Source organism: Pan troglodytes, chromosome 19 (assembly GCF_028858775.2).
Source record: "Pan troglodytes isolate AG18354 chromosome 19, NHGRI_mPanTro3-v2.0_pri, whole genome shotgun sequence".
In the NCBI taxonomy this organism is placed as follows: Eukaryota; Metazoa; Chordata; class Mammalia; order Primates; family Hominidae; genus Pan; species Pan troglodytes.
Window position 1 is genome coordinate 87,257,524 of NC_072417.2, and position 69,766 is coordinate 87,327,289.

General features: G+C 51.8%; 2 protein-coding genes across 14 annotated transcripts in view; both read left to right on the forward strand.

The window, feature by feature from the left end:
• Positions 1-4,418: 4,418 nt before the first annotated feature.
• DNAI2 (dynein axonemal intermediate chain 2) lies at positions 4,419-44,887 on the forward strand. Of its 11 annotated transcripts, none has more exons than XM_024350589.3 (15): positions 4,470-4,581; positions 12,028-12,221; positions 15,252-15,413; positions 17,180-17,301; positions 19,830-19,972; positions 21,256-21,369; positions 29,981-30,120; positions 31,309-31,431; positions 35,241-35,464; positions 39,252-39,387; positions 40,016-40,162; positions 42,018-42,245; positions 42,844-42,975; positions 44,124-44,274; positions 44,592-44,886. In XM_024350589.3, exons 2-14 carry the CDS (start codon positions 12,039-12,041, stop codon positions 44,217-44,219), a joined length of 1,950 nt encoding a protein of 649 aa, XP_024206357.1. In that variant the 5' UTR covers positions 4,470-4,581; positions 12,028-12,038; the 3' UTR covers positions 44,220-44,274; positions 44,592-44,886. The 11 variants fall into 11 exon arrangements, with proteins under 11 accessions (XP_016788354.1, XP_009431475.1, XP_003953226.2 ...); XM_054670025.2 differs by lacking the exon at positions 42,844-42,975 and adding an exon at positions 5,079-5,112 and having other exon boundaries at positions 4,550-4,654; positions 44,592-44,887; XM_054670024.2 differs by lacking the exon at positions 42,844-42,975 and adding an exon at positions 5,079-5,112 and having other exon boundaries at positions 4,560-4,654; positions 12,031-12,221; positions 44,592-44,887.
• An 11,369-nt stretch (positions 44,888-56,256) lies between these two features.
• Positions 56,257-69,766, forward strand: part of KIF19 (kinesin family member 19) — a 29,625-nt gene continuing 16,115 nt past the window's right edge. Inside the window, exons 1-2 of one of the 3 annotated variants that reach the window (XM_016932868.3) lie at positions 56,257-56,428; positions 58,461-58,541. In XM_016932868.3, the coding sequence (XP_016788357.1) occupies positions 56,390-56,428; positions 58,461-58,541 (120 nt within the window). In that variant the 5' untranslated portion in view covers positions 56,257-56,389. The remainder of the gene's footprint in view (positions 56,429-58,460; positions 58,542-69,766) is intronic. The other 2 variants (XM_016932871.3, XM_016932870.3) reach the window with 2 other exon arrangements.

Sequence of the window (69,766 nt, forward strand, 5' to 3'; positions counted from 1 at the left end):
TATGTCCTTTGGCAAGAACAGCTGCCTCTGGTTAGTCAAATATTGCTCAGAGCTCTAGAAAAGCAGAAGGCAAGGGACCTTGAGGAGGGCTCAGCAGGACTGACCCCAGGACTACAGTTCCAGAAAAAATACAAGGGAGTTTGGGCATGGTGGCTCATGCCTGTAATCCCAGCACGTTGGGAGGCCGAGGCAGGTGGATCACCTGAGGTCAGGAGTTCGAGACCAGCCTGGCCAACATGGCGAAACCCCGTCTCTACTAAAAAATACAAAAATTAGCCGGGCATGGTGGCGCGTGCCTGTAATCCCAGCTACTTGGGAGGCTGAGGCAGGAGAATCACTTGAACCAGGGAGGCAGAGGTTGCAGTGAGCCGAGTTCATGCCACTGCACTCCAGCCTGGGCGAAAGAGCAAAACTCCGTCTCAAAACAACAACAACAAAAAGAATGCAAGGTAGCCTTGCCCTGGGGTGGCAGAATGGCAGAGAGAGATCTGGTCTGCATTAGCAAAAGTGCAACTAGTGTTACTTAACCGCTAGCAACATGAGGGCTTGGTGGGCTTGCCATTGATGTGATGAATTCCATCCTGGGAAGCTTTTACAAACCAGGCCCTCCCACAAGCACTGTGACTATGAAGATGAATAGAATGAGGTTTCCACTTTCTAGGCACTCACAGTCCTGGAAGGAAGCTGGCGAGGCAGGCAGACGCTTTGGTAAGGGGGTGCCACAGCAGCGAGCCGGCAGAACGTGCTGCCTGCACCTCACTCCTGCAAACCACGTGCAGCTTGTTTTCAACATTGGCGGGAAGAGCAGATGGTTCCTACCAAATGTTATTGTATTGCACATTATGAGCCAAGCAAAGTTAAGTCTAAAAAAGTGACTAACGAATCTCTCATGCAGGATTCCAAATAATTTATCTAGATACTCTGCCTTCAAGAAGGTAGCACAAGGCTGGGTGTGGTGGCTCATATCTGTAATACCAGCACTTTGGGAGGCCAAGGTGGGTGAATCACTTGAGCTCAGGAGTTTGAGACCAGCCTGAGCAACATGGTAAGACCCTGTCTGTACAAAAAGTACAAAAAAATAGCCAGGTGTGATGGTGCACACTTGTGGTCCCAGCTACTCGGGGGGCTGAGGTAGAAGGATTACTTGAGCTGGGGTGGGGCGGAAGTTGCAGTGAGGTGACATTGCACCACTGCACTCTAGCCTGGGTGACAGAGGGAGACCCTGTCTCAAAAAAAAAAAACAACAGTAAAACATAGGCTGGGTGCAGTGGCTCACACCTGTAATCCCAGCACTTTGGGAGGCCAAGGCAGGAGGATCGCTTGAGCCTAGGAGTTGGAGACCAGCTTGGGCAACATAGGGATGACACAGGGCAGGTAAGGCCCAAATTGAGGCTTAGCCCAGGAGGGTTCTTGGCTTTGCCCAGGAAAGAATTCAAGGGTGAGCCAGTGGCAGAGGAAAACTGCTTGATTGAGGTGGCAGTGCTACAGCTCATGACTGCTCCTGCAGAGCAGGGCTACCTGTAGGCAGTGTGCAGAGACTAGCAGCCCAGAAGCAGTTTTGCAGTCATATTTATGCCCATTTTTAATTACATGCAAATTAAGAGGTGGATCATGCAGACATTTCTAGAAAAAGGGTGGTAACATTCAGGTCATTGGGTCATTGCCATGGAAGGGGTGGATAACTTCCAGGTGTTGCCATGGCAATGGTAAATTGACATGGCACACTGGTGGGCGTGTCTTATGGAGAGCTGCTTCCGCCTCTTCCCTATTTTCGCTAGCCCTCAGTCTGGTCTGGTGTCTGAGCCCTGCCTCCAGAATCAAGTCCTGCCTCTTACCTGTGGCTACAAAAAATGAAAAAAATTAGCTGAGCATGGGTATGTGCACCTGTGTTCCCAGCTACTTGGGAGGCTGAGGAGGGGGGCTCGCTTGAGCCCTGGAGGTTGAGGCTGCAGTGAGCCATGATTACACCACTGTACCCCAGCCTGGGTGACAGAGCGAGACCAAAAAGCAACGTGAATGAACTTAATACCACTGAACTATACACTGAAAAATGGTTAAGATGGTAAATTTTATGTGTAGTTCACCATGCACACAAAAATTGGGACTAAAGGGGGACACAGCAGTGGAACGGGTTGTGGCAATGCCTGGGGATGTCCAGGGCCAGGGGCGGCTCTCAGCAAAGAATTTCTGCTGCCAATTATGCTGTGATTGGGTGAAGATCTGAGAGGCACCACAATTGTTTTCAAACTAGGTCCTTGTGAATACTTCTAATTATATGACCTCATGCCGAGGCGGCCGGCCAAGGGGTGACTGTTTGGCCAGTGAACAGAGCTGCCCTCTGTGGTCGGTGGCCTGCAGCCTTCTGGGTGAGGGTGGGGGTGGGGAGCCTGTACTAAATTGTTGGATAATATGGTAAAGATGGCTGCAGTTTCCTTTCAACTTTTCCTATTTCCCCTTCTAACCCACTTTGCCACCCACAAAATAATGTGTCTTCAGAGAGCCCTCGGCTTCCCAGGGCTGGAGGTGGAGTGGAAAGGGTTGCATTATGATTGCAACCCCAGCCAGCCACTGCCTCATCATGGAGTGGATCGTTTCCTATTCTTGGAGACTTTGGGTCTGATTCACCTCTGACCACACAAAGCCATTTCAATGCGGCTTTCAGGAGCAACTCCACCCAGCCCCTGTCAGGACCCTCAGCACCCACCCCTAAGAGTTCTTTGTCCCGAGAAACTGGTGCGAGCCAGAACGGATCAGGAGAGGTTGGTGGCAGCAGTCATTTAGGTGCTTGTCTTTGGTTAGTGCAGCCCTGCAAGGTGCCGTCTCATTGGGAATTTCCTTGCACCTGCCCCACTAAAGGCAGGTGGGTAGTGGTGACAACACATATATGGAGAAGTTGGGAAGTGGGAGAGAAATGTTTGTTTCCTTCCTGTCCTTTCACAGATCCCAAACCCGCTGAGGGCTTCCCATGGAAAGCTGTCTGGGCCCCTCAGCCTGCCTCTCTTGGGACCCCCCACAGACTGGCCCTGGCTGACCTTTGCAAATACCTCTCTCATTTTTCCCCTGCAGGGACTCTCAACCCCAGCCAGACTGATCCACCCACCATCCTCGCAAAATGCCTTTCTTCCATGACGACTGCCCCTTCCTTCCTTGCTCACGCCATGCCCTCCCCCAATCTGGAACACCCTCCCCACTCCTCTTCCCTGCAACTCATAACCATTTTTCAAGGCCCAGTTCCAACCCCAATCCCACTTCTTGGATGACGCACTCCTCTTCTGTCCCAGTCCAAATTTCCGATGTCAGCGTCTGAACTCGGGATAACCTCATTCCCCGAGCTGCCGCTCATTCAGGCAGCAGTAGCTCTGGAAGGGGGCTGGACACGCCCCCGTGTTGTCTCTCACTTAATCCTCCCCATTATCTAATAAGCACCGCCACTGTCCTGCCACTTTGCAGATGAGGATAGCTGAGTCTTAGAAAAGGAAAGGAACTTGCCCAGGGCCATGAGATTAGTAGGTAGCCAATCTGGGATTCAAATTCATTTTTTTCTAGCCCCAAATTCCCTTGTTTTAATTTACATGATCTCAATTGCCTTAACTCCCTGAGAAACATGACTCGTTTCATTCATTCATTCAACCATTCATTCAATGAACACAGTACATTTCGTGCCAACCACCCAGCTAAGCTGTAAAAATCCCCAGCTTTGCCGGGCGCGGTGGCTCACGCCTGTAATCCCAGCACTTTGGGAGGCCGAGGCAGGCGGATCACGAGGTCAGGAGATCGAGACCATCCTGGCTAACACGGAGAAACCCCGTCTCTACTAAAAATACAAAAAATTAGCTGGGCGTAGTGGCGGGCGCCTGCTGTAGTCCCAGCTACTCGGGAGGCTGAGGCAGGAGAATGGTGTGAACTCGGGAGGCGGAGCTTGCAGTGAGCCGAGATCGCGCCACTGCACTCCAGCCTGGGCGACAGAGCGAGACTCCGTCTCAAAAAAAAAAAAAAAAATTCCCCACCTTCTACTCCCAGGGAGTTTCCATTCTGGTGGTGCAGGAAGATGTCTTTATTACACAAAGTGGAGGAAGGATGGTAGCAGAGGGGAGGGCAGGGTTTTAATTCCCACTGAATGGATGCGGAAACTGAAGGAAGGCAGGACAACACAGTCGGCCAAGATGGTAAGCAGAGCCCGCCATCACCACCCAGGGATCAGGGCTTCCCAAGCACTGACTATTCTTCCTTGCATTTTCTGGGTGCCTTGCTCGATGCAAATGCATACAAACGTAGGCTTGGATAAGCGCCTTGGCAACGCCCCTACAAATATTCATGATCATTACTGGTATGTTACCAACTTATTGGTTAATTCTTCTCCTAACTCGGGAGACCTCCAAAAAGAAAAGGGACGGCCTGCACTTCCGACGTGGCAGGAAAGGAGTCACGTGCTCCGGGGTCCTTCCGCGTCGCCCCGCGCGTCCGGAGCCAGGCCGGGGTTGCCAAGCAACCGGTAAACGCCGCCGTTTGAGGAGCACCGGAGCCGCGACCGTGGATTGGACGCTTCCCCAGAGACCCAGAAGCAGAAGGAGCGGACCCAGGGTAAGGGGCGGGCGCCAGGAGGACGTCGGAGGCTAAAGACTAGAGTGGAGAGTGACAGGGAGAGACTTACAGGGTAATAAGCACCAAGAATGCCAAAAATTCCTCTTGGAGGGCTTCCTTCTGGGATAGCTCTACCAGATGGTGGCTGCCAGGACTAGAGCTCCTAGTGCCCTCTTCCCCTTAGTCCTCGCTGCCCTGGATCCGCCCCAAGTCGCAGGACCCTGCAGCCTCTGTACACCCTGCCTCATACCCTCCTACCCACTCAGGTCCTGATACAGTCCTTGTCCTGGAGTGGACTGGAGACCTCTGAAGGATTTACAGCTGAATGGATGGAAAAAAAAAAAAAAAACAGCCTCCGGCTAGGGTGATGGGAAGATGGGCCCTTTAAGAGGAGAGCTTTCTGCTCAGGATAGAAGGATGTAAATTAACAGTATTGCACACCTGCTAGGTGGCAGGTGTTTTAAGTGCTTTCTTTCATTTCTTCCTCAACCTGGGAGCTGGCGTTCTCGTGTGATCGAGGTCATACAGTTGGTGAGTTCCTCCTTCCTGCTCAAGGTCAAGGTTTACCACATTCTCTTGAACCACAGAAGTGCGTCTTCTCCCAGCTTTCAGACCCTATGTGTTTTCCTCTCGAATCCTTGGTTTCAAATCCTTTGCTTGTTTGTCACGGTCAGCAGAGGAGGAACAGGGGAGAGAGTTGTAGAGAGAAGCCTGGTAGGCGTTGGTATCACAGTCACTAACGCAGCAGGTGACAGGAGTCTTGGGCCCCTTCTATGTGCCAGTCCCTGGGGACGGGAGTGAATAAAAGACCACAGTCTTTCCGTCAAGGAGACCACAAGGTAGTTGTGAGGGCAGGTAGTCACTGACCTCCATCGGTCCCCAATTCTGGGGACCTCTTCCCAACTCGTCCTGCCCTCAACCTTCACTTTCCTTGGGGGGCTCAGCCATGCTTAGTGCTATCCTGGGGGAAAATAAATGGGGGCTCTCTAGGGAGGTCTGCCTCTTTTGAGGGTAGAGTGAGTCCCTCAGGACCCCGGAATTCCAGAAGGTGCACAAGGACATAAGAAAGAGAAGGAAAGCTGGGTGCGGTTTTCACGCCTGTAATCCCAGTGCTTTGAGAGGCCCAGGAGGATGGATCACTTGAGGTCAGGAGTTTGAGACCAGCCTGCCCAACATGGTGAAACCCCATCTTTACTAAAAATACAAAAATTCTGGCCAGGTGCAGTGGCTCACGCCTGTAGTCCCAGCTACTCGGCAGGTGGAGGCAGAAGAATTGCTTAAACCTGGGAGGTGGAGGTTGCAGTGAGCTGAGATCAGGCCACTGCACTCCAGCCTAGGTGACAGACTGAGACTCCGTCTCAAAAAAAAAAAAAATTAGCCGAGTGTGGTGGCATGCACCGGTAGTCTCAGCTACTCAGGAGACTGAGGCACAAGAATCGCTTGAACTTGGGAGGCAGAGGTTGGAGTGAGCCAATATCACACCACTGCACTCCAGCCTGGGTGACAGAGCAACACTGTCCCAAAAACAACAACAACAAAGAAAGAGGGAAGGAAGTCCTCTCCTGCCAGGTGCCATGCAGGGCCCACCAGTCGCAGGAACCCAGTAGGGGCTGTACCAGGGACCAAGAAGAAGAGGAAAATATTCTCATCTCCTTATTCCACTAGGGAGTTCAATGTGGAGGGCTGACCTTCCAGCTTGCCTCCTTCCCAGTCTCCCACGCTGACACTCCTCCTCCCCATCACTCCCTTGGCCTCCCTCCCAGCTTGGAAAACACACTTTCCCTTAAGCCACCGGAGGTTCTCTCCAGGAATTACTTTGCTCATTCTCACTGCACAAGACGAGTTTTGTTTTTATAGTGAGTGAAGGTTCCCATCTGACTGCCTCCCCGGGGATGCGGGAGACGCCTGAATCTTTGATGTCTGGACCACAGCGTCCCTGATTCTGCGTGTCCCTGTGTTTGAGACACACAGTGGTGTTCTTCACGCCTCTGGGACTCTAGGTTCCCACAGGGGGAGGATCTCCCCCTGAAACTCCAGAGGGCAGTGACACTGCTCCCGTCCCCGCTCTGTCACCCCATGCAGACACTCCTGCTCAGGCCTTGCTTGGGGAAGCCCACCCTCTAGCACTAGTCTCACAAGAGGTTGGGGGAGACCTCCTGAGATGCCCTTTGCTGACCTTGCTATTCATCTGTGTGCCCTGCTAGCTTGTGAGAAGAGCTTGCTCTGGGTCTTTGAATGGGTTGTCTTCCCGTCACCAGGCCAGTCTTTAAATGTCCCCTCTGTCTGCCTCCAGACACAAGACAATGCCTCTGTTCTCACTCGGGGCTTGGCCTTGGGAAACACCAAGAAGGAAAGCAAAGCTGTTAAAAATCTGATCTGGGCTAAAGAGGCTATTTCTGTCTTCCTGGAGTTTCCTCATTCTCTTCAATCTCCTTGTGTCCCCTAGGAGCCAGCTGGCTTGCAGCAATTTCTTTTAAAAGTCAGAGACAGGCAGCCCTAATTGCCTGAGTCCTGCAGCCCCATGTGGGAGGCACAGTTGCTTCACGCTGTGTTGGCAAAGGGGAGGATGCCACGGGATTCGCATGCTTTTTCACAAGGCCGTAGCTTTGTCCATGTGGTAAAAGCACATTGGGGCACCCCGCTACAATCTGGGCTTCTCATCCCACCCTGTGCCCTCTAAGCCATTGCTCCCACCCAGGAAAGAGAATTTCCGAACTACAAGAAAGAGAAGAAAACAAGGCTGGGTGCGGTGGCTCACGCCTGTAATCCCAGCACTTTGGGAGGCCGAGGTGGGCGGATCACTTGAGAACAGGAGTTCAAGAACAGCCTGGCCAACATGCTGAAACCCTGTCTCTACTAAAAATACAAAAATTAGCCGCGAATGGTGGCATGTGCCTGTAATCCCAGCTACGGGAGGCTGAGGCAGGAGAATCGCTTGCACCCGGGAGACGGAGTTTGCAATGAGCCTAGATCTTGCCACTGCACTCCAGCCTGGACGACAGAGCAAGAATCCATCTCAAAAAAAAAAAAAAAGAAAAAAGAAAAAAAGAAAGAAAATGCCACTTTCTGCAACAGTCTGGTTAAGGTTGAGTTGCTCTGGGGCTAGGAGTGGGATGGGGTGGTACTGTCTTCAAGACACAATGTATATGGATGCAAAGGGTTAACCTTCCTACCCTCCTTCTCCCCACCTGCTGCCCCAGCTGCTCCAGGGCCCAAGTTCCCCCTGGCACATGCTTCTAGGGGCACACAGCTCCTGCCCTGCCTCTCAGGGGCCAGCGGCCAGGACCCACTGGTCTGGTGCCTTGTAGCCCTGGAGGCAGGAGAGGGTAGGTTAGACACAGGTCTGGTAGTCATGTTCACCTAGGGTGATTGTGAAAAACACGAATTGCTAGGCCCTGCCCCAGGCATCTAGTTCAGCATTTGCAGGAGAGAGGCCTGGGAGTCTGTGTATTTTTAAGGAAGATCCCAGGTTTCAGAAACGCTGGTTGAGAGATTAAGGTCCCTCACTTTAAATCAATGGTCCTCAAACTTGGCTACACATGGAATTGCCTGGAGAATTAAAGAAAAAAAGCATATACTGATGAGAGATTCTGAGGTAGTTGTTCTGGGGTTCAAACAGCATTGTGATTTCACAAAGCCCTGCAGGTGTTTCTAAATGTGCAGTCAGGACTAACAATCACTGCTTTAGAGCCAGACATGCCTGGTGGTTCTGCCTGAACTGAAGAACTGTGACCTTCGGCCCTGTATTAATACTTCATCTCTCCAGGCCTCAGTTTCTTCATCTCGAAAATGGGCTCATGCCTATTATCCCAGCACTTTGGGAGGCTGAGGCAGGAGGATCACTTGAGCCCAGGAGTTTGAGACAAGCCTGGGCAACATAGTGAGACCCTCAACTCTACAAAAAAAAAAAACCAATTAGTCTGATGTGGTAGTGTCTGCCTGTGGTCCCAGTTACTCAGAAGGCTGAGGTGGGAGGATTGCTTGAGCCTGGGAGGTTGAGGCTGCAGCAAGCCGTGTTCATGCCACTGCACTCTAGCCTGGATGACAGAGCAAGACACTGTCTCATAAAAAGAAATGTTAGTGAGAATTGTGATCACTCTTTGGGAGTGGTGCTGGGCATGCAGGAAGCACGCCTGAAAACTGTTGTTCATAGTGCTTGCAACCTGGTCAGTCTTTACATATTCTGGATGCAAGTTCTTTATCAAATAGATAATTTGCAGATATTTTATCCAAGTCTGTGGCTTCTCTTTTTGTTAACGTTGTTGTCCGGGCATGGTGGCGCACACCTGTAATCCCAGCTACTCTGGAGGCTGAAGCAGGAGAACCACTTGAACGCAGGAGGCGGAGGTTGCAGTGAGCAGATATGCCACTCCACTCCAGCATGGGTAACAAAATGAGATTCCATCTCAAAAAAAAAGAAAGAAAAGAAAAGAAAGAATGAATAAGACCTACTATTTGATAGGACAACAAGGTGACAACAGTCAGCAATAACTTAATTGTACATTTAAAAATAACTAACAGGCCGGGCGCGGTGGCTCACGCCTGTAATCCCAGCATTTTGGGAGGCCGAGGTGGGTGGATCATGAGGTCAGGAGATCGAGACCATCCTGGCTAACACGGTGAAACCCCATCTCTACTAAAAATACAAAAAATTAGCTGGGCGTGGTGGTGGGCACCTGTAGTCCCAGCTACTTGGGAGGCTGAGGCAGAAGAATGGCGTGAACCCAGGAGGCGGAGCTTGCAGTGAGCTGAGATCGCGCCACTGCACTCCAGCCTGGGTGACAGAGGGAGACTCCGTCTCAAAAAAAATAAATAAATAAAATTAACTAACAAAGGATAAATTCTTGAGGGGATGGATACCCCATTCTCCATGATGTGACTATTCATATCTAGTATTTGATAGCACAACAGGGTGACTATAGTCAAAATAATTTAATTATACATTTAAAAATAGCTGAAAGAGTATAATTGGATTGTTTGTAACACAAAGGATAAATGCTTGAGGGGATGGATGGATACCCCATTTCCCATGATTGTATATTGTATATTGCATGCCTATAGCAAAACATCTCCTGTGCCCCATAAATATATACACCTACTATGTAACCACAAAAATTAAAAATTAAAAATTAAAAAAAAATAGCAAAACCTGCTCACAGGCAAACCTGCTCACGTAATCCTGTTTTTGAGATAGAGTCTTGCTCTGTCATCCAGGCTGGAGTGCAGTGGCACAATCTCGACTCACTGCAACGTCTACCTTCCAGGTTTAAGCGATTCTCCTACCTCAGCCTCCTGAGTAGCTGTGATTACAGGCACGTGCCACCATGCCTGGATAATTTTTTGTATTTTTAGTAGAGATGGGTTTTCGCCATGTTGGCCAGGCTGGTCTTGAACTCCTGACCTCAAGTGATCCACCGGCCTCGGCCACCCAAAGTGCTGGGATTATAGGCATGAGCCACAATGCCTGGCCTAATCTCTTGGGCGTTGAAAGGCCTTTGGTTGTAAATCTACCAAGGCAAGCTCTCCTTCAGTTTATCTTCCTCCCACCAGCACCAGCCACTCATCCACATCTTTTGTCCTAAGGCTCTGTGCAACCCCAGGAGCCTTGCACAGATCCTCAATCTGAGCCCCTGGAAACTTGCTATCAAAGGCACAATTTCTGAAAGTCCAGGTGGCTGGCAGACGGAAATCTCTGCTAACTCCATGGTGTGATATGGCAGGTACACAGGTCAAAGGGCCAACCACTGAACTCACTGAGCAAGCCCTCAGACCCAGTGGAGTCTAGTGATGTCATGGAGGAGTCAGAAAGGTCAAGGGCAATATGTGGGAATGGCCCAGCCCATTGCATTTTTACAACTTCTAATCAGCATCAGTGAGAAACCCTTCCTTGCGTGGCCTGTGAACCCCGCCTCTGATGCTGCTGGAGCACTTTCATTTCACTTCTCAGCATCCTGTGGGTGTGTCAGGTCTCAGAAAGACTAAGTGGCCCTGCCCAGGTCACGCAGCTGGTGACGGCAGGCCCAGAACTTGAAATCAGGGCCGAGCCCAGCCCACTTCCCAATTCCCTGCTGTGTCCCATGACCAGTAGCACGCGTCAGAGGCTTTCCCAAAAGCCTCCATGTCCCTCCTGTTGGGGAAGCCCCTGGCTTTCTCTCTGTCTGGGGTTGACTCTCAGCTCTGTCCTGGTTGGAGGGAAGAGATTTCCAGGATGGTACCCAGACAGTGGTGGAGGCCAGAGTCTGGCAACCAACGAGCCTTTTGGACAATTGGGTGGGGAGTTGGGTCATTGGGTTGGAGAGGAGGGGTTCAAGAAGAGGCCCAGGGGTCTCAAATCTGTGTCCTGTGTGTTTCATGCCCAGCATGGCAGGGAATTTAGTCCAACATCATCACCATCAATATTTCCTCCTGCCCTGTCAATAAACACTGATTCAGTAAAAACTGTATTGTACCACGTGCGACGGCTCATACCTGTAATCCCAGCACTTTGGGAGGCTGAGGCAGGTGGATCACTTGAGCCCAGAAGTTCAAGACCAGCCTGGGTAAAATGGCGAGACCCCATCTCTACAAAACAATACAAAACTTAGCCAGGCATGGTACTGCACACCTGTGGTCCCGGCTACTTGGGAGGCTGAGGTGGGAGGATCACTTGAGCCCAGGGGTTGAGGCTGCAGTGAGCTGTGAGCACACCACTGCACTCCAGCCTGGGTGACAGTACAAGCCTTTGTCTCAAAAAAAAAAAAAAAAAACCCCTAAAAACAAAAGACGAAAACTGTATCATTTGGTGGGTAAGAGCTTTGGAATGGGGGCAGACCAGCTGCAGCATGCATTAGCTATAGGACCTTGGGCAAGTCACTGACGGCATCTAAGCATCAAATGCCTTCAAAGAAAATGGTGATTTTTTTTATTTATTTATTTTGAGACAGAGTCTTGCTCTGTCACCCATGCTGGAGTGCAATGGTGTGATCTCGGCTCACTGCAACCTTCTCTTCCCGGGTTCAAGCGATTCTCCCACCTCAGCCTCCCGAGTAGCTGGGATTACAGGTGTGCACCACCATGCCCCGCTAATTTTTGTATTTTTGCAGAGATGGGGTTTCACCATGTTGGCCAGGCTGGTCTTGAACTCCTGACCTCAGGTGATCCACCTGGCTTGGCCTCCCAATGTGCTGGGATTACAGTTGTCAGCTACCGTGCCTGGCCAAAATTTTTATTGCCCTCCTCAGAGAGCAACTGCAATAACTAAACAGGGTAATGCTTAGCATATAGTCGGCACTCAGGATTTTTTTTTAATGCGGATGCAGCTTCTGGACAAATTCCTAGGATCTCCCCACCACCCCTTGCTTCCTGCCCCAACCAGATTGAGAACCTGGAGCTGTCCTGGCGGGACCTGTGGAGATAGGGAAGGGGCCGGTGGGGTCCCTCACCCCACACCCTCCCTCTGCCCCCCAGCAGCCGGCACCATGGAGATTGTGTACGTGTACGTCAAGAAGCGCAGCGAGTTCGGGAAGCAGTGCAATTTCTCGGACCGCCAGGCCGAGCTGAACATCGACATCATGCCCAACCCTGAGCTGGCCGAGCAGTTCGTGGAGCGGAACCCAGTGGACACGGGCATCCAGTGCTCGATCAGCATGTCGGAACACGAGGTGGGTCCCTGCCCCAAGGGCCCTGGCCTGTCAGGTGTGGCCAGGCAGGGCGGCCAGCTGGGGCCGGTGAGTGGTTCTGTGGGTCCTTGTCCACCTGAAAGCCAGTTAGAGTAGACCAAATGCAGATGCTGGAAGTGAGGGCAGAGGCTCCCCCTGAGTTCCACGCAGTGCTCAGGGTCAGAGGAAGACCCAGCACCAGCCTTCCTCGAGCCAGGGGAGTGCAAATCACAATGTTCCCTCTCCCAAGAGCTCTTGTTTCACCTCGAAGACACTTACCAGAGTTGTTTTGGATGTTTGGTGTAGCTGGGAGGCATTTTTTTTTTAAACAGGTTCTCACTCTATCACCCAGGAGTGCAGTGGTACAAACTCGACTCACTGCAACCTTCGTTTCCTGAATTCAACAGATCCTCCCACCTCAGCCTCCCTGGTAGCTGGGACTACAGGTGTGCACCACCACGCCTGGCTAATTTTTGCAATTCTTGTAGAGATGAGGTTTTGCCATGTTGCCCAGGCTGGTCTCAAGCTCCTGGGCCCAAGTAGTCCTCCCGCCTTGGCCTCCCAAAGTGCTGGGAATACAGGCATGAGCCACTGTGCCCAGCGTGGGAGAGATATTCTGAGGGAGCAGAGATTCATATCTACAGGCAACTACCCAGCTTGAGAAAAGGGAAGTGTCCCACAGAAAGTTCCGGCCAGAGGGGCCTCCACGATAAGAGAACTTATCTTGAGGGTTGTGATCATGTGTTCAGAGGCCAAAGAGTTCCCTGTCTCTGTGAACTAAGTGATTCACCCTAATTAGGTCAACAACTGCTGAGATAAAATGATAACCAAATCACTTGATTTGGCCAAAACACGTCCAACAGTCAGGTGGGTGTAGGTGGTTTCAGTGACTCACAGTTCAAATGAATTAGGTGCTTCTCTCCCAGGACCAACTGCTCCCCCGGGGATGAGAAGGACTGTGGCCGTGGTGTAGCCAATAAGCAGAATGGCCGCTATGTGGGCCACACCCTGGGGGCCCTCCTGTCGTTTCCAGCAGCTCTGCCTTTTCCAGACTTGTTTTGTTTTGTTTTGTTTTAACCTTTCCTATGGTGCTGATCCAGATTTTACCTTTTGTGAGAGCTGGCTTAAAAATGGAAAGGAGATGGGAGTGACTTCATGAGGATGGGGTTTCCATCCTGGGTGATGTAAGAGTTTTGGAACTAGGTGGGGTTGATGGTTGCACAGCACTGTGTATAATAACGCTGCTGCAGTGTACGCTTTAAAGTGGTTATGTGGTAAATTTTATGTTACATGTATTTTACCACAATTTCTTAAAAACAGGAAGGGCTGGGTGTGCTGGCTCAAGCCTGTAATCCCAGTACTTTGGGAGACCAAGGTGGGAGGATGCTTGAGGCCACGAGTTTGAGACCAACCTGGGCAACATAGTGAGACTTCATTTCTACACTTTTTTTTTTTAATTACCCAGTTGTGGTGGCTCGCACCTGTGGTCCCAGTTACTTGGGAGGTGGAGGCAGGCGGATTGCTTATGCCCTGGAGTTCACGGCAGCAGTGAGCTGTGATTGCACCACTGCACTCCAGCTTGGGCAACAGAATGAGACCCTGTCTCTAAAAATAAATAACTAAATAACTAAATAAATAATTTTTAAAAAATAAAGTGAAAAGAAGGCAGAGGCGAGAGGATCACTTCAGCTCAGGAGTTTGACACCAGCCTGGGCAACATGGCGAAACACCGTCTCTACAGAAGAAAAACAAAAACAAAAATTAGCCACGTGTGGTGGTACATGCCTGTAGTCCCAGCTACTTGGGAGTCTGAGGCTGGAGGATCCCTTCAGCCTGAGAAGTCAAAGCTGTACTGGCCGGGCGCAGTGGCTCATGCCTGTAATCCCAGCACTTCCAGAGGCTGAGGCCAGTGGATCACCTGAGGTCAGGAGTTCAAAACCAGCCTGGCCAACATGGTGAAACCCCGTCTCTACTAAAAATACAAAAATTAGCCGGCCATGATGGCGAGCACCTGTAATCCCAGCTACTGGGGAGGCTGAAGCAGGAGACTCACTTGAATCCAGGAGGCGAAGGTTGCAGTAAGCCGAGATTCCGCCATTGCATTCCAGCCTGGGCAACAAGAGCGAAACTCTGCTTCAAAAAAAAAAAAAAAAAAAAGCTGTAGTGAGTCGAGATCATGCCACTGCACTCCAGCCTGGGCAACAGAGTGAGAGACCCTCTCTTAAAAAAAAAAAAAAAAAAAGGAAAGAAAGGAAAGTGGCGACACCCATGTGTAAAACTGTCCTCCCTGCTAGAGAGGATAGGCAAAGCAAATCCAAACTTGGAGTTTTAACGTTCAATTTCTGTGACACTGACATTGTCAATGATAGGGTGGCATTGTTAATGATAGAGTGAAGAAAGGCTATTCACTTTTTCTTTTTTTTTGAGACGGAATCTCGCTCTGTCGCCCAGGCTGGAGTGTAGTGCTGTGATCTCGGCTCACTGCAACCTCTGCCTCCCAGGTTCAAGTGATTCTCCTGCCTCAGCCTCCCGAGCAACTGGGACTACAGGCACCCACCACCACACCCGGCTAATGTTTTGTATTTTCAGTAGAGACGGGGTTTCACCGTGTTAGCCAGGATGGTCTCGATCTCCTGACCTCGTGATCTGCTCGCCTCGGCCTCCCAAAGTGCCGGGATTACAGGTGTGAGCCACTGCACCCGGCCAATTATTCACCTTTTCTTTGGATTCTCACAGAGCAGATGCACAGGCTTCTCTGGTCCATTAGAATTCAGATAAGGTCAGAACAGGATTTTCATGACCACAGCTACCAGTTGCAAAGCTGCTTAGCTCCACAGGGTTGCGCTGTTGCAGCTACCTGTGCCCACCTGATCACCAGGAATTTCCTTGCCTGCATTTGAAAATACTGTGGCTCCGGCCAGGGCGCCTCAGCATCCAGCCCTGGGAGCCCGCGTGGGACCTGGCTTGCAGAAGTGGCCGAGGGTTTGGGAGTATACCAGGGTGACGTCTTCCCTCCTGCGGCTCTCTGTTTAGGCCAACTCAGAGCGGTTTGAGATGGAGACCCGGGGAGTTAACCATGTCGAGGGGGGCTGGCCCAAGGACGTGAACCCCCTGGAGCTGGAGCAGACCATCCGTTTCCGGAAGAAAGTGGAGAAAGATGAGAACTACGTTAACGCCATCATGCAGCTCGGCTCTGTAAGGCTTCCTCCTGCCCCAGCTACGAGAGCCCCATCCATCACTGCAGCTCCCCAAAGGATGCACTGCCCCAGCTGTGCCTGGCCATCGCTGTGAGGCTCGTGTGAATGCTGGGGGGAAGGGGACCAGCTGCTACCTCAAGGAGCCTTCTGTCTGGGAGCAGGCAGAGGTCCCAATCACAGACCAACAGGGAAGGCAGGGAGGTACAAGGGCTGACCGGGCATCAGGAGGAGTCTGACCTTGGGCAAAGGTGACTCCCAAAGTGCCCCACCCAGCAGCCAATAGGGATCATTCATTCATTTGACAAATTTGGACTGAACTTCAAGCCTCTGCCAGGCACAGTAGAGGTTGCAAAATGAATCTCATAATTGTTCTACATACTTGCCAGTGCAAAAAAAAATTGTTTTAAGGAAAAAGAAATTTAAAATTTAAATTAAAAGAAAAAGAATCTCTTATACATCCTGTCCCAAAGAGATTGCAGTCAATTGGAGGTCAAAGACAAATACAGAGACATCACCAGATAACATAAAAAGAAAGAAATGCTGAAAGAGAAGCATGACTTGTCCTTTGACTCCATGAGGAGGGAGGGTCAATCTCCTGCTGAAGGGATCAGGGAAGGCTTCCTGGAAAAAGTGGCAGGGCTTGGTTGTCCTTTGGTGGACATTTGCAATAAAGGGGAGGGCATTCTGGATGGAGGAACCAGCTGTCTGCAAGGACAGGAAGAAGGAGATGAGTGCCATATACACACACACATATATAGAGAGAGAGAGAGAGAGAGAGAGATTAATAATTTTATTTGGGCTGGGCTTGGTGGCTCACACCTGTAATCCCAGCACTTTGGGAGGCCGAGGCAGGCAGATCACTCGAGCTCAGGAGTTTGAGACCAGCCTGGCCAACATAGCAAAACCCCATCTCTACTAAAAATACAAAAATTAGCCAGGTGTGGTGGCACATGCCTGTAGTCCCAGCTACTTAGGAGGCCGAGGCAGGAGAATTGCTTGAACCCGAGAGACGGAAGCTGCAGTGAGTCCAGATCGCACCCCTGCACTCTAACCTGGGCAGCAGAGCAAGACTGTGTCTCAATAATAATAATAATAATAATAATAATAATAATAATAATAATAATAATTTTGTTTGTCTAGCATGGTGTTCTTCAACCTTTTCTTCATTATTGGCCCTCATGTTTTTTCTAATGGCCTTCTGCCTCCATAAAATGTTTGTTGTTGTTGAGACAGAGTCTCATTCTGTTACCCAGGCTTGAGTGCAGTGGCGTGATCTTGGGTCTCTGCAATCTCCACCTCCCGGGTTCAAGCAATTCTCCTGCCTCAGCCTCCCAAGTAGCTGGGATTACAGGCGGCTGCCACCATGCCCAGCTAATTTTCTTTTGTATTTTTGGTAGGGATGGGGTTTTACCATGTTGGCCGGGCTGGTCTCAAACTCCTGACCTCAAGTGATCTGCCCGCTTCGGCCTCCCAAAGTGCTGGGATTACAGGCGTGAGCCACCGCACCCAGCCCATCAAATGTTAATGCTATAGACATACTGTATATCTGTTCATGCGCGGCATGTATTTCCATGCTTTGTACCTAAAAAGCAATATTATTTTCCCCCCCGGAACCAGTTGAAAATTCCTCCATTGAAAGCACATGGTTAGGTGGATGGGAAAAGCCCCTGGCTATGTCCTGTCCCTCCCAGACTCCATTGCAGGCCCGGGCAATCTGAAAGGACCTCCATTTACTGCGAAGAACTTCCAATGTGTCCCCCCTAGATCATGGAGCACTGCATCAAGCAGAACAATGCCATTGACATCTACGAAGAGTATTTCAACGACGAGGAGGCCGTGGAAGTGACGGAGGAGGACCCTTCAGCTAAAACCATCAATGTGTTCAGGTAGCGCCATAGCCAGGCAGGTGTCTGGCCACCCTCCGTCACCCCCATGCATGGGCGCCTCCAAAGGCAACTCCTTGCCGTCGCTGCATGCCCTGGGTGCAGCACTGTCTGTGCTCTGAGCTTGATAAGTGACGTGGTGATAAGTCACCCAGCAGAGAAGTGGCCCTGCTCTGGGGGCGGGTCTGGTTGATGGAAAGGGAGTACAGACTCCAGAGAAAGTGAAATTGCCCAGCTGCGTACAGGTGGGGCATGTTCCTGCAGGGCAGAGTAAGTACAAGTACCAAGCATGAGCAGCTAGCAGCACTGTGGGCACACAGGCCCCCGCCGCGGCCTGCACTCACACGAGTTTATCCATGAATTCCAGAGGATAGAAGTTTGACACCAGGGATTCATCCCACAGGTTTTGTGTGTGTGTGTGTGTGTGTGTGTGTGAAATCACCGCAGGCGTGGATATTCACTGCAGAGGGTGTGTGCCAGCCAAAGACTAGAACAAGCTAAGTCCATCCATAGGGGACTGGTTCTAGCAGTTCTGGCACACCCACACGACGGAATGCCATGCACCTGGTAAAGTGAGCGGGGCAGTCTGGGCATGGTGGCTCACGCCTGTAATCCCAGCACTTTGGGAGGCCAAGGCGGGTGCATCACCTGAGGTCAGGAGTTCAAGACTAGCCTGGCCAACATGGCAAAACCCCGTCTCTACTAAAAATACAAAAATTAACTGGATGTGGTGGCACATGCCTGTAATCTCAGCTACTCAGGATGCTGAGGCAGGAGAATCACTTGAACCCGGGAGGCGGAGGTTGCAGTGAGCCGAGATCGCACCACTGCACTGCAGCCTGGGCAATACAGCAAGACTCTGTCTCAAAAAAAAAAAAAAAAAAAAAAAAAGCAGTGCAACTTCTTATGTGCTGATATGGAGTCATTTCCAGGATTCAGTATGTGAAAACCAAACCAAAACAAAGCCGGTGCAAAACAGGGTGTGCAGAGTGCCACTTTTTGTGGCAGTCCCCAACTTAAACCATTTTTTGTCTTTGCAAGGCTGCAAAAGCAATGCAAATCCAGGAGAAACCGTACTTCAAGTACCCATACAACCATTCTGTTTTCCACTCTCAGTACAGTATTCAGAAAATTACATGAGCTGTTCACCTCTTTATTATAAAATAAGCTTTGTGCTAGGTGATTTTGCCCAACTATAGGCTAATATAAGTGTTCTGAGCACATAGGCTGGACGAAGATGTGATGCTGGGTAGGTTAGGTGTATTCAATGCATTTTCAGCTCCTGATATTTCCAACTTACTATGGGTTTATCAGATGTAGCCAACATCATTAGATAAGGAGCGTCTGTATATGTGTATAAATATATGCATATGTGTACGTGTGTATATATGTGTAGATGTATGTTTACATGCCTGATGTGAGGAGAACATCTGTGATTTTGGACTTCTGGCATCCGGAACTGTGATAGAATCAATTTCTGTTGTTTGAAGCCACGCAGTTTGTGGGACCTCGTTGCAGCAGCCCCAGGAACAGAATACCCCATCCCAGAGCACCTTTGTAGGGTGTACAAAAGAAGCTGATAGGAAGGAGAGCTTGGGAACAGGGATGAGGAGAGGACTGGGGAAGAAGGACTCCTCGGCCTTGAAGTCTGGTGGAAGGAGTTGCAGAAAGTGGGTGGAAGTGAGAAAGACCATGCTCTGTGGCCTCGGTTTTGAACATGAAGAAAAAAGCAAGGCCATCCAATCAGATGAGTGGAGATGAGCAGGAGGCTGGAATAGAGCAGCGGGAGGTGCTGGGGAAATGTGGAGGGGAAGCCTGTGGACCTGGGGCAGGGATCAGACCTTGGGTCTGGGTGATGCAGGACTAGGGGTGTGAAAGGTGTTTGGGAAATCACTTGCCTCAGATCCCAACTCTGGGGAATTAATTTCACTACCACGACTGACTTAGGGGCCTGGGAAGTACCTAGCCCAGTCCCAGCACAGCAAGAAAGAACTCTTTTCTGAGGCAGGGCTGACTCATGGTGTGCAAGCAGGGCCAGTGGCTGTCAGCAAGGGGTGTGCAGGAGAGGGCATGGCGGGGCAGAGGCTGCCCTTCCTGTTGCCCTCCAGCCCTGCTGGGCTCTGACCTCGTATATGGACCACCCGAGCAGGATGATGCATTAGAAATCATCCGAGGGGCCGGGCGCTGTGGCTCATGCCTATAATCTTAGCACTTTGGGAGGCCCAGGTGGGCATATCATCTGAGGTCACGAGTTTGAGACCAGCCTAGGAAACATGGTAAAACCCTGTCTCTACTTAAAATACAAAAAGTAGCCAGGCGTGATGGTGTGCGCCTGTAATCGTAGCTACTCGGGAGGCTGAGGCAGGAGAATTGTTTGAACCCAGGAGGCAGAGGTTGCAGTGAGCCGAGATTATGCCACTGCCTGGGGGACAGAGCAAGACTCCATCTGACAAAAAAAAAAAAAAAAAAAAAAAGGGAGAAATTGGGGAGCCTCACATCCAGCCTTCTGCTCTCTTCCCTCTCCCCTGCAGGGACCCCCAGGAAATCAAGAGGGCTGCCACGCACCTCTCCTGGCACCCCGATGGCAACAGGAAGTTGGCAGTGGCATACTCCTGCTTGGATTTTCAGCGGGCACCTGTGGGCATGAGCAGCGATTCATACATCTGGGACCTGGGTGAGAAGCAGCGGGGTCCTGGTGGCCTGGGAGGGCTGAGGGCTGGGACCAGCACAAGCAGAGGAGTGGGAGGGAGGGGCAGGAGGTCAAGGACACTCACGCGGTTGGTGCCTCAAGGGAAGGGCCCGCAGTCGAGGAGGAACCCGCTCTTCTCCTTCCTCCCTTGTCTGGTTTCAGGCAGAGCCAAGCAGAGTCAAATCAGAAGCAGGAAACCCCCACCAATTCCAGATTCTTAGTTCGAGGCATGAAGACCTGACCCCATGGGATCTCAATTCTTAGCTCCTAAGGAGCATATCAGGCCGGGCACGGTGGCCCATGCCTGTAATCCCAGCACTTTGGGAGGCCAAGGCAGGTGGATCACCTGAAGTCAGGAATTCAAGACCAGCCTGGCTAACATGATAAAACCCTGTCTCTACTAAAAATACAAAAATTAGTTGTGCTTGATGGTGGGTGACTGTAATCCCAGCTACTTGGGAGACTGAAGCAGGAGAATCGCTTGAACCCAGGAGTCAGAGGTTGCAGTGAGCTGAGATCATGCCACTGCACTCCATCCTGGGCAACAGAGTGAGACTCTATCTCAACAGCAACAACAAGACAGAGTGCCCAGCAGACTGAGAAGGGACTCAAGGGGCGGCGGAATGGAACTTGTGCCTTTGTCCCATCTGTCCTGACACTTGCCTTTAATTCATGGCCTGCAGGGGCAGCGTGTCCATTTATTAGCACAAACCATTGTCTACAGAAGGGCTGGCAAGACACAGGCAGGGACAGGGTGGTGGTGGCTTCACGCTCTCTGGCTTCCCTTCGTTGTCAGCATTATTAAAATAAACATGTAGGTGCCAGGCAGAGAGCTAATGCCCGACATTCCAACAGCTCAGCGAGTTCTGGCAGCAGCCCCATGGGGTGGACTCCGTCATTATCTGCAGTCCACAGACCTGGTTGGAAGAAACCGGCAGAGAGTTGACTTTGTGTAAAAACTTTAGTATCAAAACCTCGTTTGACACCAAACCTAGGAACTGGACTAGAAATATAATTATCACACACATATGCACACCCCAATCCTGTTCACCAAAAATAAAAACCATCAGCAAAGCCCGTAGGGTCAAGAATGCCAGATTCTGGCCAAGGTGGACCAGGGGGTGCAGGCTGGGGAAAGACTGGAGGGGCTTCCAGGCTTCCCCCTCTGCCACCATGCCCCCGCTACCCACCCGCAGAAGGGGTGAAACTGGTTGATCCTGTCCTTTTCTTTCCGGGCCTGGTGGGGATAATTTTTTTGTGCTTTATAGAAAACCCCAACAAGCCTGAACTTGCTCTGAAGCCATCGTCTCCACTCGTGACGTTGGAGTTCAACCCCAAAGATTCCCACGTGCTCCTGGGTGGCTGCTACAATGGACAGATAGGTAAGGAGGGACCCAGGCTTTTTTTTTTTTTTTTTTTTTTTTTTTTAGATGGAATTTTGCTCTTGTTTCCCAGGCTGGAGTGTAGTGGTGCAATTTTGGCTCACTGCAACCTCCACCTCCTGGGTTCAAGTGATTCTCCTGCCTCAGCCTCCCGAGTCGCTGAGATTACAGGCGCCCACCACCACACCTGGCTATTTTTTTTGTTATTTTTAGTAGAGACAGGGTTTCACCATGTTGGCCAGGCTGGTGTCGCACTCCTGACCTCAGGTGATTCACCCACCTGGGCCTCCCAAAGTGCTGGGATTACAGGTGTGGGCCACCACACCTGGCCGGGACCCAGGTTCATAGTCAGAGCCAATCCTGCTGCTGTAGGGCAGAGCCCACATGGCAGCCTGGGCTCGGCCATAGAAGACTAAGTGGGGTGAGGGCCTCCCATAGCTGACAAACTGCAGATACGGGTGAGGCAGGTTTGGCTGACACCTCAGCAGTGTCTCCTGTTACTACTGTAAGTCTAAAATTAGCTCAAAATAAACAGTTTTAAAAAACTATAGTTCAAGTAAAATCAGAGAATATTTGACTAGGGGCCGCCATAAAGGGATGATGAGAGCGTTGGGGAGCCCTATTTTGGGAGAGGTTTCTGGGAAACCTACATGCTAACGGATACGGGTAATACTGGCCTTATAGAATGAGTTGGGAAGTGATCCCTTCTGGAAGTTTGTGAAGAATTGATATTAATTTTCTTTTTCTTTTGAGATGGAGTCTCGCTCTGTCGCCCAGGCTGGAGTGCAGCGGTGCAGTCTCGGCTCACTGCAGCCTCCACCTCTCGGATTCAAGTGATTCTCCTGCCTCAGCCTCCTGAGTAGCTGGGACTACAGGCTCATGCCACCACGCCTGGCTAATTTTGTCTTTTTTCAGTAGAGTTAGGGTTTCACCATGTTGGCCAGACTGGTCTCAAATTCCTGACCTCAAGTGATCCTCCCTCCTTGGCCTTCCAAAGTACAGGGATTACCGGCGTGAGCCACCATGCCTGGCCGCTATTAATTCTTGAAATGTTTGGTAGAACTCATCAGTGAAGCCATCTGGTCCCTGGCTTTTCTTTATTGGAAGCTTAAAAGTTACAATTCAGTCCGTTTATTTGCTATAGATCCTCTTCACATTTTCTGTTTCTTCTTTAATTGCTTTTGGTAGTTTCTGTCTTTCTAGGAACTTTTCCATTTCATCAAGTTGTCTAGTTTGTTGACATTTAATTGTCCACAGTATTCCCTTATAATCATTTTCTTTTTCTTTTTTTTTTTTTTTTTTTGAGACAGAGTTTTACTCTGTTGCCCAGGCTGGAGTGCAGTGGTGTAATCACTGCTCATTGCAGCCTTAACCTCCTGGGCCCGAGCAATCCTTCCACCCCAGCCTCCCGAGTAGCTGAGACTACAGGCATGTGCCACCACACTCGGCTAATTTTTGTAGTTTTTGTAGTCACAAGGTTTCATCATGCTGCCCAAGCTGGTCTTAAACTCCTGGGCTCAAGGGATCCGCCTGCCTCGGCTGGCCTCCCAAAGTGCTGGGATGAACCACCACGCCTGGCCTGATTTCAGTCTTTTAAAATTTATTGAGACTTGTTTTATGGCCTAGCATATTGTCTATCCTGGAGAATGTTCCATGAGCACTTGAGAAGACTATATTCTGCTTATTGTCCGGTGTAGTTTTCCTTTTTTTTTTTTTTTTTTTTTTTGGGACGGAGTCTTGCTCTTTCACCCAGGCTGGAGTGCAGTGGCGCGATCTTGGCTCACTGCAAGCTCCACCTCCTGGGTTCATGCCGTTCTCCTGCCTCAGCCTTCCGAGTAGCTGGGACTACAGGTGCCTGCCACCACACTGGGCTAATTTTTTGTATTTTTTTTTTAGTAGAGACGGGGTTTCACCGTGTTAGCCAGGATGGTCTCGATCTCCTGACCTCGTGATCCGCCCGCCTCGGCCTCCCAAAGTGCTGGGATAGCAGGCGTGAGCCACCGCACCTGGCCTGTCCAGTGGAGTTTTCTATAGATGTCTGGGAGGTCTTGTCTATAGTGTTGGTCAAGACTTCTATTTCCTTGTTGATCTTTCACGTAGTAATTATGTCTATTATTTAAAGTAGGATACTGATGTCTGCCATTATTATTGTTGAATGGTCTATTTCTCCTTCAATTTTGTCAGGTTTTGCTTCCTGTATGTTAAGGCTATGTTATTAGGTACATGCACATGCTTATAATTGTTAAGTTTTCCTAGTGAATTAACCCTTTTATCAGTATATGATGTCTTTATTTGTCTCTAGTAGCATTTTTCATCTCAAAGTCTGTCTGTCTTTGAGATAAGCACTCCAGCCCTCTTTGGTTACCATTTGCATGGTATATCTTTCCCCATCCTTTTACTTTTAACCTGTTTGCCTCTTTGAATCTAAAATATGTCTTGTAGCCAGGTGTGGTGACACGCACCTGTAATCCCAACTACTTGGGAGGCTAAGGCACGAGAATCGCTTGAACCTGGGAAGCTGAGATTGCAGTGAGTCGAGATCATGCCACTGAACTCCAGCCTGGGTGACAGAGCGAGACTCCATCTCAAAAAAATAAAAATAAAATAAAAAAATAAAGTATGTCTCTTGTAGATTACATGTAGCTGGCATGCAAGTGAATCATAGTTTTGTTTTGTTTTGTTTTTGAGACAGAGTCTTACTCTGTCACCCAGGCTGGAGTGCAGTGGCGTGATCTCGGCTCACTGCAACCTCCGCCTCCTGGGTTCAAGCGATTCTCCTGCCTCAGCCTCCCAAGTAGCAGGGATTACAGGTGCATGCCAGCACGCCCAGCTAATTTTTGTAGTTTTGGAGGGATGAGGTTTTACCATGTTGGCCAGGCTGATCTCGAACTCCTGGCCTCAAGCGATATGCCCACCTCGGCCTCCCAAAGTGCTGGGATTACAGGCATGAGCCACCACGCCCAGCTTGGATCGTAGTTTTTTCCTTTTAATCTATTCTGTCTATCTCTGGTTTTAAGTGGAGAGTTTAATCTATTTACATTAATTTAATTACTGATAAAGTTTACATCTGCCATTTTGCTTTTTTTTCCTATATGTCTTAAATCTTTTTGTTCTTTCTCCATAACTGCCTTCTTTTGTGCCACGTATTTTCTAGTGTACCATTTTAATTCCCTTATCATTTCTTTTTTTTTTTCTTTTCTTTTTTTTTTTAGAGACAAGGTCTCACTCTGTCACCCAAGCTGGAGCGCAGTGCCGTGATCATAGCTCACTGCAGCCTCAAAGTCCTGGGCTCAAGCAATCCTCCCACCTCAGCCTCCTGAGTGGCTGGGACAACAGGTGCACGTCACCACACTCAGCTACTTTTTTATTTTTTAATTTTTGTAGAGATAGGGTCTTGCTATGTTGCCCAGGCTGGTCTTGAACTCCTGGCCTCAGGCAATTCTCCCACCTTGGCCTCCCAAGTGCTGGGATTTCAGGCGTGAGCTACCACACTCAACTTAAGCTGTTGATCTTATTGATGATCCTGTGTATGTGATGAGTCATTTTTCTCTTGCTGCTTTCAAGAGTCTCTGTCTTCAGCTTTGATTATGATGTTTCTAGGTATGGATATCTTTGAGTTTATCCCACTTGGAATTCATTGAGTTTCTTGGATGTGTAGATTATTTTTTTAAAAATCAAATATGGAATATTTACAACCATTATTTATTCAAATATTCTTTCCTACCCTTTCTCTCTCTCCTCTCCTTCTGTGACTTCCATTATGTGTATGTTGGCATGCTTGATGGTGTCCCATAGGTCTTTAGACTCTGTTTTTCTTTGTTCTCTTTTCTTTCTATTCCTCAGACTACATAATCTCAATTGACCCATCTTCACGTTCAGTGATTCTTCTGCCTGCTCAAATATGCCATCCTGTAGCTTCTCTGCTATATTTTTATTTTGGTTAATGACTCCAGAATTTCTATTTTGTTCTTTCTTTTAAAAATAATTTCTGTCTCATTTGGATGTGGTGGCTCGTGCCTGGAATCCTAGCACTTTGGGAGGCTGAGGTGGGTGGATTACCTGAACTCAGGAGTTCAAGACCAGCATGGGCAACATGGTCAAACCCCATCTCTACTAAAAAAAAAAAAAAAAAAAATCAGCCAGGTGAGGTGGAGTGCACCTGCAATCTCAGCTACTTGGGAGGCTGAGGCAAGAGAATTGCTTGAACCCAGGAGGCAGAGGTTGCAGTAAGTTGAGATTGTGCCACTGCACTCCAGGCTGGGCAACAAAGCGAAACTCTGTCTTCAAAAATAATAATGATAATGATTTTTGTCTGTTTGTATCTTTTATTTGGTGAGAGATCATCTCATGCTTTTCTCTAGTTCTTTCGATGTGACTTCCTTTAGTTCTATGAACATGTTTAGCATAGCTGATATGAGGCCTTTGTCTAGTTAGTCCAATATCTGGGCTTCTTGGGGACAATCTCTATTTATTGCTTTTTTATTCCTGTGTTTGGGCCATACATTTGTATTTCTTGGCATGTCTTATAATTCTTATAATTTTTTTATTAAAAACTATACTTTTTATATGATTTAATGTGGCAACTTTGCAGATCAGATTGACATACCTCCCAGAGTTTGTGTTGTTGCTGTTTGTTGTAGTTGTTCTTTGTTTCATTAATACATTTTCTTAGCTAGTTCTTGAAAGTCTGTATTCCCTGTCACGTGTGACCACTTATAGTCTCTGCTTAGCTTAGTGATTAGTTAATGATTGAACAAAGATTTCCTTAAGCATTTGTCACCAAAAAATCTCCCCTTCTCTGCTAAGGGGCTCTGTGTGCGTGTGTGGGCATGCCTTTACACTCAGCCAGGCAGTTGTCAACTCTGCCTTAGTGTCTGTGCAGAGATGAGGTCAGCCAGAGAGTTTAGGGCTTTATCGGCTTTCCTGAGCATGACACAGCTCTGGGCGTGCACACAGCTCTATCCATGCTTGTGACCTTCTAGACTCCCAGGAATATGTCAGATCTTTTCAAAGCCCTGTGGACACATCATGCTTCAGCTTTTCCTTTTACTTATTTACTTTTGTTGTTTAAATGTAATAGAGGCTGAGCACAGTGGCTCACGTCTGTAATCCTAACACTTTGAGAAGCCGAGGCAGGAGGATCGCCTGCGTTCAGGAGTTTGAAACTAGCCTGTGCAGCATAGTGAGATCTTGTCTTTAAAGAGAGAGAGAGAGGAGAGAGAGAGAGAGAGAGAGGAAGGGGGAGGGAGGGAGGGAGAGAGAGAGAGAGAAAGAAAGAAAATAGGGACAGGGTCTTGCTATGTTGACCAGGTTGGTTGTGAACTCCTGGCCTCAAGCAGTCCTGCCTCAGCCTCCCAAAGTACAGGCGTGAGCCACTGTACTCGGCCCAGCTTTTCCTTTTAAGCTTTTTGGTAGGTCTATTCCTTTCCCCACCTGTTATCCACTGCCTCAGGAAGCTGCAAAGTTAGTCAGTTGCCTGCAATTACACCCTGATGAAAAGACTTTTCACACCAGGCAAAGGCTGAACCAAGTCAATTACAGCCAACCTTGCAAGAGGAGCCTTATCAGGGAACCACCAGACAGGTCAGATAATGACAGTTCTTTGGGCATGAGACTTGAAAGGAGCTCCAGCCTCATTCTGCTCCCTCTTGTGGCGCCAGGCTGCTGTTTTTCATCAGGAGTGCAGAATGTGAATTTTCAAGGCCACCACGGAACTGCAGAGTGTGCGATCTTAACTAGGGCAAGTGAAAATGCCACTGTTTTTACCAAGATTCTGCTGTTTTTCTTGAATAAACATTCTCCCGACTGCCCTAAGCCTCTGGCTAATTTCCAGAGTTCTGAAAAAGTTGATTCTGACCATTTTTGCCAGTTTTCTCACTGCTATTATGGAGGAGAGAATTTTTGGAGGTCCTTACTTCACGGATTTTGCTGATGGCACACCTGGGAAACTGATTTTTGTTTGTTTGTTTCTTTGAGACAGAGTCTCGCTGTGTCGCCTAGGCTGGAGTGCAGTGTCACGATCTTGGCTCATTGCAAGCTCCGCCTCCCGGGTTCATGCCATTCTCCTGCCTCAGCCTCCCGAGTAGCTGGGACTACAGGTGCCCGCCACCACGCCCAGCTAATGTTTTGTATTTTTCTTCTAGTAGAGACGGGGTTTCACTGTGTTAGCCAGGATGGTCTTGATCTCCTGACCTCGTGATCTGTCTGCCTCGGCCTCCCAAAGTGCTGGGATTACAGGCATGAGCCACCGCGCCCAGACTTTTTTTGTTTTTCTTTTCTTTCTTTGTTTTTTTTTTTTTTGAGACAGAGTCTTGCTCTGTCACCCAGGCTGGAGTACAGTGGTGCGATCTCAGCTCACTGCCACCTCCACCTCCTGGGTTCAAGCAATCCTCCTGCCTCAGCCTCCCCAGTGGCTGGTGCATGCCACTACGCCTGGCTAATTTTAGTATTTTTAATAGAAACGGAGTTTTGCCATGTTGGCCAGGCTGGTCTCAAAGTCCTGGCCTCAAGTGATCCACCCACCTTGACCTCCCAAAGTGCCGGGATTACAGGCGTGAGCCACCAAGCCCAGCCCAAACTGCTTTTTTTTTTTTTTTTAATCTCCAGTGAGATCAGAAGTCACCTGCCTGGATTGGCTCTGAATGTCCCTACCTGCTCTGTTCCCCTGAACCTGGAGTCGCCAGACACCCAACCCATGACTACACCCAGGCCAGTCTTGACCCTGGGCGTAAAAAGCATTCCCCACTCCTCCCTGCTCTGTATGTTCTTATACTTTTGCTGCTTCTTTGGGAGTGGGAGCCAGGATGGCTGAGAACCTCCTCCTCTGAAGCTGTCTGTAGTCAGCTGCTTCCTAAGGCCCCGATCTCCCTCTCAGACCTGCTGCCTCCTGCCCAGGGGAGCTTTCAGATTATGGAATAGACCCGGGCTCCCATAAACGTCCCTGCCAAACTATCTGGGTGCCAGAGCTCTAAAAGACTGAGGCGGAGCCACTTTGCCATGATTAATTCAGGAGCCTTGACTCAGTCATTATTCATAACCTCTTTCAGTGGTTTTTCATGCCAGCTCATACCAGCCCAGACTCTGGCGCTCCGCTGCTCCAAGAAGGGCCCCTCTAGGGCCATGTGGGACCCAGTGGGACCTACTCTTGAGCACTGCTTTGCCAAAGTAGAACAGGCTTATCTTTTATTTTTATTTATTTTTATTTTTTGTTTTGTTTTTGAGACAGCCTTGCTTTGTTGCCCAGGCTGGAGTGCAATGGCGTGATCTCAGCTCACTGCAACCTCTGCCTCCCAGGTGCGAGCGATTCTCATGCCTCAGCCTCCTGAGAAGCTGGAATTACAGGTGTCCACCACCACGCCCAGCTAGTTTTTGTATTTTTTAGTAGAGATGGGGTTTCATCATGTTGGCCAGGCTGGTCTTGAACTCCTGACCACAAGTGATCCACCTGCCTCAGCCTCCCAAAGTGCTGGGATTACAGGTGTGAGCCACCAGGCCTGGCCTATTTTTATTTTTTGAGACAGGGTCTTGCTCTGTCACCCAGGCTGGGGTGTAGTGGCACGATCATGGCTCACTGCAGCCTCAACCTCCCAGGCTCAACCAATTCTCCCACCTCAGCCTCCCGAGTAGCAGGCAGCCTCCCGAGTAGCAGCCTCCCGAGTAGCATGTGCCACCATGCCCAGCTAGCTTTTAAATTTTTTGTAGAGACAGGGTCTCACTATGTTGCCCAAGCTGCTCTTGGATTCCTGGGCTCAAGCAATCCTTTTGCCTCGGCCTCCTAATATACTAGGATTACAAGCATGAGCCACTGTGCTTGGCTGAGCAGGCTTATCTAAGAAAACATATTTCTGGGCCAGCTGAGTTCAGGGCAAATGCCTTGAACTTGGAGAAATACTAAGTCAAAGCTTATGAGCTAAGTACTTTTGTTATTTTACAAAACGGCCTTTCCTAGAAACAGCTCTGAGTGACAGGGTGAGCCCTCATTGTGCATTCATGGGAAAATGGAAACGAAATCTAACAGGACAAAGGACAGATAACCTTTCCATCTTTCTTGGCAAAGCACTAATAACAGATCACAGTAAAGGCTAAAGCTCCTCTGTGAGTTTCTTTCCAACAGAGGCAGCAGAGGTACAAAGGATAAGAGGAAATGAGCTAATGTAGCAGAGAGATTCGCCTAAATGGAGTCTTTCCACGTGCTTTTCCCTGCGTTAGGGACTCGGCTCTCCTCTCGCCTGGCTCCCTCCATCCTGAGGCTCATCTTCCATCTCAGCTACCTGTCACTTCCTCCAGGAGGCCTTCCCTGACCACCCTCATGTGTTCCCCTGCCACTATGCCTGTCCTATCCCCAGAGGCTTGCCCAGGGCCAAGTGTTGGGTAGGGAGTCAATGCCTGGGAGGGGCTCAAGGAACTGAATGAAGCTTGCACTCTGAGAGTCTCTCCAGAGAGTCTGTAGGGGCTGGTAGGAAACTCAGGCTGATTTGAACCAAGCCCTGATTCTAGAAAACCACATACCTGCCAAACCAGAAGCAGCAGCCCCCCTCTCTCCCCTGCTCCCTGCCCCAAGGAAGGAAGCCTGTGCCCCCTTCCACTCCTTCTTCATCTCCTTCCTCACCAGCCTGCTGGGACACCCGAAAGGGCAGCCTGGTGGCGGAGCTATCCACCATTGAGTCCAGCCACCGAGACCCTGTGTATGGCACCATCTGGCTGCAGTCGAAGACGGGCACCGAGTGCTTCTCAGCATCCACGGATGGGCAGGTACCCACCAGCCAGACACTGGAGAGAGGAGGGAAGGGAGGGGCAGTAACTGTTCCCTGGTTCTCCATCAGAACCCCTGGGGACATTTCCTTTAACACATTTTATTTTGAGACGGAGTTTCACTCTTGTTGCCCAGGCTGGAGTGCAATGGCACGATCTTGGTTCACTGCAACCTCTGCCTCCCGGGTTCAAGCAATTCTCCTGCCTCAGCCTCCCAAGTAGCTGGGATTACAGGCGCCTGCCACTATGCCTGGCTAATTTTTTATTTTTAGTAGAGATGGTGCTTCACTATGTTGGCCAGGCTGGTCTCGAACTCTGACCTCAGGTGATCCACCTGCCTTGGCCTCCCAAAGTGGTGGGATTACAGGCATGAGCCACTGCGCCCAGCCTAACACTTTATTTTTAAGTTGAGTAGTGATAATACATGCCCACGGAACAGAATCTAAAGGGTGCAAAAAAGAAAATGCCTTCCTCTCACCTCTGCCTGCACCTCCTCCCCTCCCTCCCTCTCTTATGTCTGCCTTCAGAGCTAGTCTCTGCATATGCAAGGAAACACACCTCTCTGTTCTTTACTCTTTCTTTTTGCACACTTCACACACTATTCTGTACTCGATGTTTTCCATTGTGTGTACCTTGGAGATAGTTTCATATTTCATACACCGCTGCCCCATGCCTATTAATAACTGCATCGTGTGGGTGTACCATAATTTATATATGGATTCTAATATTTTGTTGCTACCCCCCAAAAAATATAGCAAAGAGCATCTTTATACACAGATTGTTGCACACATGCAGGGATATATCTACAGCAGACATTGCTGGCAGTGGGACTTCTAGGTCGGAGCACACATGCATTTTTAACATTGCCGGATATTGCCTTATTGCGGGGAGTCTTGGCATATACCGATTCTTGGCCTTGCACCTGGAGGTTTTGATTCAGTAGGTCGAGTGCGAGGCCTCAGCATCTGGGTTGTATGAAGCTTGCCGGCGACTCTGATGATCAGCCAGGTGTGGGAACTGTGGACAGAACAGCAATCCTCAAAGTGTATTTGCTCCCACGAATTGCCGGGAGCTCCATCCTTTGTGGCCCAGTGGCTGACCCCAGGACGGTGGGGTGAGGGCGGAGAAGGCAAAAGCCAGGGGAAATACAGGGCCTCGAAGTCTCACTGTCGCCTCTCCTCCCACCAGGTCATGTGGTGGGACATCCGAAAGATGAGCGAGCCCACTGAAGTCGTGATCTTGGACATCACCAAGAAGGAACAGTTGGAAAATGCCTTGGGGGCCATCTCCCTGGAGTTCGAATCTACTTTGGTGAGTGTCCCTTGCTGTCCCTTCCCCGACTTGCATTGACAGGGCAGCCAGGGCTAAAGACAGGCCATTGCTAGGATATCAGGTGCTCGTGGAACCCAGCACCAGCCCAGGGAGGCCACCCTCACTGCAGCCATCCTAGACGTGTGTGGCCTTTACAACAACTTTCCAGCAGGGGGCAGCAGAGCTTCTCGAAGAAGGACACCATAGTCATCATGGCACCACGTCATCTTTTGGCCAGTGGCCCAGCTGAACACAGAGGGCAATCTTTTGACAGAACAATTCCAGAAAAGCCCTGTTTTGTGGGGAAGGTCACGCCCAGGACCAACATCGGGAGGCCTGGACTCCAACCCAGGTCCTGGCCCTGCCTGGCACGGGGTCCCTAGGCTGGTCACCTGCCTTCCTCTGGGGAAGGAAGAGGTACTGGAGAGGAAAATGAGGTCAAAGCAGGCTCCTTGGAAAACCAGAGCACAAGCATGGTCTCGGTGTTCAGTCACTGAGAATGACAAAGAAATATCAAAGTTCAGGTCGGGCAGGGTGGCTCACGCCTGTAATCCCAGCACTTTGGGAGGCCAAGAATTTAAGACCAGCCTGGGTACATAATGAGACCCCCCCACCGCCTGCCCAGTCTTTACCAAGAAAGAAAGAGAGGGAGAGAGAGGGAAAGAAAAGGAAAGAAGGAAGGAAGGAAGGAAAGAAAAAGAAAGGAAGAAAAATATCAATGTGAGGCAAGGCGCCGTGGCTCACACCTGTAATCCCAGCACTTTGGGAGGCTGAGGTGGCAGGATCACTTGAGCCCAGCAGTTCAAGACCAGCCTAGACAACATAGCAAGACCCTGTCCCTACATAAGAAAAGAAAAAAAGGGCCAGGCACGGTGGCTCACACCTGTAATCCCAGCACTTTGGGAGGCCAAGGCGGGCGGATCACCTGAGGTTGGGAGTTCGAGGCCAGCCTGACCAATATGGAGAAACCCCATCTCTACTAAAAATACAAAATTAGCTGGGCATGGAGGCGCACGCCTGTAATCCCAGCTACTCGGGAGGCTGAGGCAGGAGAATCGCTTGAACCCGGGAGGCGGGGGTTGCGGTGAGCCAAGATCGCATCATTGCACTCCAGCCTGGACGACAAGAGTGAAACTCCGTCTCAAAAAAAAAAAAAACAAAGAAAAGAAAAGAAAAACAGGAAATATCAAAGTTTGAGCATAGTGCAAATGTGTTAGAGGAGGGAAGCTTCCTAGAAGCAGTAAAGGAAGACTACCTCACTAGAGTAAGAAGACAACTTTCCCTTGTTGTTGGCTTTTGGTTTGGGCTGAGTCTTGGTTTATGTCTTAGTGCAGCGCAGGCCTGGTTCCCCCTTGGGGGTGTCACTTGTTTGCTTCGGGGTCATGGGCCATCATTCCTAGGGCTTTGGGAGGCCCTGGCCTCGAACATACCTGGGCAACCCTAGCTCAAGGCTGAGAGATGAATGTTGATGGAAGGAGGAGACAATTCCACTGACCCCCTCCCCAGAGGACAAGGCACTGGGCATGGAGGTTGGGGTGGCGAGGGCTCAGGAAAACATTCTGTCCCAGAGGCAAGGCTTTCTAGGCCAAGTGCTAGACATGCAACCACATCACTACTAGGGCCATCTCCTCCATGCCTGGCCTTTGCAGGGTGCACACTGTGTGCTGGACACTTGTGGCTGCCTGATTTAATAAGCTTGTGCAGTCGCCTACAACCATCTCGTGGGGTAATGTTATTATCCGTACTTGCCGGACACACACGATGAGTCTTCATGAGATTAGGTTGTGAGTCCTAGTACCTGGTAAAGCCGGGACTCAAACCCAGGGCTCCAACTCTGAGGCCCAGGGTGTCCACCTGCAGCCCACCATGAAGTCTGAGGCCAGAGGCATGATGGGCCACTCAGATCTGGGTGGCCTTTCTCCCTGGCTCACTGACGGGCGGCGTGCAGTCGGCTTGAATACTTTCTTCTCTGGACCTCTCAAGCTTGGTCTTTCCACTTGCCCTTGACGCCCAACTTGAAGCCCAGATTTTTGTTTTGTTTTATTTTGTTGAGACATGGTTTTGCTCTGTTGCCCATGCTGGAGTGCAGTTGTATAATCTCAGCTTACTGCAATATCCACCTCCTGGGCTCAAGCCTCTCAGCCTCTTGAGTAGCTGGGACCACAGGCACATGCCACCAAGCCAGGCTAATTTTTTTTTTTTTTTTTGAGACAGAGTCTCACTCTGTTGCCCAGGCTGGAGTGCAGTGACATGATCTTGGCTCACTGCAACCTCTGCCTCCCAGGTTCAAGTGATTCTCGTGCCTCAACCACCACACCTGGCCATGTTCTGGGTATTTTCTAGAGATTTTATATTTATCATTTTAGTAATTTTCTGGTAGAAGAAAACTGCACAATAAAACAATATGTTTTTTAAAAAAATAAACATAAAAAAGCTGGGGGGCCAGGTGCAGTGGCTCAGGTCTGTAATCCCAGCACTTTGGGAAGCCGGTGTGTGCAGATCACTTGAGCTTAGGAGTTTGAGACCAGTCTGAACAACATAGGGAGACTCCATCTCTACAAAAATACAAAAATTAGCTGACCCTGGTGGTGTGTGCTTGTGGTCCCTACATGGGAGGCTGAGGTGGGAGTACTGCTTGAGCCCAGAAGGTCAAGGATGCAGTGAGCTGAGATCGCACCGCTGCACTCCAGCCTGGGCAATGGAGCCAGACCCTGTCTCAAGAAATAAATAAATAAACTAGGAGTTCTTTTTTCTTTTCTTTTCTTTTTTCTTTTTTTTTTTTTTTTTTTTTTTTTTTTTTTTGAGGTAGGGTCTTGCTCTATAGGCCAGGCTGGAGTGCAGTGGCATGATCTCGGCTCACTGCAACCTCTGCCTAAAACCTGGGAGTTCTATAGGGGCAGGTTCACCAGCTGCAGAGGACATCTGAGCCCGTTGACAAAGGCCCTCCCCTCAGTGTGCCCCTCCCCTACCTCACTCAGCTGTTCTTTCCATTTGGAATGCCGAGGACACAGCGCCATTGTAGGCTCAGGCCCTGCTGGTGGAGGTTGTCCAATCTAGCCCAGAAGTTAAGACAGAACAGTAAACAAGGAAGGGCATTGCGTGATGGAGGGGGTCATGCTCAGAGACGCAGAGGGGAGCACTGGACCAGGAGTCAGGAGACCAGCCTTTGTGCATTCAGTCCGCAGTGAAGTGAGTAACTACTAAAGCTCAGTTCGTGGGCGATGGACCCATGTCAGACAAGCTCGTGCCCCTCAAAGAGCTCACCCACCAGCGGTAGGGGGACGAATTACATCACCGTCTGCCAGGTGGCTTCCTGAGTGCTGGTTGGTCACCTGCTCTGAGTTCTCAGGGACACCAGCCTGGACAATGCTATGACAAATGTCACTGTCTTGCCAGGGAAGGCTCTGCCCATCCCGTGAGTGATCTGGGTGGGCCACCCTGCGTCCCCTCCCTGGGTCTTCTTTACTCTCTCTGTAAACAAACATTCAGGATCTTTGTGGCCAAATGCATCGAGGACACAGTGGTGCTCTGCAGAGGGGGCTAGTGACGTGACAACCCTCCAGGACTGGAGGAGCCAGGGAGGGCTTCATTCAGCACAGGCTCCTTGAGCAGCTTCCAAAAAGATGGGGTCTGAGGAGCCCGGGAAGAGTGGGGACAGCTCTCCAGGAGGGGCCACAGCCCTTGCCGAGGCTTGATCTGAGGGCCTTTCTAGCGCCTGCAGACCCCCCAAGCAAGCTCCTGTCCATGCCCGCTAATCCCAGAATTGATGGTTCGTGGAGTCTTCCCCTCCTGTGTCACTCCTTCCACAGCCCACCAAGTTCATGGTGGGGACCGAGCAGGGCATTGTCATCTCCTGCAATCGCAAGGCCAAGACGTCAGCTGAGAAGATTGTGTGCACCTTCCCGGGCCATCATGGCCCCATCTACGCCCTCCAGAGAAACCCCTTCTACCCGAAGAACTTCCTGACGGTTGGCGACTGGACAGCCCGCATTTGGTCTGAAGACAGCCGGGAATCGTCCATCATGTGGACCAAGTAAGAGGCGATGCTGGGGACGGGAGGGGATGCAGGGGACAGGAGGGGATGGAGGGAGCCCAGCTGGGCCCCGGAGAGTCCCGAGCCTCCATATGTAAAATGGAGAAAAACCCTTCCACAAACACCCGAGCTCGTGTTAGCAAGTGACTTGCTCCAGCCACTCCACAAAGTGATAAGCTTCAAACCACTCAGTTACTAAAAATAATGGCCATGGCTTAATTTTATTTCCTTTTTTTTTTTTTTTTTTGAGACAGTCTCGCTTAGTTCCCCAGACTGAGTGCAGTGGCGTGATCTCGGCTCACTGCAGCCTCCGCCTCCCAGGTTCAAGAGACTCTCCTGCCTCAGCCTCCTGAGTAGCTGGGACTACAAGCACCTGCCACCATGCCCAACTAATTTTTGTATTTTTAGTAGAGATGGGGTTTTGCCACGTTGGCCAGGCTGGTCTTGAACTCCTGACCTCAGGTGATCTGCCCGCCTCGGCCTCCCAAAGCATTGGGATTACAGGCGTGAGCCACCGCGTCTGGCTGGCTTAATTTTCATAATCCTCAAAATATCCCCAGGAGGAGGCAGCATTGCTCTTCTCCTCATCTCATTTTTCATGTTAGGGAACTGGGCTACAGAAAGGCCAAGCCACTTGCTCCTGCTCTCCCAGCTAGTGAGGAGCCGAGATTGGGTGTGAACCCGGGTGCCTTGGCACGATTCAGCAGTGCGGCATAGCCTGTCTTGCTCAGTGCCACTCCTCTGAGGGGAGCAACAGACAGGGAGCTTGAGACAGAGCTATGAGCACAATGGTTAGACCAGAGAAGCTTGGACTATCACATCCCCCTCCGTTCTTCTTAGGGCCCATTTACCTTGTCTAAAAGTGCCCTTTCTCCTCCTCCCCTTCATCTCCTAAATTAGGTAATAAGCCCGAATTCTAACCACCCCCTTGAGTCATTCACCACCGAGCACTGCCATGTGTATTGTGCATTGCATGTATAAATAAATTACTTTTTTCTCTTGCTAAAAAAAGCATCCTGGGGTTCCTTTCCTGCCCACAGAACCACAGACTCCTGCAACGTCAAAGCCACCAGCAACCCTAATGAGCATCTTTGGTTCCAGTGCTTCCCACATCTGGTTGCATCAGAATATCTTGGGAGGAGTTTTTGTTTGTTTGTTAAAACGTTTTTGAGATGGAGTCTTACTCTGTCACCCAGGCTGAAGTGCAATGGCGCGATCTCGGCTCACTGCAACCTCCACCTCCCGAGTTCAAGCGATTCTCCTGCCTCATCCTCCTGAGTAGCTGGGATTACAGGCGCATGCCAGCACACCCAGCTAATTTTTGTATTTTTAGTACAGACAGAGTTTCCCCATGTTGGCCAGGCTGGTCTCAAACTCCTGACCTCAGGTGATTCGCCTGCCTCAGCCTCCCAAAGGGCTGGGATTACAGGCATGAGCCACCGTGCCTGGCGGAGGAGTGATTTTTTAAAATCTAGATTCTCAGCCCCAACCCTGGGGGTACTAACATAGAATCTTGGGCTTAGCCCAGGAATGGGCTTGTTAAGGAGCAACCCCAGGCTTGTGACTCAGCCAGTCCTTGCTTTGGGAGCAGAAACCTGGTTCGATGTCCTCATTCTACAGGGGTGGGAACGCTGGCTGAGAAGGGCAGTGCATTGTTCCAGGCCTCATAGCAAGTAGGGGGTTCCCAGTAGATGTGAAGCCCTTCACAGGCTTTAGGAGCCTTCCCAATGTCTTCAGGTCCTGCAGGCTGCCAGGGCTGTGTGAAAGGGGCTGTGAGGGCAGGGTGTCGCGCACAGCACCCATAGGCCTTTCGCAGAGCTGGTTCCTAGAGGGACTTGGTGGACCTGTGTCCTAGAACCTGGGTCTCCCTTGTCCTCCTCCTGCATAAGGTTAAACAAATTTAGCAAATAAGAATATTTGACCCTGGGCCAGGTGCAGTGGGCTCATGCCTGTAATCCCAGCACTTTGGGAGGCTGAGGCGGGAGGATCACTTGAGGTCAGGAGTTCAAGACGAGCCTGGCCAATATGGTGAATCCCCATCTCTAATAAAAATACAAAAAATCAGCTGGGCTTGGTGGCTCACGCCTGTAATCCCAGCACTTTGGGAGGCCGAGGCGGGTGGATCACCTGAGGTCAGGAGTTCAAGACCAGCTGAGATTGCGCCACTGCACTCCAGCCTGGGCGACAGAGTGAGACTCCGTCTCAAAAAAAATAATATTTGGCACTTAGTTAAATCTGAATTTTTTAAAAAAACTATTTTTTTTTTAGTATAAGTATGTCCCATGCAATATTTGGTATATACTTACACTAAAAATTATTCATTGTCCAAAAATCTCCAGATGTTTCTTTTTTTTTGGGATGAAGTCTCTTTGTTGCCCAGGCTGGAGTGCAGTGGCACGATCTTGGCTCACTACAACCTTCACCTCCTGGGTTCAAGCAATTCTTCTGCCTCAGCCTCCTGAGTAGCTGGGATTACAGGCGCCCACCAACACCCCTGGATAATTTTTTTATTTTTAGTAGAGGCAGGGTTCTGCCATGTTGGCCAGGCTGATCTCAAACTCCTGACCTCAGGTGATCCACCATTCTCGGCCTCCCAAAGTCCTGGGATGACAGGCATGAGACACCGCGCCCGGCCCAGATCCTTTCTTTAGTCTTGATCATTTCTCCCACTGTGGTCTGGCTGTCAACACACTCCGTTTGCAAAGGTGACTGGGAAGTGTAGTCTGCCTTGCTCACCAGGGGCCCAGCTACAACTATATTGCAATGGAGGAAGGGAGAGGAGGTCTGGGTGAAAATCTGAAGGCTGCACTGTGTGTGTGTCTCTTTTAAAAAAATGTTCCATCTTCACTGAAGAAACTCTTGAAAACCCAGATGAAACCAAGTAGGAAGTGACCCTCTCCTTATCTCAGTGGTAGCAGCTTTTCTGGGCATGTCCTTCCTCTGACTCCCATCCGTGAGTCCCAGGGCTGGGACCAGGTCCAGCAACACGTGCCTGCTGCCTGGAGTTAGCAGCAGAGAAATGCCAGTGGCCAGCCCACGGGAAGGACTGTGCCCAGAGCCCTTTCTTTATTTTATTTGAGACAGGGTCTCACTATGTTGCCCAGGCTGGAGTACAGGGGCAAAAACATGGCTCACTGCAGCCTCGACCTCCTGGGCTCAAGCGATCCTCCCATCTCAGCCTTCCGAGGAGCTGGGACCACAGGTGCTCACCACCACACCCGGCTAATTTTTTTATTTTTTGTAGAAACAGGGTCTTGCCATGTTGTCCAGGCTGGTCTCAAAATCCTGGCTTCAAGCGATCCTCCTGCCTTGGCCTCCCAAAGTGCTGGGATTACAGGCACATGACCAGCCCAGAGCCCTTTAAAGAACAGCCTGTCAGACACCTGAGGTCAAGAGTTTGAGAGCAGCCTGGCCAACATGGTGAAACCCCATCGCTAGCAAAAATAAAATATTAGCTGGGTGTGGTGATGGGCGCCAGTAATCCCAGTTACTCGGGAGGCTGAGACAGGAGAATTGCTTGAACCCAGGAGGCGGAGATTGCAGTGAGCCGACATCATACCACTGCACTCCAGCCTGGGCAACAGAGCAAGACTGTCTCAAAAAAAAAAAAAAAAGCAACCTGTGAGCTGTGGATGAGTGAGGTCAGCACAGCTAGAAGTCAGACACAAGGAAGAACTTCCTACCTAGCAAGACTCTGAGACCCTGGAGCCCAGAAGGGACCAAGGGAGCCAAGCTGTGGCTCAGAAGCCTCTGTCCCTCCAACCATGATGTGGTCTACCTCCCACAGGTACCACATGGCTTACCTCACTGATGCTGCCTGGAGCCCTGTGAGGCCGGCTGTTTTCTTTACCACCAGGATGGACGGAACCCTGGATATCTGGGACTTCATGTTCGAGCAGTGCGATCCCACCCTCAGCCTAAAGGTCACGCGCATGTCCCTCCTTGTGCATCCAGGTCCTCAGGGAGCCAGGTCCCGGCGTGGGTGTGAGTGTGGGGTGCTGTGAGCACGTGTGCAGTGTGTGGCCAGGTGTGTTTGGGCCTCTGTGGGGTAGCCGTGTGCAGGCTGACTGCAGCGATTGCTTTGGAGCGTGTGCTCCTACAAAGGTTAAGGGGCCTGGGGGATTTGGCATCCTGGTGGCACAACAGAACCACCTGGGGGAAATTTAAAAAGAAACAAAAGCAGGTACCTGGCGTCTCCTGCCCACAGGCCGATTCCTTCAGAGCCCCTGGGGTTTGGCTGCTGGACCTTCCCCTTCATGTCAGGGTGGCCAGAGCTGAGCCCCACTGGCTGGGGCCACGGAAGGGTGGGGGCATTGGGGAACCACAGGGTGACTGTGAGGCGGAACTGAAGGGGTGGGGTGGGAGATGAGGCAGGGAAGCCAGGAGCCTTGACAACCAGTCTCCGAGTTTGAACTTCATCCTGTGGGCAGAGGCGTCCTGAGGATGTTTGAATAGGGCCAAGTGGCTGAGCCTCCCCAGGGGCCAGTTAATCAGACACACATAACTTTGCTCCTCTCTCCTCTACCTGGGTCTGCCCGGCCCCTTCAATAGGTGTGTGACGAGGCCCTCTTCTGCCTCCGGGTGCAGGACAATGGGTGTCTCATCGCCTGCGGCTCCCAGCTGGGGACAACCACCCTGCTGGAGGTCTCGCCTGGGCTCTCTACCCTCCAGAGGAATGAGAAGAACGTAGCCTCTTCCGTAAGCACTGGGTGCCTGGGGAAAATCCCTCCAGCACATCCCGACCTGGCCCCACAGCAGAGCAGGCTAGTCAGACAAATAGATGGCCCTGCCCTCCCACCCCCAGGACATAGGTGCACATTTTGGGGGAAGCAGTGTGGTGTCCTGGCATGGGCTCCATAAATAGGTGTTGGTGTGTCCATTTGCCTTTGCTCAACTGCTGGGTAGCTAAGTGGCCTTCAGTAAGTCACGTCACTCTCCAGGATTCAGTTTTTTACCTGTAAATCAAAGAGGTTCGACTTGGTCAGTTTGTCTAGTTTCAAATAACACTTTTTTTGTGTGTGTGTGGAAACTTTCCAATGAAGGCTTAGTATTGTATTATATTATATTGTATTTTAATTTAATTATTTTTATTTATTTATTTATTTTTGAGACAAAGTCACGCTCTGTTGCCCAGGCTGGAGTGCAGTGGTGAGATCTAGGCTCACTGCAATCTCTGCTTCCCAGGTTCAAGTGATTCTCCTGCCTCAGCCTCCTGAGTACCTGGGATTACAGGTGCATACCACCATGCCCAGCTAATTTTTGTATTTTTAATAGAGACAGGATCTCACCATACTGGCCAGGCTGGTCTTGAACTCTTGACCTTAAGATGATCTGCCCACCCTGGCCTCCGAAAGTGCTGGGATTATAGGCGTGAGCCACCGTGCCCAGCCTAATTATTTTATTTATTTTTATTTTATCAGTTTATTTTATTTTACTTCATTTTGAGACAGGGTCTTGCTTTGTTGCCCAGGCTGGAGTGCAGTGGCACAATCATGGCCCACTGCAGCCTCTACTTCCCAGGCTGAATCGGTCCTCCCACCTCAGCCTCCTGAGTTGCTGGGACCACAGGCATGCACCACCATGCCTGGCTCATTTTTTAATTTTTGTAGAGACAGGGTCTCCTTATGTTGCCCAGGCTGGTCTCAAACTCCAGGGCTCAAGCAATCCTTCTAACTCAGCCTCCCAAACTGCTGGGATTATAGGCATGAGCCACCACGCCCAGCCTGAAGACTTAGTAGAATGCTAATAGGGAAGCCAGATAGAAGGGGACTTGAAGAGGGGGACTGAGATCCATTCCTACATCCTTTCCCCAGTGGACAGCCCTGCAGGCAACCCCCCAGAACCATGGGGAACACTGTGGAATTGAAAACCCCTAGTGCTAGGGCCGAGTGTGGTGGCTCACGCCTGTAATCCCAGCACTTGGGGAGGCCGAGGCGGGCAGATCACCTGAGGTCGGGAGTTCGAGACCAGCCTGACCAACATGAAGAAACCTCGTCTCTACTAAAAATAGAAAATTAGCCAGGCATGTCGGCACATGCCTGTAATCCCAGCTCCTTGAGAGGCTGAGGCAGGAGAATTGCTTGAACCTGGGAAGTAGAGGTTGTGGTGAGCTGAGATCGTGCCATTGCACTCCAGCCTGGGCAACAAGAGTGAAACTCTGTCTCAAAAACAAAACAAAACAAAAAAGGAAAACCCCTAGTGCTGAGGCCTGGAGAGCCTCCTGGCTCTGCCTGAGACTGGGATCTCACCATTGAGCTGGTCCTTTATGGGCCAAAGCCGCCATATTTCATAGCTCCAAAGGGCGCTCTTCTGCCTGTGGTTCTGGAACTCCATGCTCCTTGGCATTGAGTAACTCAGTGTCCCTGCTGCAGCCTTCCAACCCCAATATTCAGCCCTCCTTCCTTGACACCAGCCCTGGGTACAGACCTCTACGGTACAGGGACTGTATGGAGAGCGAGGAGAGCTCAGCAGAAGCCCCACCTGGCCCCAGCACTGGAGTCACTTGCCATCCTGCCCTCTCCCCACCGGGCTCTCTCTGTCCCTGGGTGCCCAGATGTTTGAGCGTGAGACCCGGCGAGAGAAGATCCTGGAGGCCAGGCACCGGGAGATGCGGCTGAAGGAGAAGGGTAAGGCGGAGGGCAGGGATGAGGAGCAGACCGATGAGGAGCTGGCCGTAGACCTGGAGGCGCTGGTCAGCAAGGCCGAGGAGGAGTTCTTCGACATCATCTTCGCAGAGCTGAAGAAGAAGGAGGCAGACGCCATAAAGCTGACGCCAGTGCCTGTAGGGGCCTGGACAGGGGTTGGGTGGGTTGGGGACTGGGCAGGACACATGGCACTTGGGTTCTGCTTCTGCTTGCTGACTTCCTGGGTGACCTTGAGCAAGTAGCCTTACCTGCTAGATCTTAATTTATTCACCTGGCAAGTGGGAAGAATTACTCCCTTCCTTCCAAAGAATCCTAAGTCTCCGAACAGACTTCAGGCTCCTTACAGGCAGGAACCATACTCCATGCCTCCTGGTATCCTCCCCTCCCCCCAGAGAGGGCACGTGGTGAAAATGCATGTTGAGTGACTGAACGAGGGAACATGTGTGTTGAGTGACTGAACGAGGGTCCTAGAGATAAGTGAGCTGTGAGAGAGGAATGGGCCTTGAGACCCCTGGAGGGAAGGGCTGGGACATTAGCAGTGTGCACGTCATGCTGGCTTACCCAGGTTTGGTGTCAGGAGTGTGACCTGTGGTCAGCTCATCTGCCCATGGCCCCAGCTCTAAAGCGCTTTCTAGCTCTATCACCTGAGCTGGTCACTTCACTTCTGGCTTCCTTCATTTCCATCTGGAAAATGAGGAGATGTTGCTATAAAGATGGTGTCTGGTCATCTTCCAGGCCCTCTTTTGTACCAGCGGAGAGAGGAAGAAAAGACATTGCCTGTCTGGGTCACCTCCTTCAGGCCCCACAGATAAGATGCCAAGATATGAAAGAGCCAAAGAGCAGCGTGGAAGGGAAAAGAAACAGCGGGTATATGCCAGGATTTACCCTTGTAGGCAAGACTGGCTGCAGACTTGGGGATTGCAGGCACTGCAAAATGAAAATGTGAGGGCCCTCGTTTAAAAAGTATTAATAATTTTAAAACAGTGACAATACAGCATTAAACCAAGCGTGGGCCCTGCTGAGACAGGGTCCAGTGTATCTGCACAGAGCACCCACCCATGACGCCTGCTTGAAGAAGAGCTGTATGGCAAGTTCTTGGTCCCTGATAGAGTGGACAGAGCGAAGGATGGTGCATGAGCACACAGAGAAGATAACTGGTTCCATCTTGTGATTTCTTCCCTCTTCTGCCTCCCTCCCCCCTGGGTCTAAAGCTGTGATTTCCACAGGTGCATTTTGCATTTGAGGGTACTTGGTTATGAGATGTTTTCTTCTCACACTGGGTAATACAGGTGGGGCAGAGAGCTCCCTCCACTTCTGGTGGAGGCAAAACTAGAATCCTGGATTCTGACGCCTAATCCAAGGCTCCTCCCACTCACCACTCCTGGCCTATCCAGCCCTGCAGAAGGCAAAGATGACACTGGCCACCTTTTACAATGCAATGGTGGCTGGTAGGCACCATGCTTTGTGACATATGTCCCAAAACGTGCTCCTCACCATGGCTTGAACATTCTACATGAAGAAGTTGAGCCTTGGAAGGGGTTCAGGTTCACAGAACTTGGCCCCTTCCTCCTCCTGCCTGCCACACACTTCCTGTCTCTCTCTTAGTCTGCAGTTGGCCCAAAACGCTGGTGGTCACAAAGTACCGCGTGGTACTGAAGGCTGGGTCCTTATGCCCACTATTTCTAATCCTGGCCATAGCCCTGCAAGGTGTCCTGTCCTCTCTATGGGTGAGGGGGCCAAGGAGACTCAGGAGGAGCTAGCCCGAGGCCTCCCAGTCTGCATGTGGCAGAAGCCAGGCGTGAACCCAAGTCTGCCAGAGTCCCCCAGCTCTGCCCATTTTCGGCACTGTCTGGGCCCTCACCAGCCACAGAGCTGGCACCCGGGTTCCAGGGTGCTCAGCGACCCAGGCTTCAGCCATTTGGCTGCTTTGGTCTTCGTGGGGTTCACATCCCAGGGGAGTGGGGAAGGCCTGTCCCCTACCAACACCAACACTTCTGTGCTGTCTTCCCCTGCAGCAGCAACCAAGTCCAGAGGAAGACCAGGTGGTGGAGGAGGGAGAGGAAGCAGCGGGGGAAGAAGGGGATGAAGAAGTGGAAGAAGACTTAGCCTAGAAGTCAGCCTTCGACTGCGGCGCTATCCCTGTGTGCCTTCCTCTCCCACCTCTTGGTATTGCCCCGCTCTCACAAGTGGGAGGCTGAGCTCCGCCTTAAAGCAGCACTGGGTGGTGGGCTGGGAGCATCGGGCCCTGACTCCCCATCCCCTACAAATCACTAGCCCCCACTGACTCACTGGGCACTGAGTCCTGAGCCACCCCTTGGAGAGAGGGAAGGGGCAGCGCTTGTCCCGGAGCTGGCTGCCCCATTGTCTCAGCCACCCTGAGCCCACCCCAAGGCCGAGGCCACCTTAGTCCTAGTCCTGGATGTTTCCTGGGATTCAGCTTCTCGCAGGCTCCCCAGCAATCATTTTCGTCTGTAATCTTGCAGACCCTCAACCAGACTTGCATGGCCATGGCAGGGCCTCGGGAAGACCTTCAGGAGCGGGGAAGGGTTTCTCCTCCATGATCGACCCTCCTCGTCCACCTACAAATCAGGAACAGAAAGTCTGTCCACTTTGAAAATACCTTTCCAGGCAGCTCCCTGACCATTTGGACACATTGCCATGACAGGAGCCTCCAAGTATGTGGGAGGGGACAGGCGGGACAAGCTTGGCTGTTCTGCTGCACCTGAATGCTTTCTGTTATCCTAATTCTTGTAAAATTAAATGAATCATAACAATGCCACGAGTTAGTACGTGTGATGCATCCTGCACCCAGAGCCTGTCACGTTATCTCATGTAACTCACTCACGACATCCCTGGAACTGTGTGCCCCCATCATCTTTATGCTACACAGGAGGTTCCAGGAGCGGTACAGGGACGTGCCCAAGTCTCAGAACTCGTGACGGGGCACAGCGGGGACGGGAGCCCAGGCAGCTCATTCCTGACCCTGCACGGTCATCAACTGTGGGCCAGGTGCTGTGCAGGCCTCTCGGGGACTCCAGGGTGGGAAGTGGGCTGCCCTGGAGGTGCCCTGAAACCGCAGCTCAACAGAGCAGTCAGTGACCATTACCAGAGACATTGGGAGGTCGAGAGGGCACCTCAGTGCCAACCTTGCACAAGGAACAATGCCCTGACCATCATCATCCTGTGGATGGCAGGTGACCTTGGCAGGGACCCAAAGTGCCCTTGAAAAATGCCCTTGAAAAATGTGTTGGTCAGGTGTCGTGGCTCACGCCTGTAATCTGAGCACTTTGGGAGGCCAAGACAGGAGGATTACTTGAGCCCAGGAGTCAAGGAGGATCACCTGAGACCAGCTTGGACAGCATAGTGAGACCCCCATCTCTAATTTAGAAAAAGAAAGAAAAATGGCCATGTTAGGAATCTCCTTGGCTGGGTGCAGTGGCTCATGCCTATAATCCCAGTACTTTGGGAGGCCAAGGTGGGAGGATCACTTAAGCCCAGGAGTTCGAGACCAGTGTGGGCAACATGGGGAAACCCCATCTCTATAAAAAAATACAAAAATTAGCCTGGTGTGGTGGCGTACCACTGTAATTCCAGCTACTCAGGAGGCTGAGGTGGGAAGATGACTTGAGCCCAGGAGCTCGAGACTACAGTGAGCCACAATCGCACCACTGCCCTCCAGCCTGGGCAACGGAGCAAGGCCCTGTCTTAAAAATAAAATAAAATGGCCAGGCACAGTGGCTCACGCCTGTAATCCCAGCACTTTGGGAGGCTGAGGCGGGTGTATCACCTGAGGTCAGGAGTCCAAGACTAGCCTGGCCAAAATGGTGAAACCCTGTCTCTACTAAAAATACAAAAAACTTAGCCAGGCTTAATGGCACACACCTGTAGTCCCAGCTACTCGGAAGGCTGAGGCAGGAGGATCACTTGAACCTGGGAGGCAGAGGCTGCAGTGAGCCGAGATCATGCCATTGCACCCCAGCCTGGGCGATAAGAGTGAAACTCCATCTCAAAAATAAATAAATAAAATAAAATAATCTCCTTGAGGAGGGACCCAGGGCCAGCTGCCCCCCATACTCGAAGAGAAAAATGGAGCTGTCGACTGTGGTTAACCTTGATAAAAACAATAATCTCAGGTTATGCTGAGTGCTTGATCTTCACAAGTGCCCCAGGAGTGATCTCACATTTCAATCCCCACGTTATGGATGTAGCAGGCGAGAGAGAGAGAGGGAGTAACTTGCTGAGTCCAATGGGAGTGGGTAGCAGAGCTGAGACTTCAGCCCAGAGTCACAGCCCTACAGCTTACGCCATGCACACTGCACTCCCAGGACCCGGGTAAGAGGAGTGGGCTGGGCCATTCCAGCATCAGACGGAGGGGGCCACGAGGGAGCAGCAGGCCCCTCACTGAGCAGGGACACACACAGCCTCAGTGCCGTCCTCAGGAATGCCCTGCCTAGAGCAGCGATTCTCTACTGGGGAAGATTTTGCCCCCAACAGGACATCTGTCAATGTCTGGGGACAACCGGTGAAGAGAGTGCTTCTGGCATTGAGTGGGTAGAGACAGGGACCCTGCTCAGCATCCTGCACACAGGACAGCCCCCTACATTTTGGACAGTGGAGTCATGCTAGAGAGGCCCAATTTAGAGAAAAATCTACCCAAATGGAGCATCCCAAGAGAAAGTACAGGCTCTGCACACACTCACCTGAGCACACCGAGGCCCCTGTGAGAGGCTGGCACCATGAGCTCGAAGGCAGAAGGACCTTCTTTCGCTGAACTGGAATTTTGACCTTTGGCTTGTGCCTGCAAAAGGAGGCTGCCTGATGGAATCAGCAGGTCCCTTGTGGGTGCAGAGAACGCCACTGGGCAGGGACGGCATTTGAAGAGGCATTTGAGGATTGGCTGTGGAAGAGGAGAGGAGAGCCCCGCAGACGGCACCCAGCAAAGGGCACCACGAGCTCAGCGGGTGTGGTGCCAATGCTGCCAACCCGTACGATGACCTTCACTGACCTCTCACACTGGCCTCACCGGGAATCTGTTGTTTAGTCCCTTCCTAAGGGGAGGCAAACCAAACCACGAGGCATCACTGGGGCGCCAGAGGTGCCTGGAAAAACCCACCCCGTGGGTGTGGACTGTGCACTGGGACCACGCTGGAGCCGGTTTGGGAAGTGCGGAAGCAGCGGCCGGACTCAAGTGTCCACAGCACAGTGACGTCCTTCCTGTCCATGCCACCCGGAAAAGGGGGTGCTTCCTTGGCCTCTTTTGCTCAGCTGACTTAATAAATGCACCACTTAACCAAAGATGCTTCCACTGTGACCACAACAGCCCAGTGGCTCTTGGGAGAATCACTGTTCCCTTTCCCCACCGTGTGGCTGCTGGGGACTGTAGGCCCCAAGGCAGGACTCTGAGGAGGGACCCCCTGCCCTTTATAAGTAACAAAATTAAGTGTTTCCCGGGTCCCAGAGGCCCCTGAGATGTTACTGATGCCCAAGTAGGAGGCAAAGGTGACTGCTGGCCTGACGCAGTGGCTCACACATGTAATCTCAGCACTTTGGAAGGCCAAGGCAGGAGGATCACTTGAGCCCAGGAGTTCAAGACCAGCCTGGGCAAACTAAGGAGACCTCATCTTTATTATGTGTGTGTGTATATATATATATATGTATAATTTCTTTTTTTTTTTGCAACGGAGTTTCCCTCTTGTTGTCCAGGCTGGAGTACAATGGCACGATCTCAGCTCACTGCAACCTCTGCCTCCCGGGTTCAAGTGATTCTCCTGCCTCAGCCTCTCAAGTAGCTGGGACTACAGGTGCCAGCCACCACGCCTGGCTAATTTTGTATTATTAGTAGAGACGGGGTTTCACCATGTTGGCCAGGCTGGTCTCAAACTCCTGACCTCAAGTGATCCACCTGCCTAGGCCTCCCAAAGTGCTGGGATTACAGGCATGATCCGTCGTGCTCGGCCTATTAAAAACTTTTTTAAGTGACTACTGATGGCCTACCAGGGTCAGCATCCAGAGACCCCCCCAGCCAGCCTCTCTGTGTGCTGAGGTCCTGGGGACACCTGCAGCACTGGTAGGAAGTGTAGATAGAGGCAGTGTTTTCACGGCATTTCCAGGCAGGGAAGTCTGAACCCAGCTCAGGCGCTTGCCAGCCGGGTAACGTTGCCTACACTCAGCCCTGTGCCAGGCACTTGCCACGAGTGGAGAATAAACCAGATGCAGGCCCCGCCTCCCAGAGCCTGTACACCAGTGGGAGGCAGGGAAAGCTGATAGATAGGCAGATACCTACAGAATGACAGTTGTGCAAAGTGCATGTTAAGGAAGAGTACAGGGTGCCATGAGAGGGATAACAGGAAGAACTAACCTAGACTCTAGAGAAGGAGCTGGCCAGGAGGGCTCCATGAGAAAGGGACAATGCAGCTGAGACCTTAAGAACAAGCATGAGCAGAGATGTGTGTACACGTGCGAGTGCATCTGTGTGCATGTGTGATGATGTGCGCATCTGTGTGGAGGGGCACCCCACGCAGGGCAGCTGCACACACAATTCCGGAAGGAGGAAAGAAGCCGGTGCTGCTCTGTTAGACCAACAGGGAGTCATCGGTGTGACTGGAGTGAGTAAGGGCTAGAGCCTGGAACCAGCCAGCGACAGCAAGAGTCTGCTGGGGCAGGGCTTGATGTCAAGGGTTTTGACCTTGCTCCAAAGATCACTGAGAAGCACGGGTGCGGCTTGATGAAGCCTTTGCTGGTGGAGGGAGGCCTGGAGGGAGGCACCTGGGGGTCGGATGGGAGCGCATTGTGGTGTCAGGCAAAAGAGATGGCAGCTTGGAGTGGGGCGATGGCCACGGAATTACTTACCTCTCTGCACCTCTGCTATCTACCTTCAGGAATTGTTTGGGTGAGTAAATGAAATAACACACTAGCCACTGGGTTCAAAATAAGTGCTCAATAAACGCCTATCACCTCCCTCACTTAGAAGCATTTGACGACCACCTGGGACAGGCCTCATGGCTGGTGGCAAGTTCTAGGTTAGTACAAGGAGCTACTAGAATGACTCGTGAATTTGTTTCTTGGGGTCCTTTCAGCATCTGCACCCCAAATTTGGAAGACGAAGCTGGGGCTTAAGAGAAAAGTCCTCAATCCATGCTTTGTTTTCCCAATAACTCTCTTCCATTTCCCCTCCCAAGTCGTACCTCCAGGAGCCAAGCCTGGGAGTAGCCATGCCCAGAACACAAGGAGGTGGGACTTTGCCCAGGTTGCCCTAGAGCTCTAGAGGGCCAACGGGCTTTAGAAAGGGCTTATCAAAACCAGTGGCTTCCAACTGCAGGTGGGTTTGGGGGGAAATGGAGAATGTCATATATCTCTGATTGAAAAAATCAGGCCGGGCACGGTGGCTGACACCTGTAATCCTAACACTTTGGGAAGCCGAGGTGGGCGGATCACCTGAGGTCAGGAGTTCGAGACCAACCTGGCCAAAATGGCGAAACCCTGTCTGTACTAAAAATACAAAAATTAGTTGGCCGTGATGGCGCATGCCTTTAATCCCAGATACTCGGGAGGCTGAGGCAGGTGAATTGCTTGAACCCAGGAGGCAGAGGTTGCAGTGAGCCGAGATCGCACCATTGTTCTCCAGCCTGGATGACAGAGCAAGACTCCATCTCAAAAAAAAAAAAAAAACATTGCTACTTGGAGATGGTCACCGATGCCATCTACACTTGCTTTGGCAGCAACAGCCTTCCTATTAAGCAAGAGAATTTTGCCCATTGGAGGGCTCACTTCAGGCAAGTCAATGAAGATTTCAATGAGCTCACAAAAGCCTGAGCCCAAGTAGGTTTTTAGTAACCTTTAATGTATGCGGTTTGACCATGAACAGGAGTTCCTCAACATCCCTGAGCCTTAGGACCCTCATAGGTAAACAAAAGATTCTAGTGAAGATTTACCATGACAACACAGATTCAGCACCTAAAGTGGCTACCGGCAGATTGCAGGTGCATACTAAACCTTAGTTTCCTGGCCTGAGGTGAAGCTGAAGCGGTAAGTCCCCCTTTCTTTCTCTCTCTCTCTCTTTCTCTCTCTCTCTCTCTTTCTCTTTCTTCTTTTTTTTTTTTTTTTTTTTGACACAGTCACGCTCTGTTGCCCAGGCTGGAGTGCAGTGGCACGATCATAATTCACTTGCAGCCTCAACCTCCTGAACTCAAGTGATCCTCCCACCTCAGCCTCCTGAGTAGCTGGGACTAGCGGTGTGCACCATCATGCCTGGCTTCCTTATTTATTTATTTATTTATTTATTTATTTATAGAGACAGCAGGGTGGTGGGAACAGGGGTGGTCTCCCTATGTTGCCCAGGCTAGTCTCGAACTCTGAGCTCAAGAGATCTTTCTGCCTCGGCCTCCCAAAGTGTTGGGATTATAAGCATGAGCCATCACATCTGGCCTAAATCCCTTTTCTGATGAGATGTCGGCTGTTTCCAAGGATCTTAAATGTCTGCACGTGGGTCTAAATCAAATGCTCCTGCTGTGTGTGGGCAGGTTTGCTCGAGTAGATTTTCTCACTCATTCATTGACTAAACTCTCACTAGATACTGTACTGGAAATACGAAGTTAAGAGCCAGCTTGGCCGGAGGCAGGTGGCTCACGTCTATAATCCCAGCACTTTGGGAGGCCGAGGCAGGCAGATCACTTGAGGCCAGGAGTTTGAGACCAGCCTGGCCAACACAGTGAAACCCTGTCCCTACTAAAAATAGAAAAAATTAGCTGGGCGTGGTGGCGCATGCCTGTAATCCCGGCTGCTCGGGAGGCTGGGACATGAGAATCACTTGAATCCAGGAGGCGGAGGTGGTAGTGAGCTGGGACAGTACCACTGCACTCCAGCCTGGGCGACAGAGCCAGCCCCTCAGCTCAGACAAATGGACAGATGGTTCTGATCTCCAGTTGTGAGTGCTGTTACAGAGAAGTACATAGAAAAAAGGACCTGGGCCGAGCGCCGTGGCTCATGCCTGTAATCCCAACACTTTGGGAGGCTGAGGCTGGTGGATCTCTTGAAGCCAGGAGTTTGAGAACAGCCTGGCCAACATGACGAAACCCCATCTCTATTAAAAATACAAAAATTAGCCAGCGTGGTGGCGCCTTCCCGTAATCCCAGCTCCTCGAGTGGCAGAGGCATAATAAGAATTGCTTGAACCTGGGAGGCAGAGGTTACAATGAGCTGAGATCACACCACTGCACTCCGGCCTGAATGACAAAGCAAGACAGAGGAGAGAGAGAGGGGGAGAGGGAGAGAGAGAGAGAGAGAGACCGATCTAATCCAGTGGGATGCAGGCTGGCACCCCTGTATTTGTCAGGACTCTTGGTCACATGTTTAAGAAATCCATTCTAGCTAAAGCCAAGAAAGAATATTTATTGGCTCAAGAAACTTGGAAGACCAAGGCTAACAGCTTCAGGTGTTGCTGGATCTAGCAACTCAGATGTTGTCATTTGGTATCTCTCTGCACAGCTTCTTTCTTTGCCTCAGTTTTATGCACTTCTGCTTTAGTGAAGCTGCTTTCATTGGATAAGGGGAGGGATTAGATATGACCCCACCCCCCGCCCCCCGATTTTAGTCATCTCAGCCAGTAATCCCAAAGGCAGGAGAGAGCTCCTCCCTCCCAGTATAACAAAATTCCAGGGAAAGGCTCTGATTGGCCTAATGTGGGTCATAGCCCATCCCCTTGGACCAATCACTGTGACCACAGCCAAGTCTGGGTTGCATGCCTTCTGCCATGGCTGGGAGTGGAACAGGATGCTGTGATGGGCTCCATCAGAATGACATGGACTAGAGAAGAGGCAGTTCCCCCAAGGAAAGGGGAGGTGACACATATGATGAGCTTGGAAGAAGGAGTTAGCCAGATAGATAAGTGGAAATGGACCTCCAGGACAGAGTGGCAGGAACAAAGCCCAGAGAGGAGAGAAGAGCTGCTCACGCAGAGGACTGCACGTGGTTGAGCACGGCCAGAGCAAGGGTGGTAGAAGGGGACGAGCCAAGAAGAGGCAGGGAAGGCTGCAACTACAGGCTAAAGAGCCGACCCCAAACAGAAGGCAATGGGGCACCATGGCAGGATTTCAAGTAAGGTCACGACACCCATCTGTCCTAGAGCAGTGAGGGAATGGAGTCCAACTGGAGGCAAAGAGACCAGGCAGTGTACGTGGTCATCCAGATGAGAAACTGTGAAGTCCCAGGCTGCAGGCAGCAGTGATGGGAGTGGAGAGGAGGGACAGAAACGGGTTCCAGGGCAGGACCAGGATGCAGAGCGCATGGACTGAGCATACACCAAGTGCCTGGGTCTCTGCCCGTGCAGGGCTTACTTTGATTCAGGCTCTGTAAGGGCATAATGAGAGTTCTGTGGACCAGGAGAGGAGGGGTCTGATATGGAGGATGACGAGAAATTTGACAGAGGTAAGCTGGAAAGGGTGTACCAGGTTGGAGGACTGGCATGAGCAAAGGCCCCAGTGTAGGACCTGGCTCTAGCATACATATGGGAATAAGCAAGTGGTGAAGGTGAGTGGAAGGCCGAGCCCACAGAGCAGAATGAGTTTAAATGAAGCCGGGCAGGAGGCTGAAAGGGGTTGTGGAGAGTAAAGTGTCTGCCTTTACTTCTGTGTTAGAGAACACAGGAGGTCTCTCCCTGTCAGATCGCTCCCCTTTCAAAGATCTCTGCCTGACAGATCTCTTCCCCTTTCAAAAGTGGGGCTGGGGTCAGGCACGGTGGCTCACACCTGTAATCCCAGCACTTCGGGAGGCCAAGGCGGGTGGATCACCTGAGGTCCGGAGTTTGAGACCAACCTGGCCAACATGGTGAAACCTCATCTCTACTAAAAATACAAAAATTAGTCAGGCGTGATGGTGGGTGCCTGTAATCCCAGCTACTTGGGAGGCTGAGGCAGGAGAATCGCTTGAATCCGGAAGGCGGAGATTACAGTGAACCAAGATTGCGCCATTGCACTCCAGCCTGAGCGACAGAGCTAGACTTCATCTCAAAAAACAAACAAATAACAACAACAAAAATGGTGGGGCCAGGGCATAGCAAGAGGCCATGACATGGTCCAGGTGAGAAGGGGTAAAAACTGGAGCCCAGGGAATGGCAAGAGACGATGAAGAGAAGAAATATTTGCAGAAGTAGAATCTGCAGGAGTTGAATGTAGAAGATGAGAAAAAAAGATGCAGTAAAAAATGCCTTAAAGGTATGGGTATAAAGGGGATGGTGGGCCGGGCGCGGTGGCTCACACCTGTAATTCCAGCACTTTGGGAGGCTGAGGCGGGTGGACCATGAGGTCAGGAGATCGAGACCATTCTGGCTAACATGGTGAAACCCCGTCTCTACCAAAAATACAAAAAATTAGCCAGGCGTGGTGGCGGGCGCCTGTAGTCCCAGCTACTCGGGAGGCTGAGGCAGGAGAATGGCGTGAACCCGGGAGGCGGAGCTTGCAGTGAGCCAAGATCGCACCACTGCACTCCAGCCTGGGTGAAAGAGCAAGACTCTGTCTCAAAATAAATAAATAAATAAAATAAAATAAAGGGGATGGTGGTTTAATTGACAAAACCCAAAAGTCAGGCAGAGGACATTGTTTGAGAATATACCTGACTTTGTGATGAGTCTTCGTGTAAGATGGGTGGGGACTTGTTACTTAGGAGCTTCTTATTTATTTATGTATTTATTTATTTATTCTTGAGATGGAGTCTCACTCTGACGCCCAGACTGGAGTGCAATGGCACGATCTCAGCTCACTGCAACCTCTGTCACCTGGGCTCAAGCAATTCTCCTGCCTCGGCCTCCCGAGTAGGTGGGATTACAGGTGCCTGCCACCATGCCTGGCTAATTTTTGTATTTTTAGTAGAGACGGGGTTTCACCATTTGGACAGGCTGGTCTTGAACTCCTGACCTCAACTGATCTGCCCGCCTTGGCCTCCCAAACTGCTGGGATTACAGGCATGAGCCACTGTGCCCAGCCAAGAAGCTTCTTATTTTTACCCATCAATCGCTATAGGCCCAGCGCAGTGGCTCACATTTGTAATCCCAGCACCTTAGGAGTCTGAGGCAGGAGGATCACTTGAGCTCAGGAGTTTCAGACCCTGCCTCTACAACAATTAAAAAAAAAAATGAGCCAGGCGTGATGGCATGCGCCTGTTGTCCCAGCTACTCCCAAGGCTGAGTTAGGAGAATCGCTTGAGCCCAGGAGGTTGAGGCTACAGTGAGCTGTGATGGCACCACTGCACTCTAGCCTGGGCCACAGAGTGAGACCCTGTCTTGAGGGGTGGGGAGGCAGAAGAAAAAAAAAGAGAAAGAGAGAAAGACCTTGTCTCAAAAATACAAAAACAAAAACAAAAAACACCCCACAAAAACAAAAATAACTATGGGGCATTCTGGGTGGGACTGATGCATGTGGAGGAATACAAAAGAAAAAGAAAAATAGTGACAGCCCAGTTGACCAGGGGCCTGTTTGATTGATCCAAATAGGTTCTTTTCAGGAGCCTAAAATGCAAGCACAACACACCCCTAAAACTTACCTGATTCTCTTTCGAGAGGCTGAGGTGGGAGGATTGCTTGAGTCCAGGAGTTCAAAACCAGCCTGGACAGCACAGTGAGATCCCTGTCTCTACAAAATACAAAATGTTAGCCAGGCGTGGTGGTGCGCACCTGTAGTCTCAACTACTTGTGAGGCTGAGGCAGGAGGATCACTTGAGCCTGAGGGATCGAGGCTGCAGTGAGCCATCCATGATCGTGCCATTGTGCTTCTGCACTCCGGCCTGGGTGACAGAGTGAAACTCTGTCATAAAAAAACAGAAACAAAAACAAAAAACCCGACCCGATTCTTGTCACAGTATGCCCATTTGCAAACTGTCCAGCCTACAGCCTAGGCCAAGGAACAGGACAAAACCTGGGATCCCCTGCAGGAGAGTTTGGTTTCCACCAAGTTTTACTTGGTTTATCTATTTATTAAACCCAAGGCTGATGGCTGCTTCTTGCTGCTGTTTATTAATAACGATTCCCAACACAGGCTCCTCAGGGGCAGCCGGGGAAGCCAGTCCCAGGGCACAGGCTGGCATCACACTCTGCCTCTGAGGGACCCCAGGCAGTCTGAGGCAGCCCTGGGGACATGAGTGCTTCCTTTCCCAGCCCCTTCCCTGGAAAGTGAAACCCATCGTGGCTTCCTCTCCCAGTCTTGGGGCTGCCTGGCTCAGCTTCGGTGGGGGCAGAGGACACAGAGGATGGACATCAGAATTGGGAGAGGCTCCAACATCCCCCAGGAAACTGAGGCCCCAGGGAGGCAGGAAAAACCAGCTCCAGGTGGCTGGCCGAGTTGGAGGCAGAACTGGGACCAGAATCCTGTTTTCCCAGGGCCTCCTGAGGACAGGAACCTTTCCCCTGTGTTCCCTGGGAGTGCAACCGTTGTTATTGTCGCCAAGAATGGAGGCGGTAGCGTCAGACCTAGACTTTCTTGCACAGTATTGTGGCTCTTCCAGCAGCAGGCGGGGAGCCAGCAGGGCACACGGACCCAGCCATCGTGACCTAGATTCTGGGTTCAGGGGTAGAGACTTGTTTGCTAGTGGGTCGCACTGAGTCAGGCTCTTCTGTAGCACACCCCAGGTAACAGAGGTGCTGGCTCCATACCGCTGGGCAGGCGGCCTGAGCAAAGGGACAACTTTTTGCCACCCATGCCAGTGGGCAGTGGGTGCAGACACCCACAGCACAGGCACCTGCTGCGATGCACGCGGCGCCCACGGAAACCCGAGGTTGCCAGCCGCCGCCCTGGAGACCCCAGAGACAGGCAGACGGGCGGGCGGCAGATGTATGTGCTTCAAGGGGCAGCGTGGCTGCTGGGGCGCGCCCTAAAGGGCAGTGGCACGGGGTCGCGCCGCGAGCCAAGGGGCGCGGGTGGGCGCGCAGGAGTTAGCGAACTGACATGGAGGCGCCAGGCGGACGCACGGACGCACCGAGGGCCGCAGGGCCGCACAGCCGGGCACACATCGTCGCGCAGCGGCTCAGGCTCGGGGGCCTCCTCGGCGGAGGCGGCCAACTCTCACCCTCAGCGCAGGGAGGGGCGGGCGCCGGGGGCGGGGCGGCGCCGTCCGGGCCCTCCCCCTGCCCCGCCTCGGGTCAGCGTCCTTAGCCGCTGGCGCGTTGTTGGTTTCGGGTTGTCAGGCAGCGCGCGAGGCGGCGGGCAGCTAGCAGCTGGCGGACGCGACCCGGAGGCGGTGGGGGTGCGGCTGAGCCATGCCCGGTGGCGCGGCCTGAGCCCCTCCACCTGCTGCAATCATGAAGGACAGCGGGGACTCCAAGGACCAGCAACTCATGGTGAGACCCTTTTAGACCCTCCTCCCCACCCCGCTCCGTGGTCTACTTCAGTCGGCCTCCAGCGACAGAGAGTCCTGTCCCCTCACCGCCACCTCACTGAGAGGACAGGCAACGGCCAGGGCCGGGACTCTTCAGAGCAACTTTCCCCAAGTCCTGCAGGATGGGTGTCAAGAAGGGACCATGGCCTTTTTAGACTTTCCTGAGCCTGAAAATTACCCCAACTTCAACCCCACCACCACCTTTCCACCCTCCCATTGGGAGATCCCGCCCCCAAAGCGTGCGCAGATGAATCTCGGCTCTCTCATCCAGAAACGCCAGGGGCAGGGAGGGCTTGACCTAACTGCCCCCAGAAGGAAGGTGGCGGTTTCCCAGTTAATCAGAGGCTGCTCCAGCCCTGGTGAGGTCAGGAGTTTAAAGGGATGTGGGGGTCACCAGTAGGAAGACAAGGGCCCCTGGTGTCAGGATGGGGCCCGGAGTGCCTGGTTCTTGGGCTGCAACACAGATGCTGCCCAAGTCCGGATTCGAAGTAGTTCAGAGAAGTGTTCTATGCAGCTACGATGGCCCCACAGAGCCCTGGGGCCTGGGACAGATGGGGAGGTGAGAGTGGGAGCTGTGGAGGGGAAGGTGGAATTCCTGATCATCAGTGGTGCCTGGGCCAGAGCAACAAGGGAGATGACTCAGTGACCTCGAGGCCACCACTAGGCTGTGGGTGGGTGGGTGTCTGTCTCAGCAAACCCCTTCCTCATCCCCTAATTTTTGAGGTCTGGGGAAGGGCCCTCATCACCAGAAGGTGGGCAGTAAGGTAACTGGAGGATAATGTTGCTCCCAGAGTCCCCTACCTCTCAAGGGTGGGCTGCTTCTCTGAAAGGAGCCTCGGCTCCAGCCCCCAAGCAAGCCCTGGGCTCTAGGACATCCTCTCTGGCTTTTTAGAATGTGTCTCTTTGAAAATCATTGGCCTTGGCATGTATTGTGTGCCCCGGGGGGCAGGGATGAAGGGTCCTCCTCTCCCGCCAGTGGAATTTGGCTGAAGATGCCACTAAAGGTGACCTGTCAGGCAGTGTAGGTCCCTCTGAAAGTGCCTTTGTTTTGTTTTGTTTTGTTTTTCTTTTTTGAGACGGAGTTTCACTTTCTCACCCAGGCTGGAGTGAAGTGGTGCGATCTCAGCTCACTCCCCATCAAGTTCAAGCGATTCTCCTGCTTCAGCCTCCTGAGTAGCTGGGATAACAGGCATGCACCACCACGCCCAGCTAATTTTTGTATTTTTAGTAGAGACGGTGTTTCACCGTGTTGGCCAGGCTGGTCTCGAACTCCTGACCTCAGGATCCGCCCACCTCGGCCTCCTAAAGTGCTGGGATTACAGGCGTGAGCCACCACACCAGACCTGAAGGAGTCTTCACTCGGCCAGAGGGCTGTTCATTCTATCCCCACACCCAGCAGCTGTTGCCCTTTGATCAGCAGAAGACATGCTCCCCACTCCACCCTGTTCTTTAGGGAGATCCACGCACAGGATGAGACCCATTTCACACTGGCTGGAGGACAGACAGATGTGGGGGCTCTAGGTGACACTCTCCTCGGCGTAGGAATGTGGTCACAGGCTGTTGGGATGATGGGGGACATTCCCTGCTCCATCCCACCTACCAGGCCTCATCCCAGAGCCGTGCCTGCACCTTCCTCTGCAGCACATCATTCGTGGAAACACAGAGAGGCTGCTCCAGTGCCAGGGCCCCAAGTTCAAGCCCAGGGGAGCTGCGAGTGTTTTATTTGTGCGTGAGGCTGAGGCAGGCTGGAGGAGCAGACAGCTCTCTCCCCTGGGGCTCTCCCGGAGGCCAGGGCTCCTGGGGAGACTCATCAACTCAGACACAGTCCAACACTCTGTGGACCTGCTGCCCTCTGACCTAGGTAGAGTTTTACTTAGGACAAAGGAGGCCTGAGACGGCTGAATGCTAGAGAAGCCAGGGGCTTGCGTGAGGTCTCTCTGAGGCCCAGCATGGTCCTCTCCCTCTAATCCCAGGGGCTTGGTTTTCCCTCCCAGGTGGCGCTTCGGGTCCGGCCCATCAGCGTGGCAGAGCTGGAGGAAGGAGCTACCCTCATCGCCCATAAAGTGGATGAGCAGGTATGCAGGGCTCTGCAGCAGGAGCTGCAGGGCAGAGGTCTGCTCAGATGGCTCAGCTCACCTGGTGAGGGCAGAAAGGGCCCCTGTGGCTTGCAGCACCCTCCTTCCTCTACTCACTGAACTCTTGGCTGTGCTGTTGATGACATCACCAAGGAAGCTGGGGGCTCTTCTTCCAGGAAGCCTTCCTAGATTGATCCAAGGACAACTGGGAGCTTCCCTAGCCTGGGTGGGCCCTGATCCTTTACCTTTCACATGCTCATTGCTTGACTTTCCCACCCTAATATGCCTGCTGCCCACAGAGCACATATATATATGGTTGAGAGCTAAAGCTCGCCTCTAGGGTGTAACGTGTGGCAAAATCCTCGGCTCTCTGTTTGCAATCTTGGTCCTCATGTCACCAGGATGAGGAAGGCAGGGCACACGAGGCAATAAGTGTGTATCAAGTACCAGCAGCATGCCGGGTACTGTGCTAGAAACTGGGAAACTGTGGTGAACAGAAAAGGCCCTGTCCTCTCTCCATTACCTTAAGTCTAGTGTGAAGAGATGAGGCATTCATCAAAGAATTGCATCACAAACAAACGAGTTTGCAGCTAACAAGGGCTTCAAAGAAATGCTTAGTGGCATGAGAGTAGGTAAGAAGGGGATAAGACCTAAACCTGGGGGGATAAGACCTAAACCTGGAGGTCAGCGAGGGCTTCCTTAAGAAACTGTGCATGACACTTTGGGAGGCCGAGGAGGCCAGATCACGAGGTCAAGAGATCAAGACCATCCTGGCCAACATGGTGAAACCCAGTCTCTACTGAAAATACAAAAATTTAGCTGGGCGTGGTGGCATGTGCCTGTAGTCGCAGCTACTCAGGAAGCTGAGGCAGGATAATCACTTAAACCCAGGAAGTGGAGGTTGCAGTGAGCCGAGATCACGCCATTGCACTCCAGCCTGGGTGACAGAGTGGGACTCTGTCTCAAAAAAAAAGAGAAAAAGAGAAAAACAACAACAACTGTGTTTGAGCTGAAAACATAAGGAGTGAAGAAGAGGTCATTAGTAGCATGCATGAGGGGAGAAATGTTGACCTGAGGGGCTTGCATGTGCAAAGGGCCTGTGGTGAGAGGGACTGGGATGCAACTGGGTAGCTGAGAAAAGGCCAGAGTGGCTCAAGCAGGAGAGAAAGGGGCAAGAGGTGTGAATGGGCTGGGCCAAACCACATACTCTGTAGACCATGGCCAGGATGTTTGTTTGGGTAGGCAGTTGAGGACTTGTGCTGGGATGTACACAGGCACAGTGGTGGGGGCAACAGGAGTGGGCTTGGTGCCCAGGTAGGAGCATCGTGGTGGTAGGATGTGCTAATGGCTCAGAGAAGTTGGGTGGCACTCTACAATGCAGAGAAAGGCACACGTGAGCACCTGATGGGCCTGGGCTCAGGTCCCACGGGCTGGACTCATGAAGCCCCGGGCCCAGGATAAGAAAACCAGAGGCAGATGGCACACTTCCAATGCCTGTTTACCTCTGGGCTCCCCAGGGGCAGGGGCCCACTCAAGCCTCTTTCTTCAGCAGTGATGGTGGAACTGTGGGCACAGTAGAGCCATGGGTAGCAGCGTCCTCATTTCTTTGCCCATATTCCTTCTTGGAAAAGGGTGGGCTTCCTCAAAGACCTTGGGGAAAGCAGGGGTGACTGGGAAGACCTCGTCTAATGGGTCAGACCCAGCTGGAGCAGAATGAATGCACATAAACAGTGGTTCGAGGAGGTTCTGCCATTTGCCAGCTGTGCAGCCTGGGGGGTTGCTTCCAGGAGCTTCGGTTGCCTCATGTGTAAGTGGAGACAGACGTCATGATGCCTTCTTTAGAGGGTCTTTGTAGGCTAATGTACGCACATGCTTACCCAGTCCTTGGCACATAGGAAGAGTTTCATAGATGTCAGTTATCAACGTCTGTTAGAGACTGAAATTCCCCAGGGCTGCTGGGTTGGCTCAGGAGAGGAGCCATAGAGTTCAGGAGGAGAAACCTCCTTCCAGGCAAAGCCACTCTGTTTGTCCAGCTTGACCCGAAGACATCAGGTCCTCGGGGTTGGGACAATGCTGACTCTCTCTCTGCTACTCCTGGCTCCTGGCCTGCGTGGGGGCTGATAAATATTAACTGGTGCTGATGGGAACGCTCCCCGTCAAGGGGACAGCCCATTGTGTGCCCACACACGGCAAACACTGGTTCCTTTCTATCCCTGCGTGTGGAGCAGGAGGGGCTCCCTCTCTGGGTCTGGCCTAATCCAGCCAAGATACGCCTCCACTGCCTCCACCTCCAAGAAGGCCTCTGAGCTGGGTGGTTCTAACAGGGCTGCTCCTTTGTCAGCTGGAGGTGCAGAGAGTCTTGTCTGGGCTGGCACTGAGGAGAGCTCTCCATGCAAACTCCCTGTGGGCTTCTGGCGCTAAGCTCCTTCTGTCCCCAGTGGGTTCAAAGATTGGCTTGCACCAGGGATCCAGCCCAGCCCTTCTAACGGAGGACTGTAGTTTAGGAGCAGCCATAACTGCCAGGCTGGGACCCTTCTAGTAACAAACACTGTCCCTCTGACAAATAAATGCCTGGCAAGTAGGAGACAAGATACATGAACCCAGGAAGCAAAATGCACATGGACCCCCCTTACCCTTGTCCCCGACCTGACCAGTTCCCCCACCTCCTGACCTTCACCTGACCCTAGTGACCCCGTAGCTCGCTCACAGCCCTGGCCCAGAGGGAGGCTTGGGGGTCCAGTCCTCGTCAGCTTCACTGATGGGGCCAGCTGGCCTGTCAAAGCTCTGTCCTTCCTCCTAAGGCCTGGAGGCACCATGGACAGGTGGGTGTATTTGGGAGCTGAGCCAGGACATGTTCGTCCTGAGTGGGGAGAGGTGGACCGGGGACGCAGTAACCCGCTGGGCTGGGCCACCGTGAGGGGTCCTAGGGCAGCCTTCTTTAGTCTAGGCATTGTTCTCCTGGGGACACTTCAAATGAGGGAGATTGTGGCAACGAGGCTTGGCAGAAGGGGACATTCCCACAGGCGGAGAGTCCTCTGGGACAGGAGCCCAGGGTGCTTGGATTCTGGGGAAGCTGGAGTTCGGATTTGGATTTTTTTTTTTTTTTTTCTTGAGATGGAGTCTTGCTCTGTCACCTAGGCTGGAGTGCAGTGGTGCAATCTTGGCTCACTGCAACCTCCGCCTCCTAGATTCAAGCGATTCTCCTGCCTCAGCCTCCCGTGTAGCTGGGATTACGGGCGCACGCCACCGTGCCCAGCTAATTTTTGTAATTTTAGTAGAGACAGGGTTTTGCTATGGTGGCCAGGCTGGTCTCCAACTCCTGACCTCAAGTGATACACCCGCCTCAGCCTCCCAAACTGTTGGGATTACAGGTGTGAGCCACTGTGCCCAGCCGGTTTGGATTTTTAATGGGGATAGTCCAGTTGCCTTGGAAGGCTAGTGATTAGGACCCCGTTCAATTCCATTAGTAGTCACAATGCCTTCTTTAGAGGGTCCCTGTGGCTAACAGAGGCACAGTGCATACCACAGTGCCTGGCACGTGTCTTCATAGGGGTTAATAAATGTGAATGTGTCTCAAGGGCTGAAATATGGGATGGCTTCGGGTCCCAGAGGTAAACAAAACCTGGCCCTTGAGCCTTCCTGCTCCCTCTTCCTGTGTCAGAGCACTCAGGACGGTTCCCAAATGAACACCTCAGTGTGTGTGTGTGTGTGTGTGTGTGTTTGTGTGTGTGTGTGTGTGTTCCTGGAAGTAAGGTGGGAGCTCCATGTCTTAGTAGCTCCTGGGGTGAGATCAGACCCTAACGTGTAAACACAGGAAGCGGGGAAGAACCAGGTGGGCCTGGTTTAATTTACCTCTGGGGCCCCAGAGGAGCCAGGGACAGCCTGAGAGGCTGGTGGGGCCCCAGCGTTCCAGGTGGGGGAAAAAGCTACAGATCAAACAGCCGCCTCCTCCAATCCCCCATCCCTCCCAAAGCCTGCAGCCCATGGACCCTCCTCCTAGCTCTCCCAGGCTGTTTGTCTGCAGGAGTTAAGTCAACTGACCATGTGTATGTCCCATCATTAGCATTTACCTGCTGCCACCCCACTCTGCTCCCGGGGTGCTGTAGAGCCAGGTAAGGGCTCCCACCAGGCCTAGCTGTGGGGCCTAGGCCAGGAGGGCTGGGTGAGGGTGGGAAAGGAAAGAGGAGCGAAGGCAGAAGGGCCACCAGGGGAGATCTGGCCGGACAGCATGACTCCTGGGATGGAAAGGAGAAATGTAGGCAAGAGGATCCCTGAGCTCCCGAGAACAGAGGCTATACAGCCTGGGACCCAGGAACCAGAGCACCCAGGCTCTTTCAGCCCTGCCACGTCCTGGTCGCATACTGGTGGGCAAGTTGAAACTCTCCCTGGGCCTCTGCTTCCTCATCAGAAGACAGGAGAACAGGAAACCTGCCCCACCCACCCCAAGGGCTGTCGAGAGGATTAAAGGAGATAATGTAAGGGGGAGCGCAGCCACGCAACTGGGAGGCTGTTGGGAAAGATAAATAAAGTATAAGGTGACAGATGTCAGCTGCCCGAGCCCAGAAGTGCTGCGGGAGCAGCTGTCTTTAGCCCACCTGCCTGCCTGGGGGCAGTGAGGTGGGAAACTCCCTGCACACCGACCATCTGGACGCTTCTTGGCCCTGTTTCCCCAAAGAGCTGAGCTGGTGGAGAGTGGCTAGGGGAGGGGGTCAGGATTCTTTACCTCTCCCCGCTTAGCCACCTGCCTGTGTCCCCAGCCCCTTCCAGCCCCAGGCAGCCACTAAAGTACTATCCATCTCCATATTGCCCCTTTGGACATTGAATGTGAATGGAATCATGCAGTATGTGGTCCTAATTTTTTTTTTTTTTTTTTTTTTTGAGACACAGTCTGGCTGTCACCCAGGCTGGAGTGCCGTGGCGCTATCTTAGCTCACTGCGACCTCTGCCTCCCAGGTTCTAGTGAGTCTTCTGTCTCAGTCTCCCAAGTAGCTGGGATTACAGGTGTGTGCCACCATGTCTGGCTAATTTTGTATTTTTAGTAGAGACGGGTTTCCTCATGTTGGCCAGGCTGGTCTCGAACTCCTGACTTCAAGTGGTCCACCCGCCTTGGCCTCCCAAAGTGGTGGGATTACAGGTGTAATCTTTATCAACTTCACTCCTTATGATACAACTTCATTAAGTGATACAACTTCACTCCTTATGTTGTGCATAATCCTCTAGGTTGCAAGGATCCTTACACTCAGCATCTGGATGGATACAATCCACTGTGCCTGGCTGGTCCTAATATTTTTGAAGTTCAAGTTCATTCACATTATAGCTCCTATCAGAACTTCACTCCTTTTTTTTGCGGGGGGGGAGGAATGGGGGTCTCACTTTGTCACTGCCACATTGAATTCCTGGGCTCAAAGGATCCTCCCACCTCAGCCTCCTGAGTAGCCGGGACTATAGGCACATGCCACAGTGCCCAGTTGATTTTTTTAATTTTTAGTAGAGGTGTGGTCTGGCCATCTTGCCCAGGTTGGTCTCAAACCCCTGGGCTCAAGCAATCCTCCTGCCTTGGCCTCCCAAAGTGCTGGGATTGCAGGTGTGAGCCACTGTATCCAGTCACCTGAACTTCACTCCTTTTGCTGGCTGAATAATGTTTGAGGTGTGGATTCGCCATGTTCTGTTTATCCTTTCATCAATTGATGGGCATGTGGGTTGTTCTCACTTTTGGGCTCTTGTGCATAATCCTCTAGGTTGCAAGGATCCTTACACTCAGCATCTGGATGGATACAAGGAAGGGTGCTTGTTAACCTGCAGATTTATGGGCCCATTTCCCCACAGATTCTGACTGTGCGCGTGTGGGAAGTGCCTGAGAATCTACATTTTATAAGCTCCCTGGGTGACTCAGGTGAAGGTATCTGCAGACCCTTTGAGAGACACAGCCCTAGTATATTCTTGGTTATACACACTCCCCATCCTAAGCCTCCAGGTCTCAGAATCCTATAGCCAGGCAGGAATCTGACCAGGACATCAGCCAGGTGTGGCTGTGTCCTAAGCAGCCAGCTGGGCTTTGGTGGCTTTATGAGCTCAGCAGGGTCAACTTTGGCCTTCTCCATCCAGCCTGAAGGCTGACAGGCCCCAGGGACACCCTTCCTGGGATCGACGTTGCCTTTATTGAGGATCCCAGGATGGTATGTTTACAACTAGAAACATGGCCAGCAACAAATTCTCCTTTAAAGAAACAAACAAACAAACAAACAGAAACAGAAACAGCCTTACAAGGCCTAGAATCAGGATTTGTTGTGGTTTATTTTTACCTGTAAGAATGAAGGGGCTGTGGCCTGGCTCCCTGGGCTGCAGATAAAGCCAGAGCCAGATTATCTGCTGAGGCTTCCTGAGTAGGATAGGGGTGTTGGTATAATATGATTTCTCCTCTCAAGGCTACAGCCATGTTGGTCCTCCTGACTTCCAACTGGGAAAAACTTGAGGCCCAGAGAAGTGTTGGAGCTTCCTAAAAGTCACACAGCAATGTCAAACTGAGCCTCACTTGTGGCACCCCCTCCCTCGGAGATTTTTGCCACTAGCCTTGGAGGCTGTGGGAGGAATGGTCTAAGTCAGTGGTTCTCAACCAGGGCAATTTTGCCCCCAGGAACATTTGGCAGTGTCACAACCGGGGGAAGGGTGCGACTGGCATCTAGTGGGTAGCGGCCAGGGATACTGCTCAACATTCTACAATGCACAGAACTGCCCCCACAGCAAAGAATGATCCAGCCCAAAATGTCAACAGTGCCAAGCCTGAGAAAGCCTGGTCCGTGCTCAGGCATTTGGAGGCCAGAAAGAATCCTGTTAAAACTGCAAAGCTGATAAATGCAGCTGCAGCCTAGTAGTGTGACATGCTTTGTGCAAAGTATTTCTCACCTAGATGCTTGGGATGAGCCTGGTCCCCCAATAGGGACACAGCTTATGGATGAGACCTCCTCTCCCTGGCCTGAGGCCCCCACTTCCCTACGGGATCTTGAGTTTCCAGCTTAAAAGACTCCGACTCTGTCTGGAACTCTGGAAAGGTCAAAATCTGCATTGAACTAAGAGCAGGGCTGGGAGAGGAGGCCGTGGAGGTGGGGTCTCAATCCAGAGCCTCTGCTGAGTTGGGAGCCTGGAGCTGCAGCGGCAGATGGGCTTGGAGGGACAGAGCTCTGGCATGAAGCTGCCCGCCTCCCATGTGAGCAAAGTTGCCATTGAAACCTCCCAGAGACAGGCACCCAGTATGAGCATGAGAATGCATTCCCCAGGGGGCTGTGAGAGAGAATGCCCATGCTGAGCCCACCTGCTTAAGGCTGGGGGAGGAGCTGGCTGAAGCCCCACCTGGGGTGTGGCAACACTCAGCTCCCTATGGCAGGTGAGCCTGCCTTGGATGTTGTATTAGTTTGCAAGCTGCTGTAGCAAAGTGCCACACACTGTGTGGCTTCAACAACAGCCACTTACTGTCTCACAGTAGGTGGAAGTCCACAATCAACATGGCAGCAGGGAAGGGTTTGCTCCAGGCCTCTCTCCTTGGCTTTATGCTTATTTATTTATTTATGAAACAGAATCTCACTCCCTGACCCAGGCTGGATTGCAGTGGCATAATCTCCGCTCACTGCAACCTCTGCCTCCTGGGTTCAAGCGATTCTCATGCCTCAGCCTCCCAAGTAGCTGGGACTACAGGCATGTACCATCACACCCAGCTAATTCTTGTACTTTTAGTAGAGATGGGATTTTGCCATGTTGGCTAGGCTGTTCTTGAACTCCTGACCTCAGGTGATCCACCCACCTCGACCTCCCAAAGTTCTGGGATTACAGGCGTGAGCCACCATGCCTGGCCCCCCTTGGCTTTAGATGAGCATCTTCTCTGTGTATCTCTTCCTAGCAGCTTCCCTCTATGCAGATCTGTGCCCCAATTTCCCCTTTTCATAACGACACTCGTCATAGTGGATAAAGGGCTCCCCCTACTCCAATGTGACCTCATCCTTCCTCAACTGATTACACCTGCAACAACCCCATTTCCAAATAAGGTCACATTCTAAGGCACTAGGCATTAGGGCTTCACAACATGAAATCTGGGGGGGACACAGTTCCACCTCTAACAAGCGGGTACTCCCCCCAGCCAGGCAGCTGTTTGTCCACTCGTGCCCTTGGAGAAGCATGGTGGGCAGGCTGGGTTCTGAGACCCACAGCTCTGAATCTGCCCAGCTCTGCACTTTGTGGTGAGGCTGTGGGTAATTTACTTAACCCAACTGATTCCTCATCTCCAGGCAAGTGATAATAAGAGTGCCCTCTCTTTTTTTATTTGTTTGTTTTTGTTTTTTTGAGACAGAGTCTCGCTCTGTCACCCAGGCTGGAGTGTGGTGGCACAATCTTGGCTCACTGCAACCTCTGCCTCTCAGGTTTAAGTGATTCTCCTGCCTCAGCCCCCCAAGTAGCTGGGACTACAGGCGCGTGCCACCATGCCCAGCTAATTTTTGTATTTTTAGTATTTTAGTAGAGACGGGGTTTCGCCATGTTGGCCAGGCTGGTCTCGAACTCCTGACCTCAAGTGATCCACCCACCCTCAGCCTCCCAAAGTGCTGGGATTACAGGCATGAGCCACCATGCCCGGCAAGAGTGCCCACTCTTAAGCTGTCATGGAAAACACACGCCAAGCCCTTGGCACTGTGCCTGGCACAATCACCACTCCCTATAAACGATAGCTTTATTCAGCAAACGTCTCTTGGACATCTGCTGTGTGCCAACCAGGGGGGCCTTTAGAGGGAGGCTCAGAGGATGTAGAGAAGCCTCCCCGAGTAGGGACTGCATGTGCTCACGGGGTGAGGGGTGCATGGGTGGGTGGGGCACGCGTGTGCTGGCCTCTGTGGATGCACACGTCAGTTCTCAGATCTGTGCAGTGAAGAGCCTTGGCACATTGAGTGGAAGGTGAAGCTCCAGCGCTCTCTTCCCGACCCAGTGTTTCTCACAAGAAACCCCAGTGATCTGAGCTGAGAACCAGTGCCACAGCCTGCCCATTGCCTCTTTGCCTTGCTCATGTAATAGTCCAAAATTCTCTCTCCACTCCACCTCTCTCATTCTTTAGGACTCAATGCTAGTGCCACCTCTTCCAGGAAGTCTTCCTGTAGGGGTAGGATTAGGTGCCTCCCTGTGCTCTGGCACTTTCCAGGTTATTGACATGATCCTTGAGTGTCGGAAGGCAGGAAACCCGGCCTCCTTTTGCACTCTGTCCCTGAGACCTTGCTCAGCAAGCGTGTTGACCTGGCCTGAGCACCCCATGCTGGTCTCCCTGGCAGCTCAGAGCACCTGTCCCCACCCCTCTCCAGCTCAGCTCTGGCTCACCTGGAGGAGGGGCACAAGGGCTCCATTGTGTGCTAGAGGGGACAGGAATAGGGTGATGCTCTCGAGGGTGGGGCGGGGGCTGGAGCCCGGACAGATGGAACCCAGACAAAGCCCTCTTTAAGCGGGGATCGTGGCAGCTGTGCTGACAGTGTACTACAGGAGCCTGGTTAGCTAAAGGAACCAAATGCCCAGGACACTGTGAACTTGGCAGTGTCTGGAGGTTGTATGAAGGTCATGGGTGGGATGGGCATTGGTGCATGCCACTCACCCTCCCTAGCACTGAAGGCCCCCCTCCCAGAGGGTGCTCCTCAGGCCACTGGTCCTCCCCGTGTCCACAGGAACACCGGCATTGGGATGAGAGCGGGAGCAGCTGGCTGGGTTCTGGTTGCATCCCATGGGGACCGATACCGGGGAACTCAGAGCCAGGTTTTACCTTCAGTGGGGTCTGACACTAGAGCAGGGCTCATGCTGCAAGCTTTGGGGCCTGGGACAGGGGCCAGATCCTAGAAGAGGCTCACTGTGACCACCTAGCTTCTGGCCAGCTGGCAGGGAACCTGAGTGAGTGGCCTCATTCTTTTCCCCGCACAAAGCCCCCGGTCCATCCTATCTAGAGCCCTCTCCTGTAACTGGCTGACCTGAAATCCCATCTGATTGGGAAAGACTTCCACATGAGGCTGCCAGGGTCAGGCCTCCTCTTCCCGCTTCCCTCCTCCACTGAGAATCCCAGAAGGGGCCTTGCCAGATACCTGATGGTCATAGGTTAGTTTTGATGCATTGAGCACAGGTACGAACCTATCCCAGGAGTCCAGGTGGTGAAGGAAGGGGGTTTGACCCAGGGCACACGTAGAATGCTGAGGGAGTCTGGTGGGAGCCCCAGGGCTGTCATCCTCTTGGGACTGGGCATTCTAAATCCGCAAGCTCGATCTGGGTGGACCCAGAGGGACCCACGAGGATCTCCTGGATCCATGGAGCCCGGCTGTGCTCACAGCTCTGCTGCCTGCTGCCCCCTCACCAGCCTCTCCTCACCCCGGAGCGGCCACCCCTCATGCCTTGTCTGTTCCCAAGCCCTTTTTGGGACTGTCACCAGCCCTGGCTCCCCTGCTGACCCAGGAAGGGAACATAGCCCCTGTCTCTGTTTCCATGGGGCACCCCTATGACAGCCCACCCTCCTCAGTGCCCTGCCCGCTGTTAGGACTCAGTTTACCTCCTTGGACAGTATCTTATCCCCGGTTGAGTTAGGTAGGACTAATGCACACCACGGGTGTTGGGGCTTCCTGGAATTACAGGAACTACTGAGGGACAGGGCAGGAACTCCCCTACCTGCCCCACCCCACAAGGCCCCTCGTGGGAGTAGGGGTGGAAGTGTGTGCGTGAGAGGCAGTTTAGAAGGGTAGCCGGAGCACCAGCTGGGACCCAGACTGCCAGGACCCAGTCCTGGCTCTGCCATTTCCTAGCAACATGACTTTGTGCCTCAACTTCCCCATCTGAGAAGAATCATCGTGATGATTCAAATTGAAGTGCTCAGTCACGATGATCCATTGTGATTACGTGCTGGGAGGAGGGGGCTGCCCATGCCCTACCTCCCTCGCCCCCTTCCCTCCCACTGAAAGAGGGGACCGATGAGACACCTATTCCCTACCTCCCTCGCCCCCTTCCCTCCCACTGAAAGAGGGGACCAATGAGACACCCATTCCCTACCTCCCTCACCCCCTTCCCTGCCACTGAAAGAGGGGACGCGTGAGATGCCCATGCTGGCTGAGGCTGCCGTCATGCACTCCGTTCAGCACCCACGGCCCCAGGGAGCATCCTCCATTCTCATGAAGAGCACGGTGGTGGCTCATTTTCCCCTGGCTGTCACAAGCCGGGACCCCAGGGAG

Excerpts from the sequence above, each read along its gene's own strand:
- DNAI2 (XM_024350589.3), top strand. The coding sequence starts at position 12,039 with ATGGAGATTGTGTACGTGTACGTCAAGAAGCGCAGCGAGTTCGGGAAG. Across the intron at positions 19,973-21,255 it reads TTCATACATCTGGGACCTGG|AAAACCCCAACAAGCCTGAA; the intron begins GTGAGAAGCAGC and ends TGTGCTTTATAG. Across the intron at positions 40,163-42,017 it reads AGAAGAACGTAGCCTCTTCC|ATGTTTGAGCGTGAGACCCG; the intron begins GTAAGCACTGGG and ends CTGGGTGCCCAG.